The following is a 72,089-nucleotide window of genomic DNA, read 5'->3' as shown; positions in this document are numbered from 1 at the left end:
ACATTTGAAAAAATTGCAACCACTGCCTCAACAAACCTTTGTAGACTTTCTATTGTAGTATTTTCTCTAATCCTCACATAATCATCTACAGAATCTGCCGCTACTCCATAAGTGAGCATCCTCATAACAACTGTCATCTTTTGAAAGAAAGACAGACCAAGAACTCCAATAGCATCTTGTTTTTGGACAAAATAAGGATCATATGCTTCCACCATAGATAAAATACGAAGAAAGAGACATCGACTCATCCGGAACCTCCTTTTAAATAAATTGGGAGGATATATAGGCGTTTTAGAGAAGTAATTTTGGTAAAGTCTCTTGTGGCTTTGAATTTGATTACGATAAATAACTGCATGACCTTGAATGGAGCTACGACGTAATCCCAATTGTTTCTGATTATTTAGTTGCTCTTGTTCTGAAGCAGCTATTGCAAATATCTCTAATTCACTATCAGAATCAGAGTCATCAATAATCATCTTCATTACACTATTGCGAGCCATTGAAATTAAAAGAAGAATGAAGCTGAGAGATAAACTATTGAAAATAAATATTAGGTTGTGTTTTGCTTCTTAAGCTTTGCAAGTTCTTGCCTAACAACTTCAATTTTCTGCAAAGTCAAATTTATAAAACATGTCAAACAACTTCTAAAATCAAAACACCAGCAACTTACATAATCTATATTTAATTCATCAACTAATAGAAATGTCTTGTAAATAAGTAGCATTTCAATCCAACATACAACAAGCAATTATATTTAGCCCTGGAGTACTTTAGCAAGCATTCAACAAGAATTTCATTCAGTAATTAAATTACTACTAGTTCAAACATTCAACAATAGGTAGTTCCAAAATAGTTTAAATATATAATAACTAGTCCCAACATAAACTACATAAAAAATATAGTTCTGCTTACAATGGAGAATCAAATCCAACAATAAATAAAGTCAAAAACATAGTCCCAACAACTAAATCTTTTTTGGATAGTTCCAATAACTATTTTTTTTTTTTTTTTTTTTTGTGGGGAATTTCCATTTGGCGGTGATGAATGTATTCTGCTTGCAATGGAGGCAGAGCACTTGTATTTATTGACATTATCCGCTCTTCCTCCTTCAATTATTTCATTCGCATATTCTCTTTCTCATTATCAATCTTTTCTTATTCCATTCGCGTCCTCTCTTTCTCATTATCAATCTTTTCTTGCTCTTGAAGATACGACCCTTCATATATTTATATTTTCTTGTCATTCATTTCCTTTCTATCTTCCTTTAACTCCTCTAATAATATTAAAATAAGCAACGCTCCTTCATTTCCACAATCTTTATTCTTTCTTTTATTCAAATGTTCCTTTTCAGTCTTCCTACCCGGTGGTCTTTCGAAGTCTACATTGTCATTATGTGAGGCTTTCTTGTCCTCTAAATTGATTGAATCCGGTGTACAAGGAGAACAAACGCCGGGAGTTGCCACTTTTTTTGTGATTGGTTTCTTCATGCTATATTCCTCTCACCATTTTGGTTGATCTCTTAACTCATGCCAACAATGTTCAAATGGAAATGACAATTTATACAACTCTTTGTATAATTTCTTCGCATCATGAATCTGAATAATAGATAAAAGAACATTAATTATCACGAGATCAGACAATTCCAACAATAATAAGTATAAAAATCTCAATAGCATTAATACCTTGTCTTTTTCAATCTTTCCACTTTGATTCAATCTTTGGATTTGGGCGAAGCACTCACTAAACTTATTCGTGGCAAGTTGAATTGTTGACCAACGATTCATTAAAGAAGTTTGACTACGGTTAGATGAAAACGTTTTGAACTAGTGGAAATACTTCCACACTGTTAGCCAATATGCCTTTGATTTTTGTTTATTCCCTTACACTGGATCTAAGCTAATGTTAAGCCATGCTGATATGAGCATACTGTCTTCTTCTGTACTGAAGTTGCCACATCGTTGTGATTTCTTGGTGGTTTCTATTTGAGGAGAGGTTGGAGAAGATTGATCCTTTTGGTGAAGAGGTTCATCCATAAATTCATAGTCAAGTCTCATCATTCATCAGGTTGGTGTAATATGCACCATTTTGTTGATAATCTATCTATAGATAAGGTAAACATTTTTTAATTCTTAAAACTAAAAATTAATACTGAAACATTACTATTTCCACTGTGAAACACCGTGTGGTATAGCTAAAGATAAAAAAAATTATGGCTTATAATGAAAAAAATTATGGCTTATAATGAACAAAATAAAAAAGCAAAGAAAACTATTTCTACTCTACACATGTTTATATTTGCTAAGATACCTAGGGCTCTAATATTCTACTATCTGTTTAAAGGTCCTTTTTCTAGAAAGTAAAACTGCTTATTGGTTGAGGCTTCTACCACCACAAGCATTTGGATACATTACCATTAACACTCTAGAATGTTGGTTATTGAAATGTGTTGGCCAATAGCTTTTTGAAGGCAATGATGGTGTTATTTGAGGTCAGCTTGTAAAAAAATATATAAATGTCATCTAGATAAGTTTTTCAAACCAGGTATAATTTCCAAATAAAGGAGATAAAAATGAAATGGAGGCAAGTATATGCCTTATTTGAGTGGAGTTTACAAAGATGAGAACTTAGAGGTTGCATTCTTCGTGCCTAACTAGTTGTCAAATTTAAGATTACAAAGATAATGTAAATATGAAACCCAAATAAGATAATGTAAATATGAAACATATATATATATACACAAACCCAATACATATATATATATATATATATATATTTTCTAACATTGATGATAAATTTACATGCAAATATACAAATAAATAACAATAAAACGAAGACCAAGCACACTCCAAGCAATAACATAAACAGAGCAAGAAACAAACCCAAATCAAGTACTACATGGACATACGCAAACCCCAATCAATATATATTGTTAATCATAAAAATAACAGAGTTGCTGATTGTTGCTGCTGCTTTTTGTATATATATATATACATATATATATTTTTTTGATCAATGAAAAATAAGAATTTTATTGATACTAAATTTATGATATACAAGGAAAACCACTGATAAAGGGAAAGCATACTCTCCTGAAAATAACCCATAAACCCACAATTGATGAGATATCAATTACACCAAACCATCCAATAAACCATAAACCACCCAATAAACAATAACCCATGCTTATCTATAACCATCACCCAAAGCAAAAGAAAAAACAGAGATAAACAGAGCATCACCAAGGTAGCCACCTAATTCAAACCCATGCTCATCTATAACCATGTTCTTTTTTCTTTTCTTTTTTTTCTCTATTAATAATTTTTTTTGTTACTGATCAAATATATATATACAAACACATATACACAACCCAAATCAGTATTTAGATATACACAAAAATTCAACACATATACACATACAAACAAACCCAAATCAAATAATGTTCATAAAACCAAATCAGAAGGTATACATAGAGGGTTTAACTTGTATAAAGTGAGAGACTTGTATGGAGGAGAAAATAGGAGTTCAGGAGGGGGAAATAATGGCAGATTCAATTTGGGGTTTCTCACAAATTGGGGGAAATAATGGCAAATTCAAAGAAAAAGATTCGGAAGCACCAAATTTAAATCTAATTAGTCTATAAGAGCTGTGCATAGATTAAATGAAATGACATACATCTTAATAAGGTCTTACAACTTGAATACAAATAAAATAAGTACATAATACATCTTGATCAAAAGGCTTCTCAAGCCGACATATACAAAAGAAATAAACTACCAAGCCAAGAAGCATAATCTTCAAGATACTACAAAATATGAATCCAAAAACATCTTGAAAATAATCATCTAGACGTTACCACCTTCTTGCTTGTCACCTACATATATATAAGGAGAGGGTGAGCTTGGATACTCAGTGAATGATATAATTAATAAAGGTTTGAATGAATGATATCCGAGATCTTTATCAAAACGATACATATCATAGCTTGTAACAAAACATGGGATGAATCAAGTTCATCAATCAAAGTCTTTCAAAACTTCAAGGGATGCTTACTAGCATCAATATAATACAATGATGACATTCCGGACAAACTCACGCGGTAAACCGTCGGTGGCAAGACAAAGGAGATATCTCAAACAAACGCGCTAGTTGCATTATAGTCCCCTAGCACTAAGGACTTTCCAAGAATGTCATCAAAACGAATGTAATACTTGATACAAAAAAACTAAGGATAATCATTCATGCTTGAACAAATACTTTTCCAAAACGAAGCAAGCAAAGCTTTTATCAAACGTTAGAACATAGTTTTATTAAAAATACCACTCACTTAGTTCTTCGGGTGTGGGGATTACAAGCAAGGATCCAGGGCTTACAAGTACATAATAAATCCCATTGAATGCATTTCAAGAAGACAAGGAGAGATGCTCAAAGATGGATATGAAATGCATTCCTAAAACAAGCTTTGCATGAGTGTAATGTTCTCGGCATTTCTTTTAAAACTAAGTCAAGACAACGCAAAACATGTGCTGGGAGTTAAAACACTGTTTCTCATCTCGAGAAAACATGCTGAGTTCCAACCAGGTCTTGGCCGAGGTCCCACACTTCTTGGCCGAGGTATGGTCTCCTAGGCCTAGGTGTGTATCTAGGAAAGAGTGGGTCTCAGTGACCACACTTAGGGAAATGTGAAGTCTGAAAAATCTAGGTTTCCTTTTGAAGAACATGAAGAACATGAATGCCAAAATCATAACTTCTTTGTTCAAAATTTGAGATTTCATGAGGTGAGTTTAAAAGTATGGACCTGGGTACCCGTACTTGAAAACCTTCTTGAAAACAAACACAAAACATGGAGCTTGTTATAAACTTTCGGATCAAAACATGGTTTTAATTCAAGAACACAAGAACATCATTTTCTCTTTCCAAAACAAGCTTTAAATCAATGCATGGCTCATGAATCATTGTAGATCATGCAATGCGATCATATGAACATAAGGAATAACAAGAGTAGATCAAGAATCTAACCTCAAAACATGAATCTAACGGTTTAAGGTGTGAAGATCAAGCTTGGAAATCTATTCTCACTCTAAGAACTCTTCTTTCTCTCGTTCTAGAGCTTCTCTCTCTTCTAAGACAAAGATATAACAAATGGTATGTTTTCTCACTCTACCGGCTGACTTAACCCTCTTTTGGGGCACGTGGCAACGAGTGGTTGGCTCTCCTAAAAAAGATGACTGACTGACAAGACAAGAGCATGACAAAATGTGTACAACAAGCAAGGTGACAAGGGCACTCTAACAAGGTAAGGACCTCGGGTCAATACATAGGCTTCAGTAAGTAAGGTCTCAATGATTTTGGCTAGGAAGGATAACACTTGACCTAGCTGTGCCACACTTCGGCCTAGATGTGCCACACCTCGGTCTAGGTCATTCCAATCCCGGAACAAGATCACTAGGTGCAAGGTTCAAGGTTCAAGGATGTTGGATGCCTAGATGATAACATCTCAGCCTAGATGATGACATCTCAGCCAAGACGCCAGGGTGAAGGTGGAGGTCAACCAAAGTGGTTCCAGTATGGTCTTAGGTGTAAGGGGTTCAAAAGTGTGACCTAGGCTTAAGATGACCTCGGCTTAACACACACTAAGCAAGGAACAAAACATGCAAGCAACACTTAGATAAAACAAATCAAGGTCTGCAGATGCAAGTTTAAGCAAGACAAAGATCATGCAAAGGCATGCAAGCATGACTAAGACAAGGTGAGGGTTGTTACATCTTACCCCCCTTAAAGAAGTTTGGTCCCCAAACTTAAGTTACCTTGCCCCGAAAACAACTCCGGATAACGGATTTTCACTTCCTCTTCCATTTCCCAAGTATCATCCTTGCCATAATGCTCTTTCCATTCAACCTTCACCATTGGTATCGACTTGTTCCTCAACTGTTTCACTTGCCTATCAACAATTCTCATCGTCTTCTCCTCATAGCCCAAATTTTCATTAACCACGATTCCGGAATAATCAATCACATGCAGTGGATCCTGAATATACTTCCTCAACATCGAGATATGAAACACATTATGGACTTGACTTAGTTCTGGCGACAAAGCAAGTCTGTAGGCAACGGGGTTAACCTTCTCAAGAATTTCGAATGGCCCGATGAATCGGGGTGCTAGCTTACCTTTCTTCCCAAATCTTGAAACTCCTTTCATCGACGAAATCTTCAGGAATACATGATCCCCAACTTCAAATTCTAATTCCCTTCTTCTCTGGTCGGCATAACTCTTCTGTCAACTCTGAGCGGTTTTGATTCTTTGCTGAATGAGTTTAATCTTCTCAGTTGTCACTTGAACCAGTTCGGGGCCAATCAAAGCTTTGTCTCCTACTTCGGTCCAACATATCGGCGATCTGCACTTCTTTCCATACAAAGCTTCATACGGGGCCATGCCAATGCTAGCTTGATAACTGTTATTGTAGGCAAATTCCACCAATGGCAAATGCTCTTCCTAACTTCCCTTGAGATCCAATACACATAACCTAGGCATATCTTCAAGTGTCTGAATCGTTCTTTCTATTTGGCCATCGGTCTGGGGATGAAAAGTTGTGCTAAACCTCAATTCGGCTTCCAAAGCTCCTTGTAGACTCTGCCAAAATCTAGAAACAAACTTCGGATCTCATTCTGACACGATAGTTATCGGCGTTCCATGAAGTCTAACGATCTCATTCATATATAACGAGGCAAGTTGGTCGGCATTAAATGTAGTTTTAACTGGCAAGAAGTGTGCTGACTTGGTTAATCTGTCAACTATGACCTAAATCGAATCCATGCCCTTTTGTATCCTCGGCAAACCAATCACAAAATCCATGGAGATGTGTTCCCATTTCCACTTAGGAATTGACGAGGGTTGAAAAAGTCCTGCTGGCCTCTGATGCTCTGTTTTCACTTGTTGACAATATAGACACTGAGATACGAATTCGGCTATCTCTCTTTTCATATTTGGTCACCAAAAAGTTTGCTTCACATCTTGGTACATCTTGGTATTTCCTGGATGAACGGAAAATCTAGAACCATGGGATTCCTGCAAAATTCTCCTTTTTAACTCCCGGACGTCGGCCACGTACAATCTCCCTTCGAACTTTAGTACCTGATTCTCAATGGTGTCCCTCGGCCTCGGCTTGGTGACAAACTTGTCAATTACCTTCTTGAAGAATCTATCCTCCCTCTGTATTGTCTTTACTTTCTCCATAGTAGTCGGCTCCACTGAAATCATTGCCAAACATGCCAAATTCCCAACTAACTTCCTGCTCAACGCGTCGGCCACTAAGTTTGCTTTACCCGGGTGGTACTGAATCTACATATTGTAGTCTTTCAATAACTCAAGCCAACTTCTCTGCCTCATATTCAATTCCTTCTGAGTGAACAAGTACCTTAGGCTCTTGTGGTCCGTGAAAACTTGACAAGAAGCTCCATACAAGTAATGGCGCCAAATTTTTAAGGCAAATACTACGGCTGCTATTTCTAAATCATGGGTGGGATAATTCTTTTCATGGGGCTTCAACTGGCGAGATGCATATGTTATAACCTTACCCCTTTGCATTAATACACAACCCAAACCCTTATGTGAAACATCACTATAAATCTGAAATTCCTCATTACCTGATGGTAATACAAGAACTGGTGCCATAATTAACCTCGCCTTGAGTTCCTAGAAGGCTGATTCTCTACCCTCGGTCCATTCATATGTCACTCCCTTTTGAGTTAATTGTGTCAACGGTACTGCAATCTTCGAGAAGTCCTTCACAAATTTTCTATAATAACTTGTCAAACCCAAAAAACTACAAACCTCGGACACATTAGTCGGTGTCGGCCAATTCACAATGGCTTCAATCTTACTTGGATCAACAGAGATACCTTCTTCATTAATCACATGTCCCAAAAATGAAATGCTGGAAAGCCAAAACTCACACTTGCTAAGCTTGGCATACAATTTTCTGTCTCTCAAAATCTGTAAGGCAAGTCTCAGATGTTTCTCAGGCTCAACTTCACTCTTGGAATAGATCAATATATCGTCGATGAAAACAACCACAAACTCATCTAGGTAAGGCTTAAAGACTCTATTCATCAAATCCATGAATGCTGCAGGAGCATTAGTCACTCCAAAAGGCATTACCAAAAATTCGTAGTGCCATACCTTGTCCGAAAAACAGTCTTCTTAACATCCTCGGCTTTAACCTTCAGCTGATGGTAGCCTGCCTGAGATCAATTTTAGAAAAGACTCATGCTTCTTGTAGTTGATCAAGCAAATCATCGATCCTCGGTAATGGGTATTTATTCTTAATGGTCACCTTGTTCAGTTCTCGGTAATCAATACAAAGACGAAGTGTGCCATCCTTTTTCTTCACAAATAGAACTGGTGCTCCCCAAGGTGAAGTGTTCGGCCTAATAAAGCCCTTATCTATCAACTCTTGTAATTGCAGCTTCAACTCCTTAAGCTCGGCTGGGGCCATTCTATAGGGTGTTTTGGAGATAGGCTGGGTTCCCGACATAACGCCAGCAGCAAAGTCTACTTCTCTATCGACTAAGTGGCCAGGCAAATCATTTGGAAAAACGTCGGGGAATTCAACAATCGGGATATCGGCCATTTCGACGTTTCCATTCGGATTACTCAGCACACTACACAGGTAACCTCGACACCCTTTTCGGATTAACTTATAGGCTTTCATGGACGGAATCAAGTAAGGCAGGGATACTACTCCTTTACCCTGAAACGTAACCTCGGCTTGGTTTGGGGGTTTCAAGGTGACACTTTTGGAAACACAATTAATGGATGCACGATTAACTACTAACCAATCCATTCCCAATATGACATCAAAATGGGTCATGTTCAACAGCATCAAATCAACTAGCAATTCAACATTCTCAACTACAACTACACATGCCTTATAAATGGATGCGGCAGTCATAGTTCTCCCAGACGGAGTAGATACAGATAACACATAACCAAGGGGTTCTAGTCCTCTATTCAACTTCTCGGTAAACTTAGTAGATACAAATGAATGCGTAGAACCTAAATCAATCAATATATATGCATCTTGAGAGCAAATCGGAAGGGTACCTGACACTATTGTCTCGGCACTCTGGGTGTCTCCTGGCACTAATGCAAAGACTCTGCCCTGCCTCGTCTGCGCCTTGCCGACGTTGCTTTTCTGTGCAGCACCCAAAGTACTCCCATTGTTCTTACCATCATTAGACTTAGTCTTGGGACAGTCTTTAACGCGATGACCTATCTCACCAGCTTCAAAACAAGCTCCAGACTCCCAACGACAGACTCCAGAATGTGGCTTCCCGCAACTTGAACATGTCGGCCTAGTATCACTTCCTCGATTTGAGTTGCTTGAATTGCCGACGTTTACTCTCTTCTTGGCATCAAACGCTGTTCGGCAGTTTTCATAATTTTGCCTCTTTCTTTGGCTCTCTCCTGAATTTTGATATCTGTTTAGGTTAGCTTATGCCAGAATGGCTTTATCTAATACTCTGGCATAAGTCAGCATGTTGAATATATTAACCCGATCTTGTATGGGCCCACGAAGCCTACTCTCAAATTTCCTGGCTTTTCTATATTTATTATTGACCATGTGGGGTGCATACCTTGCTAACTCAGTGAATGCACGATCATACTAGCCACGGTCTTGTTACCTTGCGTCAAAGTCTAGAATTCCGTGGTCTTGCGGTCTCGGACACTAAGGGAAAAATGCTTGTCATAAAATAGCTCCAAAAATTTGGCCCAAGTCAAACCTGGATTACCTTCTCGAATCATCATCCACCATCTACGAGCGTCGTCATCCAATGTGAATGCTGCCAATGACACCTTCTGAGCGTCGGTGCTGGGAAAAATCTCAAATAACTTCTCCATTTCCAAAACCCACGATTCGACTTTCATCGACTCTATACCCCCATGGAACTTCAGCGGATTCATCTTCTTGAATTCTTTGATCAAGGTCAATGTGCCGTCCCCGTACAAAGCTGGTTGTAGAGGCACTTGCGGCACTGGAGGAGGTGGAGGCGGAACTGCATCTCGGCCATTTGTCTGCTCGACCTAAGTAGAGGTAGTACTGGTGTTTTTTTGCCTTGTTCGCCTCAACTCATGGGCCAAACCCTCTACCGTCCTTTCTAATCTATCTAACCTGTCCTCAGATTGATCTCGGCCAACTAGAGGTCTACCCCTTCTCATGATGCTAGGAGTACGCAAAATGTGACTTTAAAACAAAATGAACAAATTGGCATATATGCAAGTAACAAATAGTCATGCCGAGATGATGCACATCTTGTCAAATAGCAAGCAGTATGATGCAACCCTAACATCAATCTAAGGGAAATCCTATGCTCTTTAGGACTCAGAGTGTGTGAATAACGTACTATGGGGAATCGGTGCTCTGATACCAATTTGTCACGACCCCATTCCGCCCCTAGTATAATGGTGCTATGATGGCTAGTAATCCGGGATTACCAAAGGCCAGCTTGCAAGGTCACACACACGCAGAGTATACATATGGGACTTACATGTGCGGAAGCAACAAATTTAAATCTAATTAGTCCATAAGAGCTATGCATAGATTAAATGAAATGACATACATCTTAATAAGGTCTTACAACTTGAATACAAATAAAATAAGTACATAATACATCTTGATCAAAAGGCTTCTCAAGCCGACATATACAAAAGAAATAAACTACCAAGCCAAGAAGTATAATCTTCAAGATGCTACAAAATATGAATCCAAAAACATCTTGCAAATAATCATTTAGGTGTCACCGCCTTCTTGCTCGTCACCTACATATATATAAGGAGAGGGTGAGCTTGGATACTCAGTGAATGATATAATTAATAAAGGTTTGAATGAATGATATCCGAGATCTTTATCAAAACAATACATATCATAGCTTGTAACAAAACATGGGATGAATCAAGTTCATCAATCAAAGTCTTTCAAAACTTCAAGGGATGTTTACTAGCATCAATATAATACAATGATGACATTCCGGACAAACCCACGCAGTAAACCGACAGTGGCAAGACAAAGGAGATATCTCAAACAAACGCGCTAGTTGCATTATAAGGACTTTCCAAGAATGTCATCAAAACGAATGTAATACTTGATACAAAAAAATTAAGGATAATCATTCATGCTTGAACAAATACTTTTCCAAAACGAAGCAAGCAAAGCTTTTATCAAACGTTAGAACATAGTTTTATTAAAAATACCACTCACTTAGCTCTTCGGGTGTGGGGATTACAAGCAAGGATCTAGGGCCTACAAGTACATAATAAATCCCATTGAATGCATTTCAAGAAGACAATGAGAGATGCTCAAAGATAGATATAAAATGCATTCCTAAAACAAGCTTTACATGAGTGTAATGTTCTCGGCATTTCTTTCAAAACTAAGTTAAGACAAAGCAAAACATGTGCTGGGAGTTAAAACACTGTTTCTCATCTCGGGAAAACATGCTAGGTTCCAACCAGGTCTTGGCTGAGGTCCCACACCTCTTGGCCGAGGTGTGGTCTCCTAGGCCTAGGTGTGCATCTAGGCAAGAGTGGGTCTCAGTGACCACACTTAGGGAAATGTGAAGTCTAGAAAATCTAGGTTTCCTTTTGAAGAACATGAAGAACATGAATGCCAAAATCATAGCTTCTTTATTCAAAATCTGAGATTTCATGAGGTGAGTTCAAAAGTATGGACCTGGGTATCCGTACTTGAAAATCTTCTTGAAAACAAACACAAAACATGGAACTTGTTATAAACTTTCAGATCAAAACATGGTTTTAATTCAAGAACACAAGAACATCATTTTCTCTTGCATGGCTCATGAATCATGCTAGATCATGCAATGCGATCATATGAACATAAGGAATAACAAGAGTAGATCAAGAATCTAACCTCAAAACATGGATCTAACGGTTTAAGTGTGAAGATCAAGCTTGGAAATTTATTATCACTTTAAGAACTCTTCTTTCTCTCTTCCTAGAGCTTCTTTCTCTTCTAGGACAAAGATATAACAAATGGTATGTTTTCTCACTCTACCGGCTGACTTAACCCTCTTCTGGGGCACGTGACAACGACTAGTTGGCTCTCCTCAAAAAGATGACTGACTGACAAGACAAGAGCATGACAAAGTGTGTACAACAAGCAATGTGACAAGGGCACTCTAACAAGGTAAGGACCTCGGGTCAAGACATAGTCTTCGGCAAGTAAGGTCTCAATGATCTCGGCTAGGAAGGATAACACTTGACCCAGCTGTGCCACACCTCGGCCTAGATGTGCCACACCTCAGTCTAGGTCATTCCAGTCCCGGAACAAGATCACTAGGTGCAAGGTTCAAGGATGTTGGATGCCTAGATGATAACATCTCGGCCTAGATGATGACATCTCAGCCAAGATGCCAGGGTGAAGGTGGAGGTCAACCAAAATGGTTCCAGGATGGTCCTAGGTATAAGGGGTTCAAAGATGTGACCTAGGCTTAAGATGACCTCGGTTTAACACACACTAAGCAAGGAACAAAGCATGCAAGCAACACTTAGATAAAACAAATCAAGGTCTGCAGATGCAATTTTAAGCAAGACAAAGATCATGCAAAGGCATGCAAGCATGACTAAGACCAGGTGAGGATTGTTATAATGTTGGTAGAGAAGGCATTGATGGAGAGAGAACTGAAGCTGAAGGAATTGGTGGGAAAAAGACCATATGTGTTTGGAGAGCCTCATAGGGCTCTTCAGTTGTAGCCAGCAAAAAATTCTCAAGATAAAATAGCCAGCCCAATAGCTAGTCCGTTAGAGGCCCAAAATCAGAGTTAAATTGGCTAAAATGTCTAACAGGTCTTTTTTACCTATCCCATTGGAGTTGCTCTAAACCATTGTTATGTGTCTTATTGGGCTCATTCTGGAATCTATTTGTATTTAATTTTATATTTTAAATTACATTTATTATTTATTTTTTAGATACAAATGTGATTTAATGAAAGAATTTTCAATAGTCGATTAATTTATTTTTTTACATATATTTATTTGATATATTCTAAAAATGAATGATTTAATCATCAAAATAAGCTTCAAAATAGGCTCAATGAACTGCACAACACCTACCCAAACCCTTGTATATGCGTATTCTTAATCACGGAGAGTTGGATTGGCAATCAATTAAAAAAGTAAAAAATTTAAAAAGTGATTTAAAAAGTTAAAAAGCTAAAAAATTATACAATAAATCAAAAAAAAAAATCTTTCTTTTTGCACTTTTTTTTTTTTTTTGGTAGAAAGGCAAAAAAAAAAAATGTCAAACATACTAATTTTTTAACAATGCTATATCTCCTAAATTATCACTTCTAAACCATTCCTAATGATGTGATATTGAGGTTAGACCCCATATGATGAACTGTTTGACAAATCAAAATTTGACACTTGTCAGACACATTATTATAGGTGATTTTTAGGGGTGATAAATTAGGTGTCTCAAACATTTTTTTATAACTTTTTAACCTCATATTTTAGATAAAAAAACTAAAAAATTACTAAAATATTCTATTCACAAACCAACCCTGAATTATAAAAAAAATTGAATCTCAATATATAGGCCTCATTTCAAATAAACTAAAGCCATGTTTGGAAATTGACTATTTAGTTGATTTATTTTTTATTTTTTATTTTTTATTTTTTATGAAAAGATGTGCAGAAAAATAGAAAGAATGATATGATAATTTATAATAATTTTTTTAATTTTTTAGCTAAAAATCATAGTTCCCATACACGGCCTTATGAGTTAGTTTTTCTAATTATAACTTTTAGATTCACAAAATGGTATAGAAGTCTAATTTTTATACCAATTTTAGTGATGTGTAAAATAAATGATTGACTCATGATTACAGAAAACATGAGAGGAGAAATTATCTTAGATGTTCTAATAACAGTCTGGAGTCTAGACTGTCTCTAATTAGATATTCCAACTGGACAGTCCAGCCCAGCCCAGCCCATTTTGGGCCTGTTTCGATGATCCAAATTATTTAATGTGTAGGGCTTGTAAAAAAATCACGTTGATCAGATATCAATAACTACTTGATCAGATCATATTTATGTCAATAATTATCTTTTAAATCATATTTATCATTGACATAAATTTTATATGGTTAAGTGGTTATCGATATTTGATCAAGATGATTTGTTATTGGGATGAAATATTCAACAAATGTTCCATATTAAATAGTTCAAATTATCAATGTAAATTTTGTACTAAGTCCACATAAACCCAACAACATGCTCCAATTCCAAATAGCCACTGCCTTCTAATAAACTGCCACTACTCTTTAGGTTATTAACTTAAAAAAAGAAATAATAAATATGTTTAGTAGTATAACTTTTGATTATCTTTTAAAAAAAAATAGAACTTATTTGATTAAATAAATATATTATAATATCTATTAATTTCTTCAAAAGTTATAAATAAGACAAATGAAATAAGACTCTTTTATTCATCTGCATTTAAGGGTTTTTAGTAAATTAAAAATAAATGTAAATTTTATTTAACTAACGATTTTTTTTTGTTATTTTTTTTTAAAATTCAAAAAATCAAAAAAAATAAAAAAATAAAATAAAAATTGTAATATAAAACTGCAATCCAACATTATTAATCAACTCTCTATCTAAAAGGATATACATTATTAATCAATTTCTTTATTTTAATAAACAAATTAAATAAGTTGATTTATGGGTGATTTAAATAAATAAATTAAACAAGTTGATAGTAGTTCAACTATACTATTAGATGAGATATTTGTTGGAATAGAAAGAGAAAATGGTTTGGGTAGACGTGGGGTTGGTGCTATCTTTATTCACCCCAAAAAAAGGGGTTGGTGCTATCACAACGCAGTGTTGTGAGTCTGTGGGACTTCTCTCGAATTTCTTTTATATTATAAAATTTGTTAGATAAATTATTTATAAAAAAATTAAAATAATTAAATATGTGTAATTCCATAACAATACACATTTGGTATTTATTTTATTTTATTTTATTTTAAATTAATAAATGATTAGTATGATTTTAATTTTTTTTTTAATTATGAACTAATGAAGGGATTACACATATTTAATTAATCTATTTTTAAAAAATAAATAAATGATACATTGACAAATACTAAAATATAAGCTACTCAAATTATTAAAATAAGCTCGAGATGACCTCACACGAGACCTCACGAGACCCGTGCTGTGCCAACCCTGTTCCGACCCTGACTGGAACATGGTACAGAAATGAAAAACAGAGGATCCAAGTACGACAACATCCCATTTCTTTCCATTCATACATGGAACCTACCGAAATCATAAATATTTCTTTCCAATTCACATATTGGGGATGCTTGGCAAAGATTTTTTTTAGGTATTTTGGGCTAAAATTTATAAAAAAATAAAATAAATTAAAATAATTAATAAGATAAAATGTCACATTAAATTTATAATTATTTCATTTTTTCTCTCAGTACATTCAATTACGAAAAAATTTAACTATCTCCTCAAACACAAAAATTTTAACTTACTAAAATAGTCAAAAATTAAAACAACCTACTAAAATAACAATTTCTCAAACACTCTCGTTATGCAAACTCACCTAAAACATTAGAAACACAAAAAAAATAAATAAATAAAAAGGTCAAAATTTGGTCCCTGCTTTCCCAACGCCCTAGATTGCGGTATTGAAACAGATTTGGTATGAACCTACAAGCCGCTCTGTCATGACTTTATATAAAGAAAAAACAAAGTGAAATCCAACCCAACTCAACCCAACTCAACCAAAACCTCCCTTTAAACCCTTCTCTCTAACTCTCTCAATTCTATCTCCTCCAACAATACCCAAAAAGCAAAAATGCAACTACTTCTTCTTCAGCACTTGTCCCCCAAAACCCAAAACTCATCTTTACGCTTCATCATAAACCTCATTCTAATCTTATCTTCTCTATGCATAGTCATCTACCTCTTTCTCTCTCTCCTCCTCCTCCTCCACACTTCCAACTCCATAACTTTCTCATCATCAGCATCATCATCGTCATCATTGTCATCACTACCGTCCACCTCACTCGACCACATCGTGTTCGGAATCGCATCGAATCAAAACTCATGGCCGAAGCGAAAGAACTACGTCAAGCTCTGGTGGAGACCCAACCAAATGCGAGGCTGTGTCTTCCTCGACGACGACGACAACAACAGCAACAAATCACCCCAAAACGACACCGTTTCATCTCTCCCTCCGATTTGCATATCCGACGACACGAACCGGTTCAAGTACACGTACCGGGGCGGACTCAGATCGGCGATTCGGGTCGCCCGGGTCGTATCAGAGACTGTGGCTCTGAACCATTCGAATGTCCGGTGGTTCGTGTTTGGTGACGATGATACGGTGTTCTTTCCCGAGAATTTGGTGAAAACGTTGTCAAAGTATGATCATGAGCTTTGGTACTACGTTGGGACTAATTCGGAGATGTATATCCAGAATAGGTACTTTTCTTTTGATATGGCGTTTGGAGGGGCTGGTTTTGCGATTAGTTATCCATTGGCTAAGGTTTTGGCGAAGGTTTTTGATTCTTGTTTGGAAAGGTATCCTCATATGTATGGAAGTGATGCTAGGATTTATGCTTGTGTTTCAGAGCTCGGCGTTGGGTTGACCCGAGAACCCGGTTTCCATCAGGTATGTGTATATGCATCGATTATTATTCGGAAAATGCTACGATGCAAATGATTTATCAAATTTTGGTGTGGGATCCATACGAATCCACATGTGTGTCAATTCGTACCCATAAAAAAAATTTGGTAAAAATTATAATAAATCATTTGGGTCTCTAGCTTTACTTTTATCATTCAACTCAAAATCTACGTTCATTTATGTAACTTTGATTGCTACATTAATTCCGGAGAATTGGATTACATATATAATAAATTAATGCCTTCTATCTATGAAAAATACTATGGTGCACAAGCGTACTTTATAATTAAGAAAAAATGATATAATTTTAATTTTTTGAGTCATAGTTAAAAAAAAATGTCATAACTAAACATAATATGAGGTATAATTAAAATCTCGTGAATCATAACTAAAATAATGTTATAATTAAATAAAAAAATTGGTCATAGTTAGAGAAAAAATAACATAATTAGGTACGTATATACTTTTTTTAAAGGGATGTATATTAGAATTTCCCTCTATCTATACTTACTATTATTAAATGCCACATGACAACTTTTTATAGCATAAAATAAAAAAGTTATTGATAGAGGATAGAGAATGTTTGAATCCAAAACTTTGAATTTCATTAAGAATACGCTTAGCCTTTGGCTAGTTATTATTATTATTATTATTATTATTATTATTATTATAATATATGTGAATACTTATGTTGACATGTTGAATTTTGTCTCTTTTTATACCAAATGTCCAATTATTTATCAAAAGAAAAACAAAAAGATTAAATAAGAAAATAGAATAAGACATGAGCTTAAAGACCACAAGTTTAATAAGAAAGACTCCTACCTGTTGAGATTAAAACACATATATATTAAACATCTTATTTTATTTTTATTTATTTAATTTGAACCGGCATTGCGTAGGTTTGTTCAGTCTTTGAACAAATGTTTTTTTGGGTGGGTAGATGGAACAAATGTTACTGATGCGAATCTCATAAAAGATACTATCTGGTTTAGCTACCCAAAGTGGACCCAAAGTAGGCAGATTTAACTGGACCTCAGATTAGGGAGAAGCTTTGCTTATAGTAAATAATTGGGTAAATTACAATGACCTTGAATAAAATTTAAAAAAAAAAAAAAAATTGAAAAAATAGAGTTAGTCACATAGTTTTGACAAAATTATATTGAGTTTTTTATGATTTTAATTCATATAATACTAAGCACTATTTTTATCAATAATTTATTACTTACATGGATGAAAAAATAATATTATTATCTATTTTAAACAAAAAGCTAAATTTTACGTTGTTTATTTTTGTATTTTTACACCATATATATTAGTTTTAACCCATTTAACCTTGCTAAAAGGAAAGTTAGTATAATTATGTCAAAACTATGGAACTTGCTTTATTTTTTTCCAAACTTTAAGGGAGTTCAGTATAATTTACCCTAAGTAATTTGTTATATTTTATTTGATTAAAGTGAAATGAATGGTGAGATAAAGGAAAAATATTTTATTGTTCATTGTTGAATAAAGGGATAGATTTAATTTAACCATATTAATAATCCCATGTAGTACACAATCCAACATTAGAAGGGGGGGGGGGGGGAAAACACTAACCAAACAGTGGATTAGCAAACCCTCCCCTGTTCAATCCCCCAACAAAAGCAAACATGGCAGCAAGGTTTCACATAGCTGTAATATTGTTCATTAATATATGTAGTGGTATCCTCGGTAGTGTAACAGGCATTTTGTCTACCAAAAGAACATAAACCTAGGTTTTGGTATTTTGCCTAACGTGTACTCTAACAACACTTTTTATTTTTTAAATTAGTTTGCTTATTTTCTACAATTCTCACTGTGTTTGGTTGAGAGATTTGGAAAGAGAAAGGGAAAAGAAAAGGTAGGTGAAATATGAATAAAATATACTTACATTTTATATAATTTCACACAGCTTTTCCTTTTCGTTTTTCAAATTATTTCTTAAATCTCCCAACCAAACATAATGCAAATGTAGTTACTCAAGAGAGGATGATGCAAAGTGCCTATCATATTGCCATCTTGTTAGAGCTTTATTCTATAATGAGGCTAGAGAAAGTGCCTAAAATGCTTAAATGTCTCTCTTGTTAAAGATGCTATAAAGGTCTAATAATCTTTTGTTCACCAATTCCTCTGTTTTTTGTCATTTGAGGAAATTTTAATTCAAATTAGAAAACTCTGTACTACGTATAATTAATATTGGGTATGTGAAATCTGATCAGGTGGATGTTCAGGGGAATATTTTCGGATTGTTGGCTTCCCATCCAAACACTCCTTTGGTATCTCTCCATCACTTGGATCTCACAGCCCCAATCTTCCCAAACATGACAACTACCAAGGCCCTGGAACACTTGATAGAAGCTTCCAAGGTCGATCCGCACAGGCTTCTGCAGCAAACAGTTTGCTATGACAGATGGTTTTCGTGGACTGTCTCGGTGTCATGGGGCTATGCTGTTCAAGTTTTCAGCAACCACATGTTCTTGCCTGATGTTCTTCGTGCTCAACGGACTTTTAGTCCGTGGAAGAGAGGGAATGCTCTTTCTGAATCGTATACTTTTGACACGAGCGATCATCACCCTGACCCGTGTCGAAGGCCTACTGTTTTCTTCTTTGACAAGACGGATTCTGGTGATGGAGATGGAATTAACAGTAGTTACATAAGAATGGTCCATGAAAATTGCACATTTGACATCGTTTCACCAAAGAAACTGGAAGAGGTTAGAGTGTTTTCACGTAAGATGGAGCTTGATATCAAACAGGTACTTTTTTTTAGCTTCGTGCACAAATTTAACTGATATTTCTTTTGGCTGAATATATATAATAATATTAAGTGCACAGAAATAGAATACTAAAAATTATTGTATTATGTGGTTAAAATTCTTTTTTAGTGTGGTGTGAGCCGTACTTAAAATAAATCGCAGACACATTGTGCTTTATTTTTGTCAATTTGTAAGTTACCTATTTTTCCTTTTTTTTTTTTATTCTTAAATTTTTTGAAATAGTGCAAAAATATTTTAGGAAGCCATATTTTGTTGAAAAAGCTAACAAAATTTGGCTTATTTTTTTAGCGAACAATTTCAAATAGTTTTTTTAGGATTGTCTAGTATGGACGGATTTAAATAGTGAAATTTTTTATTCAAAAATGAAAAAAGTTCACAAAAACATAAACGAGTTGAAAAAATTAACCAACTTATAAATTCCAGCCAAAGGAATGCTAATCCAATATCAATAATTCTAGGAACACTACTCTCTGAACCACTGATAAACCAGCTCATATATTTGCATGTGGGGCCGTAACAAGTACTGGCATCACATGCAGGTATGGGAGAGGGTTATGGTTTTGTTGAAGGTTAATTTTGTGTCTGTAAAATTATTAATTGAGCATTGTTGTATCTTCTTGTGCTCTTTGAATGCTATAAAGAATATTTTCATACCATTTTTGTTTTTGTTGTTACACAGTTGCGGGCACCAAGGCGGCATTGTTGTGATGTTTTGCCTTCTTCATCTGGGAAAGTAATGGAAATTGCCATTAGAGAATGCAAAGAAGAAGAATTGATTTACATGCATTCATAGTGTGTACCTATGACAGAGTAAAGCTATCACTAGTGAAGCCTTCATGGCTGCTTGATCTAACTAAATTACATTGTCATTGCCAAAGAGACAGATCAGATGGGAAAAATGGTAGGTGCCTCGGTGAGACTGAGACATAAACAATCACACAACTCTGTTCCACACAGTGTGGTGTTTTGGGATGATGGTAAAACGCTGATTTTTTGACTTTTTTCACTGTTTCATGTGAGAGGTAATGTGACTTAAAATGGGTAAAAAGCTGGCTTTTAGCTTTTTTAGTGTGTTCTCAAAACACCCCACACATTTTTATGTAGACAGTGACAAACTCAAGCCCATAATGTTCCAGAGGATCAATTATGCACTATTGCATACGATATATTTACACAAGATTCAGACAATATGAGACCCATACCAATAGATGGCCTGAATTCCATACGAAAGTTGCATTTGGATCATGAATTTGAGTAGAGATTTGAAAAACGGAAAAGAAAAATCGAGGGATGAAATATACACTAAGCTTGTAAAGAAACTTCAACTAATCTTTGTGCATATTGGGTACTGTTTATTTTCAGCATGTAAAGGAACACATGAATTATTCAATGTCACTATCGGTTGTGAAGGAAAAAGGACTGGAAACTGTAGAAAAAATTTGACTTTTAAAATTGATGAATGTCTGTAGTTTGAAAATAGGTGCTGTCATCTAACATTGTGATGAGTTGTGTTAGGTAATCTTATAATTGTGCTTTTAAGAAAAGATTTTGATTTTATCATTTTAGAAAACATGTGATTTGATTTTGAAATATATGCCTTTTATTAGGAAGATGACTCCAAAAGGTCAAAATAAAACTGGGATGGCATGTCGGGAGTTTGATTACAAGTATGGAGGCTGCAATTCCATTGTCTTCTTATTTGTGAAAGAAAGGTTGCTATATGTTACAAGAATACTTCACTCAAACCCTTCTCATCTTATTTGATATTTTGAACGGCATGATAGGCTTCATGATTTTCAAATATAATAAATTTTACACATATGTATGGCCTTTATTGAATAGATACATATGGAAGATAAAATTAAATCTAGTGACAAATTAAATAAAGCATATGCTTCAATCTTTGGCTTGCCAACACAAAAGTATTGATACTACTAAAAATCTCAAATTTTTTATTTATTTATTTTTTTAGCGATGGCACGGTGCTGTCGCCAATATTCCGTAAGTGTTGCAAATTAGCTGCGACAAGTGAGGTGAGGCAAAAGTAAAGTGTGACAAAAGGTATATGCAGCCTCTTCATCCAACCTATTCTACTGTTTGCTACACTTTATTTATTTGTATTTTTTTGTGATGATGGGTAACCACACACCATGTAAGTGCTAAAGGAACCTGCAAGTGCTAAAGGAACCTGTATTGTAACATTTTATTGTTGTCTAGAAACATTTACCTGGCATAAATTTTCAAAACTTGTTTTATATATTATTTTTTATCAGAAAAAAAAAATTAGATTAATTGAATATCTATAGATTTAAAACAAAAGCACATTAGTTTTCAAAAAAATAAATACATAAATAAACAGTTAGAATAATTTTAATAATTTATTTTAAAATAGTTAAGACTTAATCATGAAATTACACATATTCTATTAATTTAATTTTTTGTGTGAATAATATATTTAATAAATTTTAAAATATAAATAATTTAAATTATCAAAATAAGTTCGGGACAAGTCGCCAATAGATCTCACAGCATGCTACCCACCAGGTCCTTGACAAGCAAACTTGACGTGCTAACACTAAACCAAAGAGCAATCAACCAAAACAAAATAACCAAACCCAAAAAGTACTAGTTGGTTAGGATGACTATTGAAGCAATATTTTATGAAAGAAAAGAAATATAATACGTAATTATAATTTAATTAAATTGTACACTACTTTATTTCTTAATTACCTGAAAAAAAAATATTTCATTTTTCTTTCTTTTTTTTATTTATTGCAAATTAGTTATTTATAGGGATTTTTATTGACAAATTCCATTTAGAAGTGTTTTAACCCAAGAAATTCATGAAGGAATTTTTTAACCCATTTAGTTTCATGTATGTATAGTTTTATTCCATAAAGTCTTTTTTCTTGATTTATACTATTTTCTTGGACACTTATGCCCTTATATTTAATTTTGATACCATTATAAATATTTTTTGAACGGTTAGCAATTTTATGATGTGAACATTCATATTTTAAAATTCACATTGGTATGAATGTAAAATTGGCCCGTGGGCAGCCTGAAACCCGCCCGCGAGCCGGGGCTGGCCCGGGCCGTTGACAATGTGAATATTTACATTGATATGTTAACATTCACATTAATAGGAGTGTAAAATTGGTCCGCGTCCCGTGGCGGCGCGAAACTTGCCCGTGGCCCATGGGCGGCCTGGGGCGGGCCCGGTCCGGGCCGTTGACAATGTGAATATTCACATTGACATATTAACATTCACATTGATAAGAGTATAAAATTTGCCTGCGGCCCATGGGCGGCCAAAAGCCTGCCCACGGCCCGAGGGGGCCCAGCCCGTTGACAATGTGAATATTTATATTGACATGTTAACATTCACATTGATAAGAGTGTAAAATTAGCCCGCGCCTCGTAGTTGCCCGAAACCCGTCCATGGCCCATGGGTGGCCCGGGACGGGCCCGGCTCGGCCTGTTGACAATATGAATATTCACATTGACATGTTAACATTTACATTGATAAGAGTATAAAATTGGCCAGCGGCCTAGGGCGGGCCCGACCCCGCCCGTTGACAATGTGAATATTCACATTGACATGTTAACATTCACATTGATAAGAGTGTAAAATTGGCCCGTAGCCCGTGGGCGGCCCGAAGCCCTACCGCAGTCCGAGACGGGCTTGGCCTGACCTATGACAATGTGAATATTCACATTGACATGTTAACATTAACATTGATAGGAATGTAAAATTTGCCTGCTGCCCGAAGCTTGCCTGCGGCCAGGGGTAGGCCCTGTCCGGCCCGGCCCGTTGACAATGTGAATATTCACATTGACATGTTAAAATGTATATTGATAGGAATGTAGAATTGGCCCGCGGTCCGTGGGCTGCCCGAAGCCCGCCCACGGCCGGGGGCAGGCTCGTTTCGGTCTGGGCCCGAGTATGTCCGAGACCCTAGGTTAGGGCCTAGGTCATCACTTTGAAGCCCGGGTCGGCCCATCGGCCCGTTTAAGGCTCATTCAAGGCTCGGTCCGAGGCCTAGTCCGCCTGAGGCGCAATGTATTTTTTTGTGGAAAATAATAAAATTTTTGTAGAAAAAATTAAAAAGAATTAAAAAAAATGGCCAGGCCCGCCCAAGCCCGACCTATGCTCGAGGCTAGGCTCAGGCCCACCGGCCCGACCCGAGGCTCGATCCATCGACCCGTCCAAAGCCCGAATACCCTTGTGCTAGGGCTAGGGCCTGGGCCTAATTTTTTGGCCCGTGGGCCGGCCCTACTTGGCTCGGGAAAGGCTCGTTTAGGCCCAGGCTCAAGCTTAGTCCGAGACCCTAGGCTGGGGCCTGGGCCATCACTTTGAAGCCCGGCCGGCCCATCGGCCTGGTTAAAGCCCATTCAAGGCTCGGTCCGAGGCCCGGCCTGCGCCAAGGCCTAATGTCTTTTTTTGTGGAAAATAATAAAATTTTGGTAGAAAAAATTAAAAAGAATTAAAAAAAAATGGCCAGGTCCGCCCTGGGCCGCCCACGGGCCGTGGGCGGGTTTCGGACAGTCACAAGGCACGGGCTAATTTTACACTCCTATCAATGTGAATGTTAACATGTCAATGTGAATGTTCACATTGTCAACGGGCCGGGTCGGGCCCACCCTAGGCCGCTGGCCAATTTTATACTCTTATCAATGTGAATGTTAATATATCAATGTGAATATTCACATTGTCAACAGGCCGGGCCGGGCCCGCCTTGAGCCGCCCACAGGCCGTGGGCGGGTTTTTGGCAGCCACGGGTGCGAGCTAATTTTACACTTCTATCAATGTGAATGTTAACATGTCAATGTGAATATTCACATTGTCAACGGGCCGAGCCGGGCCCGCCCCGAGCCGTGGATGAGCTTTTGGCCGCCCATGGGCGCGGACCAATTTTATACTCTTATCAATGTGAATGTTAACATGTCAATGTGAATATTCACATTGTCAACGGGCTGGACCGGTCCCGCCCTAGGCCACTCATGGGCCACGGGCGAGTTTCGCGCCGCCACGGGACGCGGGCTAATTTTACACTCCTATTAATGTGAATGTTAACATGTCAATGTGAATATTCACATTGTCAATGGATCGGGCCCGCCCTGGCTCGACTCGAATTTTTCCAGGCACCCACGAGGATCGACATGGGCCGGGCCCGTGTACATTGACGAAATGAATATTCACATTGATGGTGTGAACATTCACATTAGGGGTATTTTGGTAATTATGTCACCCATAAGACTTATTGAAACATAAGAAAATAATGTGAACTAAATGGAACATAAGTAGATGAAAAGGGTATTTTGGTCTTCTTATCTCTAATAGGACGTAATGGAATAGTCAAAAAGAATATGGGTTGGATGGAATAAAACTCTTAGAAAGTGAATTTATCAAAAAAAACTCCTTTATTTATATATTATCTAAGGAATTACAAGTTTTGTGGAAGCTCCAATATTTCAATATTAATTTTCTAATTTTTAAAAGTTAAAAAAAATCTTCTATTGGCTAGCTCTTATTCAAGCAAAAATATTATATAAGGAAAATGAGGTTTCTAATCCACTAGTCTTGTGGGATTTTCAATATCCCAATCTTAATTTTTCAATTTTTTAATTTTTAAAAATTAAAAAAAATCTTCTATTGGTTAGCTCTTATTCAAGCAAAAGTAAAATAAAATAAAATAAAATAAATTAAAAATTAATATCTCTTAATTTATGCCTTTTAAATGAAAAGTATATCAAATCTAAAAAAATAGTAATCCATTTCAAAATTTAAATTTGAGGGTCACTAAATATAAAAAGTAATCTACTAATTTAAATTTAAAATTGGTACAATATAAATTTCAAATTATAATGATAGCTCATAATTTTTGCTTTATGTTGAGATTATTTATATATTTTATAAAAAAATGCTTTTAAGAAGAGATATTATAAGTGTTTCAGAATCTCATACAAAATCTATGTACTATTATAATTTTAAAATATTGTCATTTTATTAAAGCTGAAAGTTGCAAATTTATTTATTTTTTTGATTTTGTTTAATTTTTGTTAATATGTGTCACAATATGATTGGTCTATAAATTCATTTTATATTCTTAAAATAAAATTTTAAATTTAGATTCTTTTTTAAATTATGTTACCAGAATAAGATCAATATTTATTTCTTAATTTATGCATCTTTTATTAAATTATAAAATAAAATTTTAAATTTAAATTCTTTTTAAAATTATGTTACTACAATTAAAATGAGATCAATATTCACATATGTTATAATGATGTGTCATAATATCATTGGTTTAAACATAATTTGTTATTAAATACATATATTCAAATTATTAATCGCAATTAAAAGTTTATATTTTTATTTTTTTGTCATTTTTTACTTTAAATTTTATAAATTTTTCTTTATATCTTTCTAAACTATAATGACTTAAATAATAAATTTTTTAATAAAAATATATTTTTTAACAAAAGGAAAAAATATTTAAAAAAATTGAATGGCCTTTTTAACAATTGCCAAACATAATGGATTCTATTATTTATTTTTTTTTAATTTCAATTGTCAATTAAGCAAATTAAAATAAAAAATAATTCTTTTTGGTTTAAATAGTTAAGAAGTGACTTTTGTTAAAATCAAAGAGAAATAAATATTTTTTTCTATTAAAAGTGCTAGTGGGTGAAATTTATTTTTTTTATATAATAAAAAAAAGTGTGAGTTACACGTGATAGTTTATTGTTCAAGCAGTCCTATAGACCCACACTTTCACCCACAATGATGTGGCAAGCCAATTGGGCCTCATATCATTAAATATATAGTAAATCAAGAGTTGACGTATATTATACTACATCATTATAGGTACAATTATGGAGTTTTTTTTGTGGATCTAAAACATTTGTTTTTATTATTCATCTAGATTTTTTTAGCACTTATGAAACATGGTAGATCATGTTAATTATTTTTTTTAATCTCAATTGTCAATTAATCAAACTAAAATAAAAAATGAAAATTAAAAATTGCTAAAAAGTAAAAATCTTCTTTTATTGCTAAATTAAAATGAAAATTAAAAATCCAAAAAATTGAGAAGTAAAAATCTAAACAATTGAGAAGTAAAAATTAACATGAAAATATAGATGTTAAAAATTAGATCATGTTAAAAATTAACATAAAAAATTGAGAAGTAAAAATCTAAAAAATTTAAAAGTAAAAATCTAAAAAATGAAAATTAACATGATCTATTATACCACATCATTAACATGGAAATTGCTAAAAAGTGACTTTTGCTAAAACAAATAGAAATAAATGTTATTTTTCAAATAAAAGTGATGGTTGGTGAAATATCTTTTTTTATTTAAAAAAAAATGAGAGTTACAAGTGGTAATTTATTGGTCATCTAGAATTATTTTCCGATCAAATAAGAATACCATTCGAAATTTTCATCTTAATTTTTTTTTGTCCAGATACTTTTATTTTGTAAGAAATTTAATTTAAATTTTTTATTGTAATTTTTAAATTAAAGATACTTTTTTGAAAAATCATATTTAAAATATTTTATGCCATTATAAAATGTAATTTTTTTAATATCAACTTATTCGATTATCCGTTTCTAAAAAGTATATTTGCTTTTGTTCATTAATATTAAATTTTTAATCAATCTTATTTATTATTAAAAAATAAATTAGCAAATAATTTTATATATTTATATATACAATTTTGTTTCGATTACTCAAGTTATTTGGTGTCACTGCTTAAGTTCATTCAAATTTATTCAAATTTTGAATTTTACAAAGGTTCTCACTGAATTAAAAATTGTATTGTCTAATCTTTAAAAATTTATAAGCTTGACTTGAGTTGCTTGAGTTTAACTCGTCCAAATTTACAACTTTAACAAGAAGGTTAAAAATTACATAATTAAAATTGTGATAAATTAAAAAATGATACATAAATTGTGATAAAATTATGAAACTTAAATTATAAATTTTAATATTTTTTTATTTTCATAATTTACATATAAAAATTTAATTATTTATATTATTTTATATAAACATATTTAATTAATTTTTTCACATCCCACACAAAATTTTCGGCAGCGTATTATAATCTAGAAATGATAGATAGTCAAGTAAGTGACCCTTCATCATTGCCATCCGTGAGACATTTGTGCATAATTACCTAATATCACGGCCGCGCAGTGCGAGTTCAAACCTTTCACAATAATTGCCTAATAGTACGAAATTGCTGAGGAGTAGCATAATCTTCTTGTTTGACCCGATCATTAACAAGTTTGGAAAAGTTCCTCCAGTTGAACCAACTATGTGGGCTTTTTTTGAAAATTATTCCCCGCTAGAAAAATCACTTTTTACGTCTATTTTTTTATGATTGATTATTTCACTATTGTAAAAAAAAATAATTTTATAACGACAAATTAGCCGAATCAAAAACTTGTGAACCCACTCAGCCTAAGTAAATGCTTGCGAGTCCACTATTGGGAACCTACTCAGCTCAATTTATATTTTCCTTTTTTCTTAAACTCTTATTTCCCCCAAATTTGATTGCGTAAAACTTGCCCTAGATTCCCATTTCTCCCCAAATTTAATTTCGCTCGATCATGTCTGAGTAAGAGAATCTGAAGAAGAGATCTCCAACGGTATGAACTCTCTCTCTCTCGTCTCCGTGAGTCTCTTCCAATCATTATTCATCTCTCTACTTCGATCACTTGAACTCACTGTAATTCGTATTCAACTTCTTCATCTGAACTCACTGTAATTCGAACTTTTTGTCAATCTATTGATTATTCCACTAGGTAGTTTGATTCTGGAAACAAGCTTTGGTTTGAATCAATCCTTCCTCATCTACTACAGGTACAAGCTGAACCATTCAATTCTTAATTATTATCGCTCCACCTTCCAATTCTCACCTCTCTCTCTCTCTCTCTCTCTATATATATATATATATATATATATAGCATTGCTCTCACATACTTGCTTGATTTCACCTCCTTTAATTCTAGATAGTGAAACTACAAGCGCTGCAGTAGTTTGTAGCACATGGGGCTTGTTTCTAGAATCAAACTCCATATCTATGGCAGCATCTGTAATTCAGGTTTGAGAAAGGTCAAATATCAACGATGATAAACTATGCATATTTAAAAGTATTACTCATCTGTTAACATTATTGATCTAACAACTATAAGCAGTGATCTCTATTTCTAGAAAAATATCAATGTTAAACATTAGGTTGGGCATTACATTTTATCTCTCATCTGTTTTTCATTTTGTGAAATCTTTATGTGCAATTACTTGATTTTGTTAAATATTGATGTTAGGCACTGCTATAAGTGTCCTTGTTACAATATTTGTAAGGGAACACATTGTTTCCATACACCATAACAGATCACCAAAATCTATTTCACTAATGTTTCTAAATACTTTTTAATGTTCTATAGAAATGTAAACACTAATATTTATGATTCTGTTTTCCTCACAATGCTTCTGAAATATGCACTAATGCAGGGGGATCACTACCTAAAACCATTTGTAATACCGAAACCAGAAGTCAGAGTGAGCAGAAGAACCAGTGTAGATGAATCTCTATTTTTCTAGAAATAGAGATTTGGATGTTGGCATGGTTCTATATTGAGAAATGCTATATGTCAACTGATAGTTATATGAGAATAAATTATGCATATTTAAACCATGTGTTCTTATTTAGATATTAACACACAAAGCTCTCCAAATAATCATAGTGCACCTGACAGCAAAGAATTTATAATCATTGAATTATTTATTTGAAGGTGAAAAGTGCTTGCCCGGTTCTCAGATAGGTACAAGTCATCCAAAGAACAAGGGAGGAGCAGAGCCATTATTTCATCTTACCGGCGCACATTTTTATCGAGCTTAAGTACTACTTACCATTGGTTGATACTGGTGCCTCAGAAGTTATACAACCCCATGACTTCTTCAAAAGAAAAAAAAAATGCTATAGTTTTGTATTTAACACCATGATCTTCACCACAAAAATGCTATAGTTTTTGAATTATTATTATTTTTTGTCATGTTTAGTTTGTAAGTGTTTTGTGTTGCAATAGAATTGCATTGGTGGTGTTTGTTGATATTTGATAATGTACAGTTGTCCTAAAAAGTGATATTTAATTGTGCACTCATTTATTTGAAGATATATATATATATATATATATATATATATATGTGTGTGTGTGTGTGTGTGTGTGTATAACCTTCTTTTCATAAATTTTGATTTCCTTAGCTATTCTATTTTCAATATGAAATTGAATTTATTTCATGATAGCAAAAAGTATGTATGAAATGGTTGTGCGTGCTCCAATTTATTATTTGATTGATGCAAAACTGACCAGTTGGCGAAATTAGTTTCCTAGTGAAGTCAATTAGCAATAATTTGTTGCTAGCATTTTGATAGTGCCCTACTTTGACTGTGTTGAGATTCATAGTTAATTAAAACTATTATCAACACCATCATCATAGAAATATTCTTTTTGAGCAGTTAGCTTAAAATATGTACCCCACGCAAATGAATCATCTGCTTTTAATGAATTTATCAGCTTATTATGAATTAGGTTGCCTATTTCTCTGAGAGTTGTTGTTATGGAATTAGCATTTTAAATCAATTCTACTAAATGAGAATGAATGTTTTTTTATATATGGAGTGGTGTCCTTAAAGCTTGCTGTTAATCTTCCCTTAGTTTAATGCAAATACTAGAAGCCCTTTGCTATTAATCAATTCTTTTTCCCTTAGTTTATAGGATTCAGAAAGCGACGGACACTCTAAATGGTTCCAATCAAATTATTCATTCTTGAACTAAAGGCGGTTTTGTTGAGAATTCCCAGTAATTGAAATTTTATTTTAATCTAATTTTTTGATTTATTTGTGGACAGGGTCGCCCTTGGACTCTGGACCCACAACACCTTTGCCAGACAAAAAGTTATGGTGTTCATTCTTGACAGGCTTCAAAAGTTTGTACTTTCTTTTCTAACTTCTTAGATTTTCTTTTTTTGTTTTTTCCTTGTACTGTTCTATTTGGATTTTTGATTATTGTAAACTGATTGCCTCTTTAAACTTCAACTGCAGGAAAGACACTTATGGGGTTTTCTCAGAACCTGTTGATCCAAACGAGGTGCTTTTTTTGGAAAAAGTTGCATATATAATGATGATTCTTAATTGCCCCTTTTGTTAAATTGGTACTGAAATAGTCTTTATGCAGCTTCCTGATTACCATGAAATTATTGAGCGTCCGATGGATTCTCGAACTGTCAGGAAGAAACTAGAGGAGGGGCATTATTCCAACTTGGATGAGTTTCAGGTGGGTTTTGAGCTCTGGGCTGATTTGTGGTTTTGTTAGTTACTGTATTTTGTTTCTCTCAAGGTCATTACTATAGTGCAGAGTTAGTGTATGGATTAAATACAAGATATTTTTCTTGTGCTTTGACAATCCATGGGTGTCTTTAGAATCACACGTTGGCCGCATAATACGTTTTCATTTCCATCTTCTTCTTTTATGGTTTTTTTCCTCAAGCGATAAGTGCTAATTCTTGAACTCAATGACTCTGAATTTCATGCTTGTGCTTAACCATATCAATTGCTAATTTGTGATTGAAACTGGTAATTGGAAATTACTGTTGTGATTAATATTGAGTCAGTGGTTCTAGCTTACTCATATATACATTAGTTACTAATGCTGGGGTGTAAATGGTAATTGCAAATTAATGTTGTAATATATAATGCAATGTGATGTGAAAATCTATGTTGTTCAAAATTTCCCATACTTTCCTAGAAATACATCAGTTAGTAATGCCGGGATGTAAATGGTAACTGGAGATTAATGTTGGAACATATAATGCCATGTGATGTGAAAATCTACCCTGTTCAAAATTTCCCATGTTTTCTGGAAAATAATTGCATAAATGAGTAATGCCAGGAGATTTGAGAACTCAATTTGTAACCTACAGTCTGTAGACTATAGTTCTGTCTCTAGAAGATGGTGGCAAAATCACTTAGTGTTGGAGGAGGGAGAAGAGATATTGTTTATCATGTTGGATCTGGGTTGCAGAATGTAATTTTTATATGCTTGTGCTTAACCAAGGATTTGATGAATTTGATGAATTATCTCCCAAACATGTATCTATGATTTACTGAATTTTTGTTTTTTGTGGTTAAATTTAATTATATTAGCACGGATTGTATTTGATTTTTGAATGCTGAAAGTGTTGGAGATTAGAGAACTCGAAGCATGATGTGGAATTTGTCTTTGCTTTCAATGTACCATGATTTTGCATCTATTAATGGAAACCTCTTTTCTCCAGTCTATAATTGAGCATGGTGCACTTCCATGCTTGCTGAATCTATTAACCCATAATCATAAGAGGAGCATCAAGAAAAAAGCTTGTTGGACAATCTCAAACATTACTGCTGGAAACAAGGAACAATTACAGGTAAGCATTTAACTATTTGCAACTGAAATACTCAAAGTTAACTACTAGAAATACTCAATTGACTACTCCCTGAAATTTTATATCTATTTGTTATAATAAGAAGCTGATGATCATGACTTTATTTTATATGAATTTACCTCATTTTACTTAGGCCTCGTTTGGGAACAGGCTAATTTAATAACTTTTTGGCTATTTGGCTAAAATATGCGCTAAAAAAAACTAGTATGTTTGGGATGATTTTTTGACTTTTTACGAAAAGATGTGCAAAAAGTAGAGAGATAAGAGAATCTTTTGACTTTTTGGTATTAGTTGTTGGCTTTTTGATTTTTTTAGTGATTTTTTGACTTTTTGGCTAAACGGGTCGCTTCCCATACGAGGCCTTAGTTACAGTACAGTATCGCCATTTTCTCGTGACAATTTCTTTTGAAATAGTTTTATTTCTATTATTTCAAATTAAACTGTATTAAATTTTCAAGTCACTTGTACATGTTTATGCAGGTTTTGTTGAGAGAGTAGTTGATATAATCGAGCGGGTGACCTTTGGGAGCCAAACTAAGATTATGTTGCTCTTTCTTTTGTTGTTGTTGTTGTTGTTGTTTTTTTTTTTTTTTTTTGAGGACTTGAATCTTTTAGCACAATATATTTTAGGATTATTTACCAATAAATCCTACCTCACAAACAACTATACCAATCAATCCCCAATTTAAACTGTTGAACCAATAAGTCCTATTACTAGATAGATATGTTCCATTTGATCATTTTTTCCATTTTTTGTATTCATTTGTGACGATTGTGCCCTCAATTTGTTCAGTGGGACGTGTTTCATGGGCAGACTTTTCTTTTTGGGAATGTTACACCATATTTGGTAAGTTGAATATTGCTTCAAAGGATGGGTCAGCCACTTATTTGTTAGGGTTTGTGGTGCGTCGTCGTAGTGTTGGTGCTGTGACGCCTGTGTGTTTCGGTGGCATATGCAGCACTTCAGACCTCGACAATGTCAATTGGTTTGCAGGTATGTCATGCTTTTTTTGCGATGTTGATTTATGCGTTTTGTTGATTTGTTTTGTGGACTAGATTGCACCAGTACGTTGACGTCATGTTACATAACGTGTTGGGCATGTGTATGAATTGGTGTTAGTGGGGTATGGTCAATGTGGGTGTTTGTGGTGATGCATTAGCCGGAGGGGAGATAGGATAGTGGGTTTCGTTTGTGTGGTGGTTTGTCTTTGTGTGGATGTGTTTACAATGTTTGTATATTCACTGGGATGTGGGTTGTGGGGACTGGGATGGTACTGATTTCGTATGGGTGTTTCCTGTATGTGTATCTAAATTTGTGTTTTTTGTAGTGGCACTATTATTAATTTCTGGGGTGAGGTTGTGTGACTTTGTCTGCTTATTGAATTTTCATATTCTGAATGCGTGGGCTTGTGTTCTGTTACAGCCGATGGATACACATGTAATGTTGATATGTTGTTACGGTAATACAAATGCCGTTGTCAATTTGGAAGCCCCATTCCGATTTCAGGACTTGGTGAATCATGTTTACGAAAAATTCTTCGGACTCACACCTGCCAATCTGTGTTATTTCTTTAAAATGCCAGGTTACAATAACTTCACCTTACAGAATGATGTCGATATGCAGAACATGATATCTCTTGCTCAATCTTTTCAGGTGCAATGCATTGATGTTATCATTGAGGTACCACGTGTGGGATATTTAGAAAATGTTCACTATCCCAAAAACAATGTACACATTGGTCCATGTCTGTCGGATGTGTTGACTGACGAGTCGGATATGGATGACGAACAAGATTGTTTGGACAAATATTGTCCCCACGTCGATAAGGTTTTTTTGTCTGCTCCATGGGCGAACGGAATTCGAAATGTTGGTCAAAGTTTTGAAGGGGGAGCTGCTGAATTTCGAACGGTTTTTCGCAAGTATGCGGTGGAGTGCGGATTTCGCTTCAAATATATTAAGATTGATTATGTTCGGATTACAGCAATATGCATGATGTGCGAATCGAAGGGATGTATGTGGTCCGTACACGCACGTGTTTTACATGCCAATGGTTTTTTTTACGTACGTAAGTGGAATGGCTTGCACACTTGTGGTGTTTCCGTTCGGACACCCAAAAACCTAAGGGCTGGTTCTGACTTAGTGTCTGATGTCATTTCTGAACGGGTGCGTGACAAACCCCTCACACGTCCCATTGATGTTGTGTACGACTTGAAAAAAGATTACGGTTTGGAGGTTAACTATCGGGTTGCCTGGTTAGGTGTCGAAAAAGCCCGTGGTGAAATGTTCGGTGCACACTCAATCTCGTTTGACCAATTACGTTGGTACAGTGATGCAGTTATGACTAACAACCCAGGCAGTTATATCAACATTGAGTACGACGAACAACACAACCGTTTCTCAAGGTATTTCATATCATTCAAAGCATGTATTGATGGTTTCACCCATTACCGACCAATGCTTTTTTTGGATGGGACATTTCTAAAGGGGAAATTTAAGGGGAACTTGCTAGCCGCTACAGCGAAAGATGGCAACCAAGGTATGACGTTTTTGTGTGACCATGTCCAACATGTTTTGCCACATTCGATCATGTCTGTTTACATTAATGTACACATTATTCTATAAGAAAATACTCGACTGACCTTTTGACAAATTAATTGCATGCAGGTCTATTCCCTTTAGCCATAGCCATTGTTGATTCGAAGAACACTACAAATTGGGCTTGGTTTTTGGGACACCTCGCAAACGTTGTAAACGGCCAAAGAGAACTAACATTTTTGTCGGACCGACACACAGGCCTGCTGGAATCAATCCCAGCCATATTTCCCACAGCACATCACGCATTTTGCTTAGAACATTTGCAACGTAACTTGCAAGACAAATTACGCTACGTCAACAGTTCATACCGCGCGTGTTTGTTGTCAAAATTCCGATCTTGTGCGTATGCACCAACAGTTGTTGCATTCAACGAGAAATTGGAGGAGTTCATGAAGGCTAGTCCCAAGGTCGCACCAGCTTTCTTAAAAGATTTACCGCCACAGTACTGGGCAAATGTGTATTTCCGGTACACAGTTACCACTTTTAATTTTACCATATTTATATTGTGTCATGCTCACAATGCCACCTTGTAGATTTCTGTCCAACAAACTCACTAACAAAATCACTGTATCTATTCCACCAGCGGTTCGCGTTATGGCGAAATGAGTTCTAATGCCGTCGAGTCATTTAACTCATGGATACGAGAAGCACGCCACCTCCCAATCACTCAATTGGTTGACTGTATTCGGACCAAGATTATGCGACAGATGTCCAAACGCCGACTCAAGGCGCAATCGTGGCCTGGTGTAGTTTGCCCGAAGATGGAAGATCGGTTAGTTAAAGCATACAACAAAGGCAGATCATGGCTTCTAAGTCAGTCCAACAATGAGATTTTCGAGGTCCACTCTTTCCCATCAGTAATGGTTGATGTGGGAAGGCGTACATGCTCATGTTTCCAGTGACAAATCAAACGGTTCCCTTGTGCTCACGCTGTTGTTGCTATTCGCAACAGCGGACTCGACCTTTATGATTTAGTCGATCCGTATTACCATGTGTCGGAGTACCGGAATTCTTACGCTTGCAACATACACCCCATACCCACGGTTGAGAAACCACCATTTAGCATTGAAGATTACATCATACAACCACCAGCTGTCAAACGACCACCGGGAAGGCCCAAAAAAAAACGAATGCTTTCAAGGGGGGAAGAAGTTCAACATATTAGATGCAACCGTTGCCAACGTTTAGGGAACCACAACAGAAAGACGTGCAAAGAACCAATTTAGCATTACATGCAGCCACATATATTTTCAAATACAACATTTTTATAGTCTTTATGTTTTTAATGAGAATAATCAGGTTTGCCACACACTATGGCCCGTAACACTTTTGATGTTTTCAGAATGTTTTCAGCTTTTGACCAACATTTTCTGTTGTTTTTTTAAGATACGTAACATGCAACGCATAAACCTTATTATTATCCTGTTATTACGTTTCACAAGTTGACGGCTAATTGATTCGCAACATTATAATGTTACATTCACATTTCAAAACCACATTAACCCAATCAGCCCACCTAACATCGACAAATAAATGCGCACCCAATAAAACTGACCTGCCCAATAATACCCTGTCCTTTTCATATTATACCATCATAGATACAAGATCACAACATACATGACTTACGCCACCTAAAAGCAGTCATACATGAACCACAACTCCACACAGTCAAACTGCACGTACTAATATTCAGAATGTTTTCAGCTTCGACAACATTTTCTATTGTTTTTTTAAGATACGTAACATGCAACGCACGAACCTTAATATTATCCTGTTATTACGTTGTACAATTTGACGGCTAATTGATTCGCAACATTATAATGTTACATTCACATTTCAAAACCACATTACACCAATCAATCCACCTAACATCGACAAATAAACGCACACTCAATAAATCCGACCTGCCCAATAATACCCTGTCCTTTTCATATTGTACCGTCATAGATACAAGATCACAACATACATGAGTTACGCCACCTAAAAGTAGTCACACAGTAACCACAACTCAACACAATCAAACTGCACGTACTAATATCACTACGTTTCCAAAGAAACGTGGCTACATTCGTCTACATTTTTTCCCAAGTATCATGCACATAATAATAACCGCCAACATACATACACGGCAATAAACACACAAAATTATTTGTCCAACAAAAACTATTTCATTCAAAACCCGTGACAAGTACTGGACAACGACTGTATGTCAACACCAAAAAACATACGTTGAACAACTGCAAAAACCAACACCAAAAACTACTAAAAGTATGTTTCAAACCTAAATAACTACACGGGAATAACATCCTTTCTAACAAAAAATTGTCATATGCACATTTCGCCAAAATATATCTAATTTAATGATAATGCCATCAGCCCAAAACAAGCACCAGTAGACATATATACTATATCAACCCCGCACCAGATCATTGACGAAAGACTTCACCATATTTGCACGCAACACGCTGCAGTTGGAACCTTGCAGTGTCCGTTCCACATCGCAATGGTGCACGTACTGTCGCATTATGGCACACACAATTATCCCACAGTCAAGCCTGCATTGATCAATATTTACGTTAAATCAGTAAAACTATGCGAAATACACAACACTACTCACCCACTCACCCACACAATAGGTCACCACTTTCATAACTACCACACTTACGATTCTGTTTTTTGCTGTGGGCACCTACTCACAGCCTCCAGCACATGATCAAAATCAGACTCGATGCTAAGAACATCCATTCCCAACTCAAGCAGCGACTGTTTCATGACGTTCGTCACCCGTTCCTTCTGCCACACATGCAAAAAACATACAACAGTGAACACATAAGTCCCACCCACACATCAACAAACCTTACTTATCAACTTACCAACAAAAGCGCTTCCGTGTAATGCACGTCTACCCCGTCCATATGCTGCCGCATCGGATTGTAATGCTTCCACTCACCGCTCTCAGTATCGTATACGACAAGTGTCCAATGTCCATTATGGCACATCGGAAAATGAATGAACCGACACATGGTACCGGCAGAAATATTCTTCCGCACAAACTTATCAAAGCCTCCCACATCTGCGCTTTTCACGATATCCTGCACACATACAACAACCACACCACGTTATAAATAACCACAACATAATCACTTACCACCCACCCACAACAACTCACCAAGCAAACACTACTGAAAAAATATGATTTGTCTGCCTGATCATCATTCCCCAATACCTTCAGCTGATCAGTTTTCAACAGCTCCGTATATGCATCAATCACCTGCGTTGCACAAAATAACTGCGCTTCAAAAAAATAAAAAAAAAAACAAAAACACCACCACATCGCATGCTGCCACCATTTGCTACATTCATACTCTACAACTAAAAAATGCTAAGTATAAATCATTAAAGATAAAATTGAACGTACATTGCCCCGTATACTGCTTTGTCTAACCAGTCCCTTCAAATCTGTAAAGTCTACTGTCACGCCGATAGAACCGTCTGCCCACATAATAGCCCTACAAACAATATGTTTTTAAAATCCATACAGAAGGGTGATGCACACACAGCAACAGAAATAACAAAAGAGAAACAATAAAAAAACCTTACCCGTCGCCGTTACGATCATACGCTTGTTTGATCTTCGTCTTCTCTTCAAATGTCATCATCTTCCACACGCCTAACCTGTTGTTGATATCAAATCCCGACCATTTTTTCCCTGCTACCTCAACTGCATCCACATCTATGACGGCATTACCACTCACACAGTTCTTCTCTCCCCTAACATTATCACTTTCTGATCCCATCCTTCTATCACGAACCCCTAACAACGGGTACTCATAATCTGCCAACTTCCACTCCTTTCTGACTTTGCCTTTAATGTTACGTACCAACGAATTTAGCCCGCCCAACCGCGGTACTCCTTTATCCACATATGGCAACACTTCTACTTCCGCATCACATTGCTGGACATCCATTGGATCATGCACCTCCACCTCATTCGGTTCATTGCCTACCTGCCATGCACAATCATTGACTGCTCGTAACGGTGACACATCACACAAAACGACCCACCATACCCACTGCACCCCGTGCCACTTCCCCCAGCAACTTGCTTATCTCCAGCGTTACGGAATGCTTGCGTGAAAGCATGCACGTCACGGTCCTCCAGTTGGTCTTCCAGTAATGAAATTGTTTCCTGCATTTCCCCATTCTCCTTCCTCAACTTTTCAAGCTCCTCATCTTTCATCTTCAAAACACACCCAAAACCACCAACTATGTTCACAGCCTGCAAGTCGCTCTTACTCTTCAACTTAGTAATCTCTTCTTCAAGGAGTGATATCATATTGTCCTTGTTTTTGTTCTGCAGCTGAAGTGTTGTGATTGCAGTTAACGCTTCTTCTAGTTTAGAATCTACCTGCGTGTAATTTTCATATGCACTAATCGATTCACGTTGTACATCCAGCCCAGCGCCGAACACACCCACTGAATGATCACGCACATTACCCGTATGACTCTTGCTAATTTTGTTTTTCCCACGTGCCTCAACACTCCCATCCCGCATTCCAACATCAACTGTCTCTTTCATTACATTAACTCTGTCAACAAAATCATCTTCATTGCCAATATTGTTTGCGCCAATGTCAACAACGTCGGCCACATCTCTGTCAGCCGCTTCGACATCCAATCCCATCATTTCCCGTTCATACTCAAGAGAGCTCAGACGATCAGTCTTTACCTGTTCACACAAACAAACACAATGACATTTTAAAATTATAAAGGTCATTGTCAGACTACAACTGACAAAGTTCCACAACAACCATATTGGGAACCAACGTCGTGCATACCTGGAACGTTACAGCACCAGCAAATTCTACCCCTTGCGCTTTATTCAACAGTGTTCCAATGCCCCATTTAAGGAACCTTGGAAACATGTTTTCGGTGTCAGGCTCCACTATTGTAGAATGTTCACACAACCAATACTGCGACACACATATCACAAAATTCAATAATCCAATTAAACGTGCAAATAAACCCAACCACACATACAAGACAATAACCACAAAACATTCAGTCACACACTTACCAGCAACGCAACCACGCAGCCGATCACCTTCCTTGGCGTTTTATGAAAATCCTTGACTGACCCCATCAACGTTGACAAGATTGCGCCTGTCCAGTCATACATCTGTACGGTATTCAGATTGTTCAAGTACCGAACAAATGTCCAACTTATTGTCTCCCCAGAGTTGGCAAAAAAAAGCTTCCCACAAATGTACAGCGCTAATAATTTCGCAGCGTCTTCCTCATCTTGTTTGCTATGACCACTAACAGCCTCTAAAAATAACGTCTTCACTAGTTTCGATGTTATGCGTGAAGTTTCAGAACACCTATGTTGAACGAAGTCCGATGCTGGTCTCTGTCCAGGTGACAAGTCCATGCGCCTCTTCCCATATTGTAATTCGAAGATTAACCTAATGTCACTGCTACCAAGTTTCACCATTGAACCTCCAATGCTGAATGCATTCTCCCGCTCATTGTATGCCTTTATAATTTTGCATATTAACTCATCACACTTTCGGAATTCGTTATGGATCAACTTGTTGACGTGTATCGCCTCTATCATAACCCAGAATGATGTTCTTCTCAACTGATTCAAGTGTCCCTCCTGCAGGTTTGCCAAACTCACAAGCTTCACTATCCCTGCAATGTTTGAACGGAAGTTCATCCTCGTGTTGTGTTTAGGCTGGTGTAGACGTCCCCGAACGCCCCGGGAGGGTTAGTCCCGTTCTGTTCATTTGGGGTCACTACAGCTCGGACTCTTAAATGTCACGGTTCCTAATCTGAACCAAAGAGTCCAAATCCGGCAAATCGTTTTGAGAAACTGATTTTTGAAAAAGTAGTGCCAAACATGGACTGCTTTGCCAGATACAGAGTCGCCACCTAAATATTTTATTTTGGGAAATTTAGGAAACCCTGACTCGGTGCCAAAAGGCCACGTGTCCGTCATCACCAAAGTTGCCTCAGCTCGGGAACTTGGGTACGATTGGGGAAGGTCACTTCGTGAGCACCCCCGCTCGCCCGGTCATAGACCGGCCTCTACTAACCATGATATCAATTTTTGAAAACTTTGTGTGTTCTTGTTCCGGTTTATTAGCCTAGGTTACTATGTGATGCGCACAGCATACAAATATAGACCGGGTCGCCTGAATTGGAACGAAACATTTCATGTTTCGCTTTTGAAAATGGTTTGCTACCCGCAGGTAGGCTTGAAACATTTGATGATTTATTCCAATTCAGATAACCCAACCTTCACCCACAGGCATTCAGGCAGTTATATCAGATAAGCACATAGCCTCATGGTAAGCATGCTATTATGGCATTCACTCACACGCATGCAAGGATGCTAAAGCATAAAACTCACCGAGTACTCCAAGCCAAAATAGACACTTATTAGAAATCATGCATGAATCTTAAATATACAGAAATGCCTAATGCAACACACGCAAAATGCAATTATAGCGGGCTCGGCTATTCTAAGATGGTATATGAAATGCTACAACTATCATGTATTCAACTTGAAATTGAAATACAAATGCAGTTAGTATGATGCGCCGAGCCCGGTGCATGCAATACAGATGAATGATGCAAACATGCTGTCATACTGTATGCTAATTGAAATATACCCTAATCTAACCATCATAAGCGGGTAAATAAAAGGGAGAAAAGACGTGGGGTTGGAAGACATACAACACACTCACGCACACTTATTACAGTTATGCCCTCGCACAGAGGGTCCGAATAAATAATACAGTCCCAAATATTACAGTCCCGAATAAAAGAATATTACAGTCCAAAATATTACAGAATCCTAATTAATTAACAAATTAACTAAAAAAAAGCAAATAAAATTGGCGTGCAAGCTAGGGACTGCCTTGCTTCTGATGGATGATGCATGTCCGGGTTGTCTTGCGCGGAAATCCACCGGAATGCCCCAATTAGCCTCTGTTTACACCTGTTCTTGAAATGCGTGCCAAGCTCCAAAAAGTTGCTGATTCTTCGTTTTGCTGCCACAGAGAGCAGGAAAGGGGCATAGCAATGTATTTGCACAGATATATGCATGTCTCGATCCTCGTGCCATCAATCACGCATACCGAGGCATGATGGCCGAGGAGTCGAAATGCACAACTCAATATAGGATGAATGCACATGAAACTACAGCTAAAACCTAACTCCATCATGGATAATCCGGAGTGTCGGTGACTGGGGAATTGAGACACATTCCGTCACTCGGAGTACGGAATGTACCTCGTTTCCCGTGCCCGGGCTAACTCCTATTCCGGACACGATGCAATATGCATGATATGCATGAAATGCAACTAAGATACAATCCTAACATACACAATGCTATGGAAATGATATGCCTCGAAATGCGTGCACACAGGCACGCAAACCGAGAAAATGACAGAATGCAATCTAAGATACAATCCTAATATGCACTTATGCTATGAAAATGAGATGTCTCGAAGTGCGTGCACTCGGGCACGCTAACCGAGACGATGGTATTCGCAATGCAATATGGCTAAAATGGCATGGAAAATGTAACATGGACTTATACTAACATGAGAGAGCCTCAGCCACACTCACATAAGAAGCCGGTTGATGAAAATGAAGTGCCTCGAAATACGTGCACGCGGGCACGCAAACTGAGGCGATGACAAAATGCGATGTAATGGCATGAAAACATGATATGGGCTTATACCAACATGAGTGAGCCTCAGCCACACTCACATAGGATGCCGGCGAATGAAAAATGAAGTGCCTCGAAATGCGTGCACACGGGCACGCAAATCGAGGCGATGGCGGAATGCAATGAAATGACATGAAAACATGATATGGACTTATACCAATATGAGTGAGCCTCAGCCACACTCACATAGGATGCCGGCGGATGAAAAATGAAGTGCCTCGAAATGCGTGCACACGGGCACGCAAACCGAGGCGATGACAAAATGTGATGAAATGATATGGAAACATGATATGGACTTATACCAATATGAGTGAGCATCAGCCACACTCACATAGGATGCCGGCGGATAAAAATGAAGTGCCTCGAAATGCGTGCACACGGGCACGCAAACCGAGGCGGTGGCAAAATGTGATGAAATGATATGAAAACATGATATGGGCTTATACCAATATGAGTGAGCCTCAGCCACACTCACATAGGATGCCGGCGGATAAAAAATGAAGTGCCTCGAAATGCGTGCACACGGGCACGCAAACCGAGGCGATGACAAAATGCGATGTAATGAATGGAAATGGCATGCAATCATTCTAATGGAATTTCAGCACTAAAATATGGGGGAAAACTGTCCCGAAATGAGGCGAAATGACATGAAATGCATGGAATTGTCCCGAAATGCAACATTAGGCACCCGAAATGGCCTATAGCTATGCCAAACATGCACAATATGGACATGCAATGCAAAGACAGAAGGTAGACAGTCCCAAAAAAGGCACTTTCACAGTTATAAACATGGCCAAACAGCAAGCATAGGTATGGCAAAAATAGCATGCAAGAATAGGGGCCAAAAGAGGGGTAATGAAGCAAGTGATATAAGAAAAATCCAAACTGAAAAATTCCCTTCTACGACACTGAAGAGGGGCCAAAAATATGAATATTTACAGTATATGGAAGCCCCAAAATCAGTATACAAACATGATAGAAATGTGATGCAAAATGAGGCTCAAAAATGGCTATAACATGAGGTATGCAAAATAATCACCAAACAGCCAAAGACCCTTAATAAAACATGTAGAATGGGCCAAAATAAGCACTTTTTCAGAACTGTAAAATGGCCAAAAACAAAAGCATGGTAGGCTAACTAAACATGCAAGAATGGGGAATAAAAGAGAGATATAACATGAAGTGACCTATGGAGGTCCCAAACCATGAAAGGACCTAAATGAAAAATGAATAATGGACCAAAATAAGGACCTTTTCAGAACTGTAAAATGGCCAAAAACAAAAGCATGGTAGGCTGCCATTGCATGCAAGAATGGGGAAGAAAAGAGGAGTATAAAGGTAGGTACAACATGGAAACCCCAAACGGTGTTGAGCCCTTCTTCAATGTTGAAGAGGGGCTCAAAATAAGTCTAATATCAGTTTACAACATGCTCGAAAACAGATTACTCATGGGCCAAAAATAGCATGCAAAATTATGACATATAAGAGGATCAATGAAGCAAGTGTGTCATGGAGGGCTCAAACAGGGTTGAGCCCTTAATGAAAAGTGAAAATGAGCTCAAAAGAGGGCCCTCTTCAGTTAGGGCCGGAGCTTGAAACAAAAAGCAAGTGAGGCTTACAAATAGATCAAGAAAAAGGGTCAAAAGAGGAGAAGTATCACTTACCCTTGAAGACTCAAACTTTTGTTGCTTCTTGGACCAATTTGCAGCTTCTTTGGCCTTTGAGAAACCTTCCTTGTTGCTGGAAATGAGGTGGTGGTGGTAGAGCTTGGTGGTGTAGAAGAAATGGTGCTTATGGACTTAGAGTTTTTTAAAGAAATGAGAGGTATGGAGATGGAGTTGTGTATGGAGGCTTGAAGGTGAAGTTTTCTAACCCCAACAAAGGATATATCTTGCTTGCTATATAGGCCAACAAGGGGGTGTAAAGGTGGGGGAAAAGGAGAGTAACTTTCCCCCACAAAATATCCCCCGGATAAAGATCTTTTCTGGGGGATAAAGCCCCACAGCTGTAAAGTGCACAGTGTAAGGAGCTCGGCCGGCCCATTACTTTTGCTGCAGGTGGCCGGCCGGCCACACCCCCTAGCCGGCCGGCTAGGGGTCAAAAAGGTCAATCAGATTTTCTGGCCGGCCACCAACTGGTGGGGTCCTCCTATCTGTGTACAACACAACCCTGTGGTTAAAAGTCCAAGAAAGTGGGTCCAAGGGGTTCAACATTAGCCCGGAAGGAGGGGGTCAAAAGGGTCAAGTTGAATTAATGGCCGGCCATGAACTTTTAGGGTCCTCTCATGTGTGTACATCACAAATATGTGGTTCAAAGTTCGAGAAAATGACCCCAAGGTGTTCAACATTAGCCCGGAAGTGCGAAAAACGGGCGCCGGAGGGCGTCGGGGGATGTACAACTGGTTGCTGCAACAATTGCTGGCCTCCCACCCTTCAGTGACCTCCCTGGTGATAAAACAGAGGTACCTGCCAAAAATGAACGAAAACCGTTGCAAAACGAATGCTCGGGGACCAAAACACGCAGTTCGGGGTCCCGAAAATGGGCTGTTAAGCACCGAAAGTGGCGTTCGGCCACGAAGTGGGTTTCTCAGACCCCAGTGTCCCTCAAAAGGGAGCAAATAAGGAGTATGCCAAAAATTAGAGCAATAGGAGATGGTTAAGCGGTCCCGAACCGAGGCACACGGCCTACGGTCCCGAAAACCGGGAACCGGACTCCGAAATGGGCAAAATGGCCTACGGCCACCAAATGTAGCCTACGGACATTGAGAGATGGTCTACGGGACCTCTCCCTCCCCTCAGGAAAAGAAACAGAGAAAACCGAGTCTGGTTCGCAAACCGAGACAAGGCACAGAAGAGGGTTCGGAAGTCCGGAGGCAGGGCTCACGGCCGCGACTCTGAAACTTTTGAACGAGCACATTATGCAACATCACCAAGCGCTCAATCGGTGACGTCTGAGTCTTAAGGTCGGTCAAAAATGGGGTGTCTACAGTTGCCCCTCTTTGACAGAACTCGGAAGTCACAAGTGACGGGAGTGAATGTCAAAGTCCAGAGACGACCCATTTTTGACATGGCCGAAGACTTAGACAAACATACAGGATAAACAGAGATGTGCCCGTAGGCATGCCCGCAGGCAGGGGGCAAAATGCAAATGATATGCAAGAAGCCGAACATAACTCAATGATCATGCAAATGCAGCAAGCTGTAATGAAGCAAGTATTCGCAAATAGATGCAACAGTTTTAAGCAAGAATGCAAAGCAACAACTACATTTCATGCAATTAAGAATGCGGAGGATTATTCAATCCCCGCCACGTCTCACACGGAGAAGATACGATACCTGTGCGATTCGTCTGGTCGCACCACCCTCAATTGAACCGTACATACAATATCGTGCCTGCAAAAGAGAGAAATTGCAACAAGTACAATATCCTAACAACATATATTTAATGTGATTCCGAAAGTTTGACACACGCAGTGCCGGTGAGTGTATGCATCGCAATGCAAGAGTAGAACATGCGTGACAACGTATGCTCAAACATAGAGGTATGCCAATATCAAGAAATGTGCATGACAAGGCAAGTATGCTCCTGAGAATGCAAGTTATGTGCATGATAGTACAAAACGAGCATAAATCAGGGTGTTCATTTGTCATGAAACAACGAGTACGGAAACGCGTGTTTCGGCGAAGGTAACTCGATCACGGCCTCCGATCCGCTTCCCTGAAAGGTTACAACGCATTCAAAAAGGATACACTTTGATTTTGATGAGTGATGATGAGACACATGTCAGATCTCGAAGCCGAAGTCCCGACGGAGCAATTTCGTGATCGGAAGTGTACTTTTCTTGAACTTTTTCAGGTCCCGAGAACTCCGATCTTCCTCAAAATTTGCAGAGAGCTAGGTGGGCATGTGGGGAACATGGCCGGCCGTTCATCTTCCCAAGGGGAGGTGGCCAACCGGTTTCCCATAAAGTAAATGGCTGGCCGGCCAGTTCTCCAAAAAGCAGATAGCTGGCCGGCCAGAAAAGAGGGCCGGCCGGCCATGTGCCCAGATCCGGGGGTATTTTGGTATTTTCACCTCCTTCCTTCATGCTTCTTCAACCAAGACTTGAGGCCTATAAAAGGCAGCCGAGGCCCCTTCCTTTTCTTGCCTCCCACAACATTTTCTTCTCCAGATCTGAGTTCCACACGCGTTTTCCAACGCCCCGTGCAAATTGTTTCCGCAAAAACATTCAGTTTCAAGCACTTTGAAGCGATTAAATTCCGGCTTCGGAGCTTCTTTTTGCATTTTCGCCACTTGAGGTAAGTTTGTCTCAATATTTGGAAGATTTTCTCGGGAGTTGACTTTTGTTGACTTTTTCATTTCCCGAGAGTTAACTTTTGTTGACTTTTTCCAATTTCGGCTCATTTTCGCTCATTTTTGCTCCTTTTGCAGATTCTTTGAAAATGGCGGGCAATTCTCCCCACGGCGGAGGTTTTCCAGGTGCCGGAGATGATTTCGATCCCATGACTCTACCCCCGAGGACCCGACCTTTTATTCCCGGGAGGTACCGTCCGCCAGCGCATGTCCTCCCTCGTGCTGTCTTCCGTCACTTCACTAGCTTTGACGAGCGAGCACCCATGGATCTGCTTCTCCGAGAGCCGGAGCATCACCTCTCTCATGAGGCCCGAGAGGTATTTACTTCATTTTCTGTATTTTTCCTAGATTTCGCACCTTTGTCATGCTTGAACACGCAGTTTAGCTTATGACATAGTTCTTCGCTTGCATCCTGAACATGTAGTTTCAACACTCGAATTTCTGAACACTCGGCTCATTAATTAATTGCGAACACACAGCCCACATTAGAACACACGGCTCAAACACTGATTTGTCGAACACACAGCCCGAATTCGAAAGTGAACACACAGCCCACACTTTAAATTTTCTGAACACGCAGCCCAGATTAATTAGTGAACACGCAGCCCACACTGATAGAAAGTTGAACACGCAGCCCAAACTTTAAATTTTCTGAACATGCAGCCCAGATAGATAGTGAACACGCAGCCCACACTGATAGAAAGTTGAACACGCAGCCCAAACTTTAAATTTTCTGAACACGCAGCCCAGATAGATAGTGAACACGCAGCCCACAGTGATAGAAAGTTGAACACGCAGCCCAAACTTTAAATTTTCTGAACACGCAGCCCAGATAGATAGTGAACACGCAGCCCACAATTTAACTGAAAGTTGAACACGCAGCCCAAACTTCAAATTTTCTAAACACGCAGCCCAGATAGATAGTGAACACGCAGCCCACAATTTAACTGAAAGTTGAACACGCAGCCCAAACTTCAAATTTTCTGAACACGCAGCCCAGATAGATAGTGAACACGCAGCCCACAATTTAACTGAAAGTTGAACACGCAGCCCAAACTTCAAATTTTCTGAACACGCAGCCCAGATAGATAGTGAACACGCAGCCCACAATTTAACTGAAAGTTGAACACGCAGCCCAAACTTCAAATTTTCTGAACACGCAGCCCACAATTTAACTGAAAGTTGAACACGCAGCCCAAACTTCAAATTTTCTGAACACGCAGCCCAGATAGATAGTGAACACGCAGCCCACAATTTTAACTGAAAGTTGAACACGCAGCCCAAACTTCAAATTTTCTGAACACGCAGCCCAGATAGATAGTGAACACGCAGCCCACAATTTTAACTGAAAGTTGAACACGCAGCCCAAACTTCAAATTTTCTGAACACGCAGCCCACAATAGTTGAATTTGCATGTAGCTTATTCCACTTCATCGGCATACAGCCCATTTCATCTCATTGGCACACAGCCCATTCATTTCATTGGCACACAGCCCATTCATTTCATTGGCACACAGCCTATTCATTTCATTATTGACAAATGTATTCACTCTGAATGCAGGTTGGCTCCCACAGTGTGCGGGGGTATGGTTCCACCATCGCACGGGACTGGTACGCCGAGCTCCCGGAGGTCGTCCGAGATTTGGTAGATTTGGCAGGATTCGGGCCTTTCTGCGTCGGGTTGTCACATTGTCCTGCCAGGAGGACACTGATGGCAGCCTTGGTAGAGAGATGGTGGGACACCACCAACTCCTTCCATTTCTCTGCTACCGGGGACATGACTATGACCCCTTTTGACTTTGCTGTATTAACCGGCCTTGACATCGGAGGTTGGTCCATCCCCTACGATGAGGATATGGGCGAGTGGGAGGCCGTCTGGATGTATCTATTGGGGGCTCGCCCACCTGTTGACAGGGTTTCTGGGAGAGTCCGATACACTTGGTTCTCTTCCCACTTCCGGCGGGCGGAGATGGTGCCTGAGACTCCCGAGGAGACAGAGCAGTATGCCCGTGGTTTCCTTATGTTCCTCTTCGGGACTACCCTGTTTGCCGACAGAGGGAACACAGTTGGGTTATATCTGCTGAGCGCTCTGGTCGACCTATCACAGGTCAGTAGATATGATTGGGGTGGCGCCGGCCTGGCTACCCTTTACTTTTATATGAGCGCGACCTCCCGCGGGCGGGGCGATTTACTTGGCGGCTACTGGAGAGCCTGGGAGGTACTTTTCTGTCCCCTTTGATTTACATTTCTGCTTCTCGTTACTTGTACATTGCACTCACAGCGCACTTTTACAATCTGTGTTTTGCTCTCAGCATTTCGTACTTACATTCTGTATTGCTTTTCTCAGCTATGGGTCTATGTATACTTCCCATCATTAGCCCCAGAGCTGGAGGTGGCAAGGATTCTCATGACCCCATATTCATTGGTGTTCGAGGGCCCGCACCGGCCGAGACCTCGAGAGACCCTCCTTAACCTGCGACAGTACTTCGACACTGTGCGACATTCAGAGGTACCTCAGAACTTTCAGTTCCTTTCATTCTCATCTTTGATTTGCTCTGTATATTCTCGATTTCTGATTGGTTTATGCATTTATCATCCGCAGATCACATGGCAGCCCTGGGTGTCCTTGGGTGATGGTCTCTGACTTCAGTATACCGGAGCGTCGGACATCTCCCAGTATAGGGTCCTGCTTGAAGGGCCGGTTGGCAGGGCATGGTTCCTGGGGGAACGCTTTCTGCGCCAGGTATGGGGGTATCTTTCTCAGGATCCTCCCGCAGTACCCCCAGCCAGTATGCGTACCGCTGACAGGCTCTCTTACTCGGAGGTAGTCGGCACCATGTTGGGCAGTGATGGTTTACTACATATTGAGGAGGGGGACTACGCCACTTACCGTCACATATATTTGATGCCTCCATTGACGGGAGCTCATATCCCGATGATGAGGCCTGCCGGTATGTCATCCTCGGGCCAGGCTCGGGCTCGGGCTGCAGACGCCCCTTCTACTAGCAGGGCTGGTACATCTAGAGGTGGGAGTAGACCGGTTCCTCCGGTTCCGTCGACTCATCCTCATCCCGGATGGCCAGATATGCCGACTGAGTTAATGGCGTGGCAGTATGGGGCTATCTCTCCGACTCCGATCCCGCTAGAGCCTCCGATGCCCAGTGATCGATACGCCATTGATCCGGACTCACCGCCGGTATGCTCCACTTTTCCATTCATCATTCAGATGTTTAGACACTCTTCTGTTCACTGATGATTATGAGCTCATTTTTGCAGCCATCGCGAGGGTACATGGAGGAGGTGGTTGGACTGGTGGCCACACTCGAGGGCATGGTCCTGCGTAGGGAGGCACAGTTGTCTGTCGCGGGCATTCAGGTACCCTTCAGTTTTCTGGCATTTATCATACTTCTGATGACATGCTGATTTCTACTGCATCGATAGACTACTTGTGTAGAGCACATCTGACACACACCCCACTTGGACACTGTATTTACATGCACCTACTTCACGTAGCTTTTGCTTGTATCTGCATCTGATGTATATATTTGGACTGATGTATTTGAATTGAACTCTTTGTTTTCAGATGCCTTCATGGTCCGGTCAGCCGCAGACCAGACCACCTGGGCCTCCTTGGGGAGCTGGGCCATCTGGGCCTTTTCAGGGAGTTGGGTCACCCGGGCCTTTTTAGGGGGCGGGGTCATCTCGGCCTTCCCGAGGAGCCGGGCCATCTAGACCTTTTCGAGGAGTTCGAGGAGGGCCCGTCCGCAGACGCAGGGCTCACGTTGTGGAGGTGGAGCCTGATGAGGAGGAGGAGGATGCTGAGGAGGAGGAGGAGGCTACCGACCGTCAGTCAGAGACATCTGCTGAGGAGGGGGGCTCCGGTTTTGGCTCGGGGAATAAAGACGAGGCTGAGGGGGATCTTGAGGACGACAGCTCCGACTCTGATGATGATGATGGTGCGGAGGTTGTCCCGCAGAAGAGGATGAGGAGTGCTTCTCGTTCCCGCTCTCGAGGACTTTGATGCTGCTATTTCCTGCTTTATTTTTCTTTTTTTGCTAGTAGTTTGTAGCACTTTGCACATTGTTAGGTAGTTTTATTTTTGTAAAACTTGTACCTTTGTTTATTGTAAAGCATGATGAAATGAAATAGCTTTTGAAAAGGTGTTTGTATTTTAAACTTTCAGCATCGTATCGCATCGTTTTATTTCGCACAAAAATGAAATCGAATGGTAATGCGCATTTTGTAATCACCAAGTCAGGCAGTGAACCGACGCAACAAACTAAACAACTCAACTTACTAAGATATAACAGAACCTTAGGAAGTTTACAACTCGATAAGAAAAATGCAACAACGTTGACAACGCAAATAAACAAGACTTTAACAATGATTGCTTAAACAGAGCGCAATGACTCAAAAACACGAAACACGTTCGCTCGACAAACAACTCGATAAGCAAAACAACAACTCGATAATCAAAACAACAACTCGATAATCAAAACTCAACAATAACAGAGTGTACTTCTGATGATCTGGGCACCGGAACGCGTCCGAAACGGAGGGAGATGAAGGCCTTTGACTCTCCCGTTGCATGGAAATGCTTGGAACTTTCCCTCGAAGGGTAAAACAGGGCCAAGGAGATACACTGCAGCATTGCCAGCCATCCCTGGGAGCCGGCCGGCCATTTTTGAAAAAGTAAATGGCTGGCCAGCTAGAAAAGGTGGCCGGCCGGCCACTCAGTCCTGCAGCCACCAGATTTTTGACACGTGTCCCCGTGAATAGTGTCTTTCCTTCTATAAAAGCCTCAACTTCGGGAACATTCATTTCATCTTAGGTTTAGACAAAGATGGAAGCGTTTCTCGCAGAAAATGTCACATCTTGGATTTCTTCTCTAGATGGCTCGGAAAAGTTGAATTTCCGGGGTTTCGGCTTGAATGCACTATTTACGCTGAGCCGTACTCCGCTACAGCTTCCTTTTCTCCATGCCGCGGCAAGGTTCTGGAATCCAGTGACGCATGTTTTTAGCTTTGGCGGCCAAGAGATGTGCCCTACTTTCGAAGATTTTCAGGTTTTAATGGAGTCTGAATGCTCTGAAGCGATCTTGCCTCAGCTCCGTTTTGGCCATGCTCAGGCTTTAGGGCGGATGTGTGGGCTCACGACGCATGACGCTCGATCTCTGATCTGCAGTGGGGAACTGGACATCCTCGGCTTGATCCACCGTTTTTCCGACGCTGGTGACCGCAGCAACCATTATTGGCAGGGTTTCCGGCAACACGCCCTCTGCTTATGTTTGTTGTCTCACTTTCTGCTTTCCTCGGGCTTCGGCGGGGCTAGCATTCGCCTGATTGAAGTCGCCCAAGGTTTGAGAGAAGGAAAGAGCTGTATTGCCATGACCTTGGCCGAGACACTGATGGGCTTAGATTCTGTCTATCGCCGGGAGGCGACTAGGTTTGCTGGGAGTCCACTGCTGCTGCAGGTAATGTTTCCCACCCAACCTTACATATATATTTGCTCACATCACTCGACCCTCAGGCTCGGTTTTTCTCACAAAACCCTTGTCTTACTTTTCTCTCATCGTACATCTCTCTGTTCTTTATTCTCTCATTTTCCATCCCTCCCCTAGGTATGGTTAATGGATAAGTTGCAGGTTGTGGACTCTTGCCCGGCCTATTCAGCTCGAGGCTATTTCTTTCGACAGCGCCTAGTCAATGCTCTTGACGAAAGGTGGTGGTTCGATTGGATGTGCAATTTGTCCGCAGACGGCATTGCTTGGCGTTGTCCTTGGCTCAACCTCCCGGCAATGAGCTATAGTATGTCTCGGCTGATTGGGATCCAATTGATTGGTCTAACCCACTGCGTATTCTATTTTCCGTTCCGGTTCCTGCGTCAGTTTGGTCATGATCAGACCTGCCCACCGGAGGGGATTGACTACCCAGCTGCTTTTCCGGTCCGGGGTGTACAGCTTGCCCGATATGCCACGGCATGGAGGACTAGAGAGCTCCTGGCCCCTGCTTCAACTTTCAGTTGCACTTTGTCCGATGAGTGCGTGGATTGGCTCAATGAAGAGGCACAGGTCGGGCCTAGCTTGGCATCAGATGCTCCGTCCAGCTCTGGGAGGGGACGCAGGGATACTTGATTCAACTATGCCCCAAATTTATTGCTTATTTAGCATTTTCAAGTTTTCTTTATGAATGTACTAAAAAAGCAACTTCGATTGTAATGCAAGAGCAGGAGAACTCAGTTTTGAAATCAATGAAATTGAAAGTTGTGGTACTGAAAATTTTTCGCTTTTGGTCCAAAAATGGTCTTAGTCGTAAAAAGATTAATTTGAACAAAGTCAACTTTTATTAAAACTTTTCAAAACTATTTTCGATGTGGATCAGAATTGGACACGCCGAAAATCTGTCACTGAGATGCACAACCCCAGATCCCTGCAACTGGAAAGTTGCCCCTAGTCTGAAGAACAATGCGGCACTACAAAGCAACGGAAAGTTGCCCCTAGTCTGAGTAACTTTGCACTGTCGCGGCAACGGAAAGTTGCCCCTAGTTTGAACAGCACTGTACCGGAGATCATGATAAATGCTGATGGATAAAGATGACTGAGATGATCGAAATGGACAGAGTTGATCGGGGAAAAGTTATGGCTGAACTTCAAGGTGAAGTTGCCTACGTATCCCAAAGATGGGAATCAAGCCTTACGTAGTTCAGGCCCGGGTTCACTCGAGTATTTTCACTCTCCTTTTGCGCTCTAACTTTTGCCAAGGCCGCCCTTTGCGGGTTTTCAACCTTGCGAGCTCAGTTTTTATATTTTCTAATTTTTTGTGCTCTAACTTTTGCCTAGGTCGCCCTTTCGGGTTTTCGGCCTAGCGAGCCTCTCAAGGATAGTATTTCTTCAACTTGTCCATATTGATCGGTTGTGAGAACTCCAAGCCATCTAGATCCATCAGAACCACAGCTCCACCTGACCAGATAGCTTTGATGATGTAAGGACCAGTCCAATTAGGTTTGAACTTGCCCCTTGGGTCGTGGATGGGAGCTCGGTTGTCTTTGAGCACCAAATCTCCTTCTTTCAGATTCCTGGACTTAACCTTCTTGTTGAAAGCCCGGGCAATTCTGCGTTGATAGCCTTGGATGTGGTACAGTGCTTTCAGTCTTCTTTCATCAAAGAGCATGAGTTCTTCGAATCTGCTTTGCTGCCAATCTGCTTCGGCTATTTGGCACTCAGCCAATACTCGTAACGACGGAACCTCAATCTCAATGGGTAGAACAGCCTCCATTCCATAGACCAATGAATATGGAGTTGCTCCAGTAGAAGTTCTGATTGAAGTCCTGTAGCCCCACAGAGCAAATGGCAGCTTGTCTGGCCAATCCCGATAGGTTCCCATCATCTTCTGCAGTATATGCTTGATATTCTTGTTGGCGGCCTCAACTGCTCCGTTGGTCTGCGGCCTGTATGTAGATGACTTATGAAAAGCCACATTGTATTTCTCCAACAAGTCTACCACTTCTTTCTTGAAGTGGGAACCATTATCTGAAATTATCTCGTTTGGCACCCCGTAGCGACAGATGATGTTGTTCCTGATGAACTTTGCGACGTGCGACGCCTTCAACACCGCGTATGATTGGGCCTCAACCCACTTTGTGAAATAATCTATCGCTACTAGGATAAACTCATGCCCGTTTGACCCCTTCGGGGTAACTGCTCCGATCACATCAATTCCCCAGACTGAAAAAGGCCATGGTGAAGTCATGTTGTACAGTTTTGACGGCGGGATGTTCATGCGATTTGCATGAATTTGACACTTGTGGCATCGCCGAACAAAACTAATACAATCCTCCTCCATGGTTGACCAGTAGTAGCCCTGCCTGAGGATCTTTCTGGCCAGCATTACCCCATTCATGTGTGCACCGCACTCTCCCCCATGGATGGCTTCCATCAGGCGTTTCGACTCTTCAGCTTCTACACAGAGCTTATGCATTCCCAGATGACCCCTTTTATACAGCTTTCCTCCGCAGATGATAAACTGAGCAGCCATTCTTCTGATGGCCCTCTTATCCTTGGCATTTGCCCCTAGTGGATATGTCTCCTTTTCCAAGAAGTTCCAGATGTCGTAATACCAGGGGTTACCGTCTTGAACCTCATCTATGGTGGAAATCGACTCGTATGCTGGCGCAAACTTCTTATCAATAATGACTGGACGCATCCGGACTCCGGACGGGATGTCTATCATAGAAGATAGAGTTGCTAGTGAATCTGCAAACCTGTTGTTCTCTCTTACGAGGTGGGTGAAATTTAGCTTCTCAAACCGAGGAATTAGCAGATCCAAGGTTTGGTGGTAATTATCATCCTTTACTCCTTGACTTTCCAATCTCCTTTTGCTTGAGACACAACAAGGTTCGAGTCCCCAATGACGTCCAACCGCCTTGCCCCTAGTTCCAGGGCTGCTTCCAGGCCAGCAATACATGCCTCATACTCTGCTTCGTTGTTGGAAACTTTGAACCGGAGCTTGAATGCTAAAGGAATACGGGAATCGTCAGGCGCTATCAGCAACACCCCTATTCCATACCCATACTGGTTTGACGCTCCGTCAAAGTATATCGTCCAAGTTTCATCTTCGACGTGCAGAATGGCTTCATCTGGGAATAGATACTCAACCGCTTCATCCCCCTAAACCGGGTGGTCGGCAAGGAACTCCGCTACCGCTCTCCCTTTTACTGACTTGCGCGTTACATACTTCAAATCAAATTCGGAGAGCAACAGCAGCCAACGAGCTAGCCTACCCGTAAGTGCTGGTTTCTCGAAAAGATATTTGATGGGATCCAAACGCGAAACCAACATTACAGAGTGGGCTAACAGGTAGTGCCGCAGCTTCCTGGTTGCCCATACCAAGGCCAAACAAGCCTTCTCCAGCGGTGTATAGCGGGTCTCGTAATCCAGCATCTTTTTGCTCAGATAGTATATGGCCCTTTCCACTTTGTCTTCTGACTCCTGCGCGAGCATGCAGCCCATGGTAGTCTCAGTTACCGAAAGGTACAGTATCAACGGTCTCCCCGGCTCTGGCGGTGACAATACGGGTGGGTTCTGTAGATACTCTTTGATCTGCTCAAAAGCTGCTTGACATCGGCCGTCCCACTGGAATTTCTTTCCTTTCTTCAGGAGACCAAAAAGTGGTTCACAAATCAAGGTTAATTTAGAAATAAACCGTCTTATGAATTGCACTTTACCCAGAAAGCCTCGCACCTCCTTTTCAGTCCTTGGTGGTGGCATTTCTAAGATGGCCTTGATTTTGGAAGGGTCGACCTCGATGCCCCTTTGTGTGATCAGAAACCCTAGCATCTTCCCTGCTGTAACACCGAACGTGCATTTCTGGGGATTCAGTCGCAGCCGAAACTCTTTGATCCTTTGAAAGAATTTTTGTAAGGCGGTGTAGTGGCCCTCTCTATCTTTGGACTTGACAATCATGTCGTCCACATACACCTCGACCTCTTTATGGATCATATCATGCAATATTGTAGTTGCTGCCCGTTGATACGTAGCTCCAGCATTTTTCAACCCGAATGGCATCACTTTATAACAATATGTACCCCACGGAGTAGTAAACGCAGTCTTCTCCCGGTCTTCGGGTGCCATCACTATTTGATTATAGCCTGAGAAACCATCCATAAACGAAAGCAAGGCGTGTCCTGCCGTGAAATCTACCAATTCATCAATGTGTGGCAAGGGAAAGTCGTCCTTCGGACTGGCCTTGTTCAAATCTCTGAAGTCTACACAGACCCGAATTCTGCCATCCTTCTTTGGCACCGGAACAATGTTGGCCAACCAAGTTGGGTATTCAGATACCAGCAGGAACCCTGCGTCAATTTGCTTGGTGACCTCTTCCTTAATTTTGAGAGCCCAGTCCGGGCGAATCCTTCTGAGTTTCTGTTTGACAGGACGGGCCTCGGGGTCAAGAGGGATCCGGTGCTGTACAATCTCAGGATCGATTCCAGGCATGTCTTCGTAGGACCACGCGAAAACATCTTTGAAATCTTTTAATAAAGCGACTAAGCGCTCGCGCTCCTCCGAAGACAACGTGGACCCGATCTGGACCAGCCGCGGGTCCTTCTCAGTACCAACATTCACAGTAGTGATTTCATCCATTAAAGGTTTAACAAATCTTTCCTGCTTCTGATCAATTAATCGTTGCAAAACTGGAGGAATTTCTCCCTCGCTGTTTTCATCAAAATTTTGAAAATCCTGATTTAAGCAATAAATCAAAGGCACAGAAAAATACTCGGAAACCACATCCACATCATTCTTATTAAATATTTCCAAACCGTCAGATTCCTCTGTTACAACAGACTCAAAAGAAAATGAAAAAGACGACCTAGACAGGACTGTGGCATCCGGGTTATCACCCCCAGGAATACCGGACTCAGACTCAGTCGAGCCGGAATCTGATTCCGACGCACAAGATTCGGTAGAATCAGATTCCGGCTCACTACCTGACCCGGAACTGCTAGATAAAAAGCCTTCTTCATATTGCCAGATGAGAGAAGGTGCGATAGATGCATCCAAGATCGGCACTGGAAAGCCCGCAGCTATTTCATCTCCAATCACAGAAACCGAAGAGTTATCCCCCAAGCACTCTTGGCCGATCGGAGGATCTAATAGTAGACTCGCCAGTGCTACCCCCATTTCAAGCTCTGTGCTCTCAGGATCCACTGCCTCACATTGCTCAGCCTCAGTTGGTGGGTCTGTCTGCGCTTCGGCAACGTCATCCCCAGATAATTGTATGTCGAAGAAGATTTCAAAGCCAGGCACGTGCTTCCCCTCCGCGTTTAGCCATGGCTCCGGGAAGCCGCAGAATGGAAAATCTTCCCCCTCCCGGACGAAGCGTCCGTTTAGGGTACCCCAGATGGGCCTGTGTATTAACTCAAATGGCTTCCCAGCCTTCTTTGCTCTGGCCCTTCCGGCCATTTCTTTTCCTTTCCTCACCCAATCCTCCTTGGTGGGCAGATAACCCAGTCCAAAGGCGTGAGGGTTGTGTGGCACTTCGGCCAACACTGAGACGCCTTTCCGGCCGCTTCTCCCTAATCCCATCCCGGGAGTATGTTTTAGCTTGTTCATGAGGTAGATAGATTGTGCACTAACATACATGCCCTCATTCACAGCCATGACATTCTGAACCACTTGAGCCTCGGCCAAAGTGAACCCCGATAAAAACACATCCTCCGTGCCGTGCTCAATCTCCAAGACAGGTGTAGACACTTCCGGCGGCGGATGGATTGATGAATTCCCAAAAACGATCGCTACCCCTTTCCCGTGAGGGTACTTTAGCATCTGATGTAGAGTGGAAGAGACTGCTTTGACCTGGTGCAACCACGGTCGCCCCAAAAGTAGGTTAAAGGTTGCAGGAACGTCCAAGATATGAAATTCAATGCTGTGTTGTCCTGGACCAACCTTGGTTTGAATTTTAACAGTCCCCATCACTTCTCTGCTGGTATTATCGTATGCTCTGATCACTTGGGTAGTTGGGACGAAGTCCACGGGCTTCAACCCGATTGCATATGCCGTTCTGGTCGGGCAGAGATTAATTGCAGACCCGGTATCAACAAGTACCACCGGTATCCACTTATCTCTACATTCCACAGAAATATAGAGAGGTTTGTTATGACTTGTGCCCTCAGGCGGTAGCTCCTTGTCCGAAAAGGTTAATGCCGGGGAACCTCCTCCCGGAAAAACCAGCCCAACCAGCTGTTCAGGCGTGGTGTCTATGGAGAGTTTGGACTTGTCCATAGCAGATAGGACAGCTTCTCTGTGTACTCGTGATGCCATTAGCAGTCCCCAGATGGAGATGTCTGCTTGTATCTTCTTTAACTGTTTCAGCACAGCTTCCTCTTCAATCTGCTTCTCCTTCTGTTTCTCCGCTTCTCTATCCTTCCCGGATGCCTCGGGTTGGTCCAGGTGTGGGGGTTTGAAGTACCGCCCACTTCTTGTCATATGGTCAACCTCATCGAGGTACCAAGTGTCATCCAGTTGGTTATTCCCCCAGTCTTCATCCGTGTGGGCAAGACATAAGTCATCGTCTTCCCACCACATTCCATCGGCAGCCAACAGACACCTGTCTGGCTCCGGTTTAGTTGCACTCTCAATATTCCCTGCCCATATGCTCGCAGCATTCTCCATTTTCGTGCGCACAGCACTTTCAGTCCCCTCAGGGCCTTTAGCCTTTCCAATTCTCTCAGCCTCCTCAAACTTTCCTTGTTCCAGCTGCGTCAGTACAGCTGTTTGTTCAACAGTTCCTATATCCATAATGCCCATGTCCCAAGCGGAATTCTTAGCACCGGCGCTCTCCGGCGGTATAACTTGACTTTCGGCCGTTCCGGCCACAACTGATACTTCTGCCCCTGCCGGGCTCTGTTCTGGTTGGGCTTCCCCCACTGCATCCGGTTGATCTTCGAGCCATCCAGTGGCCTCCTCTGATCCCTCATAATCATACCAGTTAATTGACGCATCCCCCAGTTCCTGGTCGTCGAGAAATTGCAGGTTGGCAAAGTCCTCCTCGACGGCTGTCAGATTATCTGCCCATAGCCCAGATCCATCCCCCCGGATCATGCATAGCTCTCCTGTCTCTGGAAATTCTACGCTTAGCCCAATTCGGCTCGTTGATAGGATGTACTTGCTTGGATCATAGGCTCCCCCAGCAAAATTCTGTCCAGTCCCAGATTCAACAATCTCCTTCTCTCCCAAAATCTGCCCTGCCCCGTCTTCGACGGTCACCACCATCGGTTCTGGTTGGGTTTTGGAGATGTCCACCATGCACAAGAAATCAGTGCAATCGGGGAGGAGCACCTCTGGTTTGGGTAGGTGGGTGGGCGTAATATAGATGCTAGGATCGTAAGATGCGACCCCAGTCTGGATAAAATTAATTCTTTTGGGAGGAGGAGCTTGGTTATGTGGTGGGAGAGGGTTGGTTGTGACATTGGGTTTATCAGGAGGCGCGATCACCTGTTTGTCAATAAGATCTTGGATCTCATGACGCAATCTGTAACAACGGTCGGTGTCATGACCGTGTTGTTGGTGATACGCACAGTATTTTGACGGGTCGTAAGAGGGGGGGAGTGGATTCGGTAATGGCTTTGGCTCCAGGGGTTTTAAATGATTTTTTCTGATCAATATTCCCAGAACTTTGGTCAGAGGCATATATAGTGGGGTAAAGGTTCTTTGGCCTCGCGGTTGGAATCTGTTGGCTTGTGTGTTGCTTCCGGACGCACCGGAGAAGGGTGTGGCAGTCATGGGCCTTGGAGGGGGAGGGGGAGTGGTGGTGACCACACTAACTTCCGAGGCTCTCGTATTTGCAGCGCCACTCGGGCCCGCATTGCTGTTACGGTTGAACGTCCTCCTCGGTTGTTCTCTGTCGTGGTCAAACAGACCTTGTCTCATTGCGTCTTCGATTTGCACCCCCATCTCATGTAAATCTGCGAAAGTAGGGAAGGGGACTACAATCATCCTCTGCATTAGCTTTGGGTGGAGATTGCGCACAATCATCCGGATTTGATCTTTGTCCGTGGGCCTTAAAGTCATCATTGACGCCTTTGCCCTCCATCGGATCACAAAGTCTGAGAAAGTTTCTTTGGGCTCTTGCCTTGTCGTTTCGAGATCACGAGTTGTGATCTCGATCTGAGTGTTGTATGAATATTGTGCGACAAAGGCCTCAGCCATTTCATCCCAGTTCCTCTTCACTTCGTCTTGTAACTTTGCATACCAATGGGAGGCCACACCCGACAGGGTTCGGCCGAATAGTGAGAGCTTCTGTGGTCGTGTTAGGACCATTGGCCGCAAGACGTCTGCGAACAGTCGGATATGGACCATGGGGTCGCCGGACCCATCAAAACGGTCGATTTGTGGCATTTTGAACCTATCGGGGAGTGTTACGGCCTCCTCGGTATATCCATCTTCGATATCCGGCATAGCCTTGACCCCTTGGGATTTCTTGAAGAGCTTCTCCAGTTTGCTCAATCTCAGAGCTGTGTGATCAACCTCGACCTCGAATGGAGAGTCCGGGTGATTGGATGTATGGACCTTGGACAGTTGTGGTGGAAGCGGGGGCGGAGCTGGCCCCGTTGGAAGACTCGTGTCCTCTTGTAAGTTTTGGACATTTGGTAGGGTATTCTGGGCATTTAGTGGGGCGTTCTGAACAGTAGGTGCCTGCTCAGGTAACGGAGCCCCTGCCGGAGGAGGAATTTGTTGTGAAGCAGACGCTGTATTCTGTTGTTGCAGTCTAGTGATTAATTCGGCCTGTTGGGCCATGATCGCGGCCTGCTGTTTGGAGAACTCCGTTTGACGGGCGGCATCATCATGCATTTGTCTCATGCTCTCCTGCATCTGGCGCATTAGAGCCTCCATCCCTGACGTATTTTGTTGATCCATCTGTCTAACTGGTATGTCTATTTCTACAGCAGTAATTGAGACCTCAGTCCTATAGTCCTCTGATGAAGTAACCCACTGCTCTGACAACCTCTGTTCTGACACACTGCGTCTTTTCGGCTTCCTTCTGGTAACAGGGGGTAGAGAATGGAACACCGGCTGTCCGTCGATTAGATCCTCAGATCGATGGAGTCGACGACCTCGTGTCCAAAGTGCTTGGGGAATGCCTGTCGGGTTGGAAGCAATTGTGCTAGAACTGACCTAGCAAAAGATAAAATAAAGCGAAAAGGAAATAAATAAATAGATAAACGGACAGCATAACAGCTTAACATAAAATGCATGACACACAGTCGGGCATAATCAACACACAGTCAATAAGCTGAATAACACACTGTCCTCAAACACTGATTATTATCCCTGTATCACTGTCCCCTAAAACAGAATCTGATATCCACAGATAACTAATCCTCAAATACTGGCTGATGCCCGCAGGCCTGATACCCAAACTCATGTACTGAACTGATGCCCGCAGGCCTGATGCTGACGATACTGAACTGATGCCCGCAGGCTTGATACCCAAACTCATGTACTGAACAGATGCCCGCAGGCCTGATACTGACAATACTGAACTGAAGCCCGCAGGCTTGATGCCCAAACTCATATACTGATACATGCATGCCTGTAGAGACGCACTCTAAAGCACATAACAGATAAGTGAGAGCCAAAACACCCCTATGTTGGGGTAGGGTTTCCCTGTCTTAATTTGTCAGGAACTAGGGTTTCACTACGCACACAGCGGTTTCAAACAACCTATAAACGGGTAAGCAACCTGTCCTAGTTTGGAATGGTCACTATGGATCCGAATATGCACTAGGTCGAATGGTCAAAGAGGGTGCCCCGGTAAAACCGGGGTTTGTGTTCCCATACTGGCAGAGCCCACAACCGGTCAGCCTTATGGTCATGCCTTGACAAGACAAGCCTCCGGCAAATCGTTCAGGAATAGCAGATGGCAAACACGGTGTCCTAGGCGCACCAATGCAAATGCAATGCAAAGAAACACACATGTGTAGTCAAAAACAGATATCACGAGTTCGAGTCAAGTTCTCTAAATCTCCAGCGGAGTCGCCAGAAACTGTAGACGTCCTCGAACGCCCCGGGAGGGTTAGTCCCGTTCTGTTCATTTGGGGTCACTACAGCTCGGACTCTTAAATGTCACGGTTCCTAATCTGAACCAAAGAGTCCAAATCCGGCAAATCGTTTTGAGAAACTGATTTTTGAAAAAGTAGTGCCAAACATGGACTGCTTTGCCAGATACAGAGTCGCCACCTAAATATTTTATTTTGGGAAATTTAGGAAACCCTGACTCGGTGCCAAAAGGCCACGTGTCCGTCATCACCAAAGTTGCCTCGGCTCGGGAACTTGGGTACGATTGGGGAAGGTCACTTCGTGAGCACCCCCGCTCGCCCGGTCATAGACCGGCCTCTACTAACCATGATATCAATTTTTGAAAACTTTGTGTGTTCTTATTCCGGTTTATTAGCCTAGGTTACTATGTGATGCGCACAGCATACAAATATAGACCGGGTCGCCTGAATTGGAACGAAACATTTCATGTTTCGCTTTTGAAAATGGTTTGCTACCCGCAGGTAGGCTTGAAACATTTGATGATTTATTCCAATTCAGATAACCCAACCTTCACCCACAGGCATTCAGGCAGTTATATCAGATAAGCACATAGCCTCATGGTAAGCATGCTATTATGGCATTCACTCACACGCATGCAAGGATGCTAAAGCATAAAACTCACCGAGTACTCCAAGCCAAAATAGACACTTATTAGAAATCATGCATGAATCTTAAGTATACAGAAATGCCTAATGCAACACACGCAAAATGCAATTATAGCGGGCTCGGCTATTCTAAGATGGTATATGAAATGCTACAACTATCATGTATTCAACTTGGAATTGAAATACAAATGCAGTTAGTATGATGCGCCGAGCCCGGTGCATGCAATACAGATGAATGATGCAAACATGCTATCATACTGTATGCTAATTGAAATATGCCCTAATCTAACCATCATAAGCGGGTAAATAAAAGGGAGAAAGACGTGGGGTTGGAAGACATACAACACACTCACGCACACTTATTACAGTTATGCCCTCGCACAGAGGGTCCGAATAAATAATACAGTCCCAAATATTACAGTCCCGAATAAAAGAATATTACAGTCCAAAATATTACAGAATCCTAATTAATTAACAAATTAACTAAAAAAAAGCAAATAAAATTGGCGTGCAAGCCAGGGACTGCCTTGCTTTTGATGGATGATGCATGTCCGGGTTGTCTTGCGCGGAAATCCACCGGAATGCCCCAATTAGCCTCTGTTTACACCTGTTCTTGAAATGCGTGCCAAGCTCCAAAAAGTTGCTGATTCTTCGTTTTGCTGCCACAGAGAGCAGGAAAGGGGCATAGCAATGTATTTGCACAGATATATACATGTCTCGATCCTCGTGCCATCAATCACGCATACCGAGGCATGATGGCCGAGGAGTCGAAATGCACAACTCAATATAGGATGAATGCACATGAAACTACAGCTAAAACCTAACTCCATCATGGATAATCCGGAGTGTCGGTGACTGGGGAATTGAGACACATTCCGTCACTCGGAGTACGAAATGTACCTCGTTTCCCGTGCCCGGGCTAACTCCTATTCCGGACACGATGCAATATGCATGATATGCATGAAATGCAACTAAGATACAATCCTAACATACACAATGCTATGGAAATGATATGCCTCGAAATGCGTGCACACAGGCACGCAAACCGAGAAAATGACAGAATGCAATCTAAGATACAATCCTAATATGCACTTATGCTATGAAAATGAGATGTCTCGAAGTGCGTGCACTCGGGCACGCTAACCGAGGCGATGGTATTCGCAATGCAATATGGCTAAAATGGCATGGAAAATGTAACATGGACTTATAGTAACATGAGAGAGCCTCAGCCACACTCACATAAGAAGCCGGTTGATGAAAATGAAGTGCCTCGAAATACGTGCATGCGGGCACGCAAACCGAGGCGATGACAAAATGCGATGTAATGGCATGAAAACATGATATGGGCTTATACCAACATGAGTGAGCCTCAGCCTCAGCCACACTCACATAGGATGCCGGCGGATGAAAAATGAAGTGCCTCGAAATGCGTGCACACGGGCACACAAACCGAGGCGATGGCAGAATGCAATGAAATGACATGAAAATATGATATGGACTTATACCAATATGAGTGAGCCTCAGCCACACTCACATAGGATGCCGGCGGATGAAAAATGAAGTGCCTCGAAATGCGTGCACACGGGCACGCAAACCGAGGCGATGACAAAATGTGATGAAATGATATGGAAACATGATATGGACTTATACCAATATGAGTGAGCCTCAGCCACACTCACATAGGATGCCGGCGGATAAAAATGAAGTGCCTCGAAATGCGTGCACACAGGCACGCAAACCGAGGCGGTGGCAAAATGTGATGAAATGATATGAAAACATGATATGGGCTTATACCAATATGAGTGAGCCTCAGCCACACTCACATAGGATGCCGGCGGATAAAAATGAAGTGCCTCGAAATGCGTGCACACGGGCACGCAAACCGAGGCGATGACAAAATGTGATGAAATGACATGAAAACATGATATGGGCTTATACCAATGTGAGTGAGCCTCAGCCACACTCACATAGGATGCCGGCGGATGAAAAATGAAGTGCCTCGAAATGCGTGCACACAGGCACGCAAATCGAGGCGGTGACAAAATGCGATGTAATGACATGGAAATGGCATGCAATCATTCTAATGGAATTTCAGCACTAAAATATGGGGGAAAACAGTCCCGAAATGAGGCGAAATGACATGAAATGCATGGAATTGTCTCGAAATGCAACATTAGGCACCCGAAATGGCCTATAGCTATGCCAAACATGCACAATATGGACATGCAATGCAAAGACAGAAGGTAGACAGTCCCAAAAAAGGCACTTTCATAGTTATAAACATGGCCAAACAACAAGCATAGGTATGGCAAAAATAGCATGCAAGAATAGGGGCCAAAAGAGGGGTAATGAAGCAAGTGATATAAGCAAAATCCAAACTGAAAAATTCCCTTCTACGACACTGAAGAGGGGCCAAAAATATGAATATTTACAGTATATGGCAGCCCCAAAATCAGTATACAAACATGATAGAAATGTGATGCAAAATGAGGCTCAAAAATGGCTATAACATGAGGTATGCAAAATAATCACCAAACAGCCAAAGACCCTTAATAAAACATGTAGAATGGGACAAAATAAGCACTTTTTCAGAACTGTAAAATGGCCAAAAACAAAAGCATGGTAGGCTAACTAAACATGCAAGAATGGGGAATAAAAGAGAGATATAACATGAAGTGACCTATGGAGGTCCCAAACCATGAAAGGACCTAAATGAAAAATGAAGAATGGACCAAAATAAGGACCTTTTCAGAACTGTAAAATGGCCAAAAACAAAAGCATGGTAGGCTGCCATTGCATGCAAGAATGGGGAAGAAAAGAGGAGTATAAAGGTAGGTACAACATGGAAACCCCAAATGGTGTTGAGCCCTTCTTCAATGTTGAAGAGGGGCTCAAAATAAGTCTAATATCACTTTACAACATGCTCGAAAACAGATTACTCATGGGCCAAAAATAGCATGCAAAATTATGACATATAAGAGGATCAATGAAGCAAGTGTGTCATGGAGGGCTCAAACAGGGTTGAGCCCTTAATGAAAAGTGAAAATGAGCTCAAAAGAGGGCCCTCTTCAGTTGGGGCCGGAGCTTGAAACAAAAAGCAAGTGAGGCTTACAAATAGATCAAGAAAAAGGGTCAAAAGAGGGGAAGTATCACTTACCCTTGAAGACTCAAACTTTTGTTGCTTCTTGGACCAATTTGCAGCTTCTTTGGCCTTTGAGAAACCTTCCTTGTTGCTGGAACTGAGGTGGTGGTGGTAGAGCTTGGTGGTGTAGAAGAAATGGTGCTTATGGACTTAGAGTTTTTTAAAGAAATGAGAGGTATGGAGATGGAGTTGTGTATGGAGGCTTGAAGGTGAAGTTTTCTAACCCCAACAAAGGATATATCTTGCTTGCTATATAGGCCAACAAGGGGGTGTAAAGGTGGGGGAAAAGGAGAGTAACTTTCCCCCACAAAATATCCCCCGGATAAAGATCTTTTCTGGGGGATAAAGCCCCACAGCTGTAAAGTGCACAGTGTAAGGAGCTCGGCCGGCCCATTACTTTTGCTGCAGGTGGCCGGCCGGCCACACCCCCTAGCCGGCCGGCTAGGGGTCAAAAAGGTCAATCAGATTTTCTGGCTGGCCACCAACTGGTGGGGTCCTCCTATCTGTGTACAACACAACCCTGTGGTTAAAAGTCCAAGAAAGTGGGTCCAAGGGGTTCAACATTAGCCCGGAAGGAGGGGGTCAAAAGGGCCAAGTTGAATTAATGGCCGGCCATGAACTTTTAGGGTCCTCTCATGTGTGTACATCACAAATATGTGGTTCAAAGTTCAAGAAAAAGGGTCCAAGGGGTTCAACATTAGCCCGGAAGGAGGGGGTCAAAAGGGTCAAGTTGAATTAATGGCCGGCCATGAACTTTTAGGGTCCTCTTATGTGTGTACATCACAGATATGTGGTTCAAAGTTCGAGAAAATGACCCCAAGGTGTTCAACATTAGCCCAGAAGTGCGAAAAACGGGCGCCGGAGGGCGTCGGAGGATGTACAACTGGTTACTGCAACAATTGTTGGCCTCCCACCCTTCAGTGACCTCCCCGGTGATAAAACAGAGGTACCTGCCAAAAATGAACGAAAACCGTTGCAAAACGAATGCTCGGGGACCAAAACACGCAGTTCGGGGTCCCGAAAATGGGCTGTTAAGTACCGAAAGTGGCGTTCGGCCACGAAGTGGGTTTCTCAGACCCCAGTGTCCCTCAAAAGGGAGCAAATAAGGAGTATGCCAAAAATTAGAGCAATAGGAGATGGTTAAGCGGTCCCAAACCGAGGCACATGGCCTACGGTCCCGAAAACCGGGAACCGGACTCCGAAATGGGCAAAATGGCCTACGACCACCAAATGTAGCCTACGGACATTGAGAGATGGTCTACGGGACCTCTCCCTCCCCTCAGGAAAAGAAACAGAGAAAACCGAGTCTGGTTCGCAAACCGAGACAAGGCACAGAAGAGGGTTCGGAAGTCCGGAGGCAGGGCTCACGGCCGCGACTCTGAAACTTCTGAACGAGCACATTATGCAACATCACCAAGCGCTCAATCGGTGACGTCTGAGTCTTAAGGTCGGTCAAAAATGGGGTGTCTACAGCTGGCACCCCGTTACAAGCTTACCCACAGACCGCGCATCTTCACCTTTTCTTATTTTAGCTTGCTTGAATAGGATTTTCCCCTGCATTTTCACTCCAAGTTTGTTTGCATTTGACCCAGTTTTCCCCTCAACACGTTTACGTTCACATGAACGTGTCCACGGACTCCTTACCCTATCGCCATCTGCAAGACAAAACCACAAACACATTTACCATGCATTTCAAATCACATACATGCCACACAACCACGTACAAAAGTCATTACAGGAAAAAAAACCCACACAAAACACATAACACCCTCTATTTTATGTGACTTACGAAACGCGAACCATTCAGACTCAACAACATACCAACTCACAAAACCAAATACCAACTCACCCATGTACCACATTCAAATGCTGTCCAGTTTACCAACACACAAACCCACATCCACACAACAACCAAGACACACAATAACAAAAAACACAAAACCAACCAACTACCCAAACCTAATTCCAAAACCAGAAATAAAATGCACAAATTCACACAATCCACACCTATGTACCAGAACCACAACTATTCCCATTTACTTTCTGCAGCACCAAAAAAAAGTGGGGATCCCACCTCTACATATGCAGGACAAATCACTAAAAAAATATACCTTTTCCTGTGGTCCCAACTTTTGTTATACAATATATACCACTACATTGACCACAACTATCAGCCACACAACCATCCAAAAACACACATCATCACAAGCACAACCCACAAACAAACTACGCATAAAAACAAAACACACAACCACACTATCCCACCACAAACCCAAAACCACACGCCCAACATCCACATCGCAAATACCCTCTAAAACAAAACACACACCCAAAAAAACTGCTCGATTAAACATAACCACGACCGACCACACCGGTAATTCGAACGAAAACACCAAATACCAAAGTAAGACATTACCCCACACAAATATTTCAAAACCAATGTTAGGTGACATACCTTGTTCGGCCATTGCAGACGTCTGACAACCCAACGAACACAGAAAACTGAGAATAGGGTTCCGAAACGTTGAACGCCCGACAATGTCACACAAATCTTAAATCAACGTAACGCTGCAACCAAGCTTCAGTATCGCTCCTCCCTCTCCAGAATCACGCAACGGAATATACTGTCAATCGAAATCTACCGAATACACGAAATCGCTATATTAGGGTTTCTTCATTGTGGGAAATACGAAATGGGTTAGCATTTTATACATGTGGGGATGTGGATGTATGAAATGAGTTGTAAACGAGTTGTAGTTCGGTTATGTGGGCAAACCCGAATGTGTGACATATGTAACTACCAAAAACTCTACTACCATTATAAAACCCCTTAGTACGCTTTGCCAATCTGTGACACGCTATTATGTGTCACGTGACACAACTCAATCATCTTCCCACACTTTGCAAACCGCGTTGCCCCACGCGTCAACAACACTTTCCATCCGCCAACAACGGAAACATTAAACACTGTGGCAAATATGTCCTTTCACGCAACACAGGACCAAACGGGACATTAGATTAAAATTGGGACCAAATGGATCATAAGATCAACTTATGAGATTTATTGGTAGTTTTCCCTATATTTTAAGGATGGTTGATGGATATTTGTTTTGCATCTATGAAAGTTTATGTTTGGTTTGCACACTTATATGTGAATAGGTTAATATTTCTATTATGAGTTTAAATTAATTTGTTAATTTTGTTATTTTTTATTTAAAAAAATTGTTAGATGCTTGCAATTGATTTTTTGGTTGTAGCAAATGTATATATGATTTTATTATAAAAATAATGATTTGTGACGGTAAAAAAATAGTCGCTAAAAGTGATTTTATTTATTTATTTATTTTTGTGACGACAAAATAGCTGTTGCAAAAAGTAGGTCAGGCAGTTGCAAATAGAATCTTACTGTTATTTTGCGGTTGCAAAAAGTATGTGCCACCCCCACATTAGCGTCCCCAATTTGCAGTCGCATGAACCGTCGCAAAAGGTCTTTTGCAATTATATTTTCATTATTTGTGATGACTTGTGGCGGTCACAAAAAACACTTTTTTTAGTAGTGATTGGATAATATTTGAATATTATATGATATTATTAATATTTTTTTGATTAATGACAATTTTATTTATTTATTTATTTATTTTTTATAATAAGCTAAGCGAGTCATTTTTTTATCTATTAACTACTAAACAAAGTGAGCTAATATGTCATGTAAAATATCTAATTATGTGATTGATTTGGAATAAATTTAAAACACTATATAAATAATATCACATAATATTTATTGACTATTGATTAATCAATAAGATATTCAAAAAGCTGGATAAAAATAAATATATAACAATAAGGAAATATTAGCAGTTGTATCCTAAGCGAAAGGTTAACCCTTATCCCTGCCATGCACTTCCGATGCCTTTCCATAATCCTTAGATTAGACCACACAACACTAGTGGATGGTGTGATTGAAAATAAATAAATAAATAAATAAAATAAAAATAAAAATTTTACACAACACAAGTTGATCAAATATTTTTTCTTACATTATATCTTAAGGAAGAGGATCTCCTCTAGTTTAGATTTTGGATTGGAGGGTGTTGTTTGGTTATGTGGGGCTCACCATGGGCCCTTTTTGATGATTTGACCTGTTTTTTTTTGTTAGATATTTTGTATATTTTATTCACACAAAAACTTAAATTGATTTGATAATTATAACTTATTCAACTTTTTGCGTTTTTAACCAAAAAAATGTATAGTTTATTTTTTAAAATATAAGTTTTTTTTGGTTAAAAACGCGATAAATTAAATAAGTTATAGTTATATCAAATTGATTTAATTTTTTGTGTGATTGAAATATACAAAGTATGACAAATAAATGTCTCGAATTATTGAAACCAGACCCGTGGTGAGTCCCATGGGTCCAAATAGTGTCCTTCAGGTGGGGAAGCTTCTCCATACTTTAAATTTATAAAAAAATAGGTCTTTTTAGTCCTTAATCGCTCAAAACTGAGTTGGGTAAGGATGGACCTAAAGGGGGCCAAAAAGAAGCGATGACTCCTATGATTTCAAAAAACCCTTTATATTAGTATTAACTATTAATTATTTTGAAATTATACATATTTGCCTCCTTTAGGTTAAAAAAAAAAAAGTGGTTGCACGACGTATACCTTTCTATCTATGAAATGTGGGATTCAAAGTATAAAATTTAATAATTTCAATAAAATATAATAAAAAAAATTAATTTGTCACAATTAGTGTCCACAATTGATCTTTTATAACTCAAAACAAGTATAAAAAAAAAAGAAAAACGTTTACTTATATGCATTTTGGATTTTATTTTTCACTTTCTATATTCATAGAAATTGATATTCTAATTTACACCTCATTTTTGAAAATATTGTTAGAATATATGTTTGCTTCCCCTATGTTTAAATCTGCATTCGTCCTTGTAGTTGGGTCATCTAAGACATAACAGGCACTCGATTCTTCGAAGTAGTTTTGGTAATGGTAGGCCAACTTGTGCATCAAGGCACAAATAAACTCTGCTAATAGCAGTTCAAGTTCTAATAGCATAACTATAAGACTTGATCACCGAAAAAAATAGTGAAGAGATGACATTATTGGATTTTGGATATGAGACTCAATTCGGATCAAGAGTGTCATGGGTTGTACTTCAATTTTTTTTTATTTTTTATTTTTTTTATTTCTATACGAAAATGCCAGTATTTTGGTAACAAAAACTTCTTCTATAATATAAAATTCATCATCTTCAGGTTTTCTTATTTTTTGTAGTGAAATAAACTCTGCTAATAGCAGTTCAAGTTCTAAATAGCATAACTATAAGACTAGATCACCCAAAAAAATAGTGAGGATACAACATTATTGGATTTTCGATACGAGACTCAACATGGATCAAAAGTGTCATAGGATGTAGTTTCAAATTTTTTTTTTATTTTAATTCTATACGAAAATGCTAGTATTTTGAAAATGAAAACTTCTTCTATAATATAAAATCCATCATCTTCAAGTTTTCTTATTTTTCTTTTTCTTTTGTTTATTTATTTATTTATCCACTAGCTAATAAAGTGCGCCTCTAACTTCCCCAATAAAAAATTTCGGAACAGCACAGCCTAAAGTTGACAACTTCCATCTTCCAATGCATTCAATCATAATGTACCTGTAAATGGAAATGTCAACCTTTGAACTCTGCTACCGACCCCCATTTGCCTTTGCATTTTCACTCTGTATAAGTCCTACAATGTGCCAAGGATTTACCCATCTCTCTCTCTCACACACACAGACATATCCCTCCAACATGTCTTCCTCAACATTCACCTCCTCTCTCTACCTTCTTTCCTTCACTCTTCTTATCCAAATTGTCATTGGAGTCAACCCTCTCTTCCATTTTTGTTCAAGTCCTGAAAATTTCACTGCTAATAGCCCTTATGAATCAAACTTGAAGAAGCTTATGAGCTATCTCTACCTCAAAACTCCTCCAACAGGGTTCGGTGTTGGCTCAGTGGGACAATACCATGACATAGCCGACGGCC

At 40.0% G+C, this 72,089-nt stretch overlaps 5 protein-coding genes and 1 pseudogene across 7 annotated transcripts in view; 5 read left to right on the top strand and 1 right to left on the bottom strand.

The window, feature by feature from the left end:
• LOC114260593 (uncharacterized) overlaps nucleotides 1-500 on the bottom strand; it is a 1,008-nt gene extending 508 nt beyond the window's left edge. The window contains exon 1 of the mRNA XM_028200740.2: nucleotides 1-500. This exon is cut by the window's left edge and continues 92 nt beyond it. Coding sequence (XP_028056541.2) covers nucleotides 1-500 — 500 coding nt within the window.
• Nucleotides 501-15,550: 15,050 nt separating this feature from the next.
• LOC114260585 (uncharacterized) lies at nucleotides 15,551-20,937 on the top strand. 2 transcript variants are annotated; one of them, XM_028200728.2, is made up of 3 exons: nucleotides 15,551-16,708; nucleotides 18,964-19,500; nucleotides 20,201-20,937. In XM_028200728.2, exons 1-3 carry the CDS (start codon nucleotides 15,890-15,892, stop codon nucleotides 20,312-20,314), a joined length of 1,470 nt encoding a protein of 489 aa, XP_028056529.2. In that variant the 5' UTR covers nucleotides 15,551-15,889; the 3' UTR covers nucleotides 20,315-20,937. The 2 variants fall into 2 exon arrangements, with proteins under 2 accessions (XP_028056529.2, XP_082735336.1); XM_082879210.1 differs by having other exon boundaries at nucleotides 18,976-19,500; nucleotides 20,201-20,765.
• A 7,535-nt stretch (nucleotides 20,938-28,472) lies between these two features.
• Nucleotides 28,473-32,718, top strand: LOC114260595 (importin subunit alpha-1b-like). Its single transcript, XM_082879209.1, has 5 exons — nucleotides 28,473-30,522; nucleotides 30,638-30,683; nucleotides 30,771-30,869; nucleotides 31,870-31,998; nucleotides 32,497-32,718. The coding sequence occupies exons 1-5, from the start codon at nucleotides 30,494-30,496 to the stop codon at nucleotides 32,512-32,514; spliced, it is 321 nt and encodes a 106-aa protein (XP_082735335.1). The 5' UTR covers nucleotides 28,473-30,493; the 3' UTR covers nucleotides 32,515-32,718.
• Nucleotides 32,719-32,992: 274 nt separating this feature from the next.
• On the top strand, nucleotides 32,993-35,514 carry LOC114260592 (uncharacterized). Its single transcript, XM_082881062.1, has 4 exons — nucleotides 32,993-33,010; nucleotides 33,440-34,553; nucleotides 34,970-35,078; nucleotides 35,196-35,514. The coding sequence occupies exons 1-4, from the start codon at nucleotides 32,993-32,995 to the stop codon at nucleotides 35,512-35,514; spliced, it is 1,560 nt and encodes a 519-aa protein (XP_082737188.1).
• A 13,539-nt stretch (nucleotides 35,515-49,053) lies between these two features.
• On the top strand, nucleotides 49,054-50,857 carry LOC145795293 (uncharacterized). The gene is made up of 4 exons (XM_082879208.1): nucleotides 49,054-49,215; nucleotides 49,309-49,902; nucleotides 49,983-50,081; nucleotides 50,290-50,857. The coding sequence occupies exons 2-4, from the start codon at nucleotides 49,498-49,500 to the stop codon at nucleotides 50,392-50,394; spliced, it is 609 nt and encodes a 202-aa protein (XP_082735334.1). The 5' UTR covers nucleotides 49,054-49,215; nucleotides 49,309-49,497; the 3' UTR covers nucleotides 50,395-50,857.
• Nucleotides 50,858-71,704: 20,847 nt separating this feature from the next.
• Nucleotides 71,705-72,089, top strand: part of LOC114284796 (antimicrobial ginkbilobin-2-like protein pseudogene) — a 1,035-nt pseudogene continuing 650 nt past the window's right edge. Inside the window, exon 1 of the transcript XR_014335942.1 lies at nucleotides 71,705-72,089. This exon is cut by the window's right edge and continues 650 nt beyond it. The product of XR_014335942.1 is annotated as an antimicrobial ginkbilobin-2-like protein pseudogene (transcript).

Source organism: Camellia sinensis, chromosome 7 (genome assembly GCF_055761805.1).
Source record: "Camellia sinensis isolate YWXY chromosome 7, ASM5576180v1, whole genome shotgun sequence".
NCBI classification, from domain to species: domain Eukaryota; kingdom Viridiplantae; phylum Streptophyta; class Magnoliopsida; order Ericales; family Theaceae; genus Camellia; species Camellia sinensis.
This window is presented reverse-complemented; position numbering and strand designations above follow the sequence as displayed.

Bases quoted from the DNA above. Each gene is read 5' to 3' on its own strand.
- LOC145795293 (XM_082879208.1), top strand. From the start codon at position 49,498: ATGCGTACCGCTGACAGGCTCTCTTACTCGGAGGTAGTCGGCACCATG. The intron at 49,903-49,982 runs GTATGCTCCACT...TCATTTTTGCAG, and splicing joins TTGATCCGGACTCACCGCCG to CCATCGCGAGGGTACATGGA. The intron at 50,082-50,289 runs GTACCCTTCAGT...CTTTGTTTTCAG, and splicing joins TGTCTGTCGCGGGCATTCAG to ATGCCTTCATGGTCCGGTCA.
- LOC114260592 (XM_082881062.1), top strand. The intron at 34,554-34,969 runs GTATGACGTTTT...ATGCACCAACAG, and splicing joins AGCGAAAGATGGCAACCAAG to TTGTTGCATTCAACGAGAAA. The intron at 35,079-35,195 runs GTACACAGTTAC...CTATTCCACCAG, and splicing joins TGGGCAAATGTGTATTTCCG to CGGTTCGCGTTATGGCGAAA.
- LOC114260595 (XM_082879209.1), top strand. From the start codon at position 30,494: ATGGTGTTCATTCTTGACAGGCTTCAAAA. The intron at 30,523-30,637 runs GTTTGTACTTTC...CTTCAACTGCAG, and splicing joins ATTCTTGACAGGCTTCAAAA to GAAAGACACTTATGGGGTTT. The intron at 30,684-30,770 runs GTGCTTTTTTTG...GTCTTTATGCAG, and splicing joins AACCTGTTGATCCAAACGAG to CTTCCTGATTACCATGAAAT.
- LOC114260585 (XM_028200728.2), top strand. From the start codon at position 15,890: ATGCAACTACTTCTTCTTCAGCACTTGTCCCCCAAAACCCAAAACTCA. The intron at 16,709-18,963 runs GTATGTGTATAT...AAATCTGATCAG, and splicing joins GAGAACCCGGTTTCCATCAG to GTGGATGTTCAGGGGAATAT. The intron at 19,501-20,200 runs GTACTTTTTTTT...GTTGTTACACAG, and splicing joins TGGAGCTTGATATCAAACAG to TTGCGGGCACCAAGGCGGCA.